This window comes from Zea mays, chromosome 4 (genome assembly GCF_902167145.1).
Source record: "Zea mays cultivar B73 chromosome 4, Zm-B73-REFERENCE-NAM-5.0, whole genome shotgun sequence".
Lineage (NCBI taxonomy): Eukaryota > Viridiplantae > Streptophyta > Magnoliopsida > Poales > Poaceae > Zea > Zea mays.
In genome coordinates, this window is record NC_050099.1 from 45,746,435 (window position 1) to 45,818,523 (window position 72,089).

A 72,089-nucleotide genomic window follows, 5' to 3' on the forward strand; every position below is an offset into this window, starting at 1 on the left:
AACTATCTACTTGTCAGGAAACCATTTCTAATTTAAAAAGTGTTAACAATGATTTGAGTGCAAACTTAGAAATAGCAAATAAATCTAACTCTTGTGTAGAACATGTTATGATTTGCACTAGGTGTAAAGACTTTGATATTGATGCTTGTAGTGAACACCTAGTTTCAATCTCCAAATTAAAAGATGAATTGGCTAGTCTTAATGCCCAACTTAAGACTAGCAAAAGTGATTTTGAGAAACTAAAATTTGCTAGGGATGCCTACACGGTTGGTAGACACCCCTCAATTAAGGATGGACTTGGCTTCAAGAGAGAAGCCAAGAACTTAACAAGCCATAAGGCTCCCATTCCCGCTAAGGAGAAAGGGAAGGCCCCTATGGCTACTAGTGCTAAAAAGAACCATGCCTTTTTGTATCATGATAGGAGACAAACTAGAAATGCTTATAGGAGTTATAATGCTTATGATGATTTTGACTCTCATGCCATGTTTGCTTCTAGTTCTTCCTATATGCATGGTAGAAATATGTCTAGGAGAAATGCTACTCATCATGTGCCTAGAAAGAACTTTATTCATGCTCCTAGGAAAGTAGTAAATGAACCTTCTACAATTTATTGTGCTTTAAATGCTTCCTTTGCTATTTGTAGAAAGGATAAGAAAATAGTTGCTAGGAAGTTAGGGGCAAAATGCAAGGGAGACAAAACTTGCATTTGGGTCCCTAAGGATATTTGCACTAACCTTGTAGGACCCAACATGAGTTGGGTACCTAAAACCCAAGCCTAAATTTGCCTTGCAGGTTTATGCATCCGGGGGTTCAAGCTGGATTATTGATAGCGGATGCACAAACCATATGACGGGGGAGAAGAAGATGTTCACCTCCTACGTCAAGAATAAGGATTCCCAAGATTCAATTATATTCGGTGATGGGAATCAAGGCAAGGTAAAAGGGTTAGGCAAAATTGCAATTTCCAATGAGCACTCTATCTCTAATGTGTTTTTAGTAAAGTCTCTTGGATATAATTTGCTATCTGTTAGTCAATTATGCAACATGGGGTATAACTGTCTATTTACAAATGTAGATGTGTCTGTCTTTAGAAGAAGTGATGGTTCACTAGCTTTTAAAGGTGTATTAGACGGCAAACTTTATTTAGTTGATTTTGCAAAAGAAGAGGCCGGTCTAGATGCATGCTTAATAGCTAAGACTAGCATGGGCTGGCTGTGGCATCGCCGCTTAGCACATGTGGGGATGAAGAACCTTCACAAGCTTCTAAAGGGAGAACACGTGATAGGTTTGACTAACGTTCAATTCGAAAAAGATAGACCTTGTGCAGCTTGTCAAGCAGGTAAACAAGTGGGAGGAGCACATCACAGCAAGAATGTGATGACCACATCAAGGCCCCTGGAGCTGCTGCATATGGACCTCTTCGGACCTGTCGCCTATCTAAGTATAGGAGGAAGTAAGTATGGTCTAGTTATTGTTGATGACTTTTCCCGCTTCACTTGGGTGTTCTTTTTGCAGGATAAGTCTGAAACCCAAGGGACCCTCAAGCGCTTCCTCAGGAGAGCTCAAAATGAGTTTGAGCTCAAAGTGAAAAAGATAAGGAGCGACAACGGGTCCGAGTTCAAGAACCTTCAAGTGGAGGAGTTCCTTGAAGAGGAAGGGATCAAGCACGAGTTCTCCGCTCCCTACACACCACAGCAAAATGGTGTGGTAGAGAGGAAGAACAGGACGCTCATCGATATGGCGAGGACGATGCTAGGAGAGTTCAAGACCCCCGAGTGCTTTTGGACAGAAGCCGTGAACACGGCTTGCCACGCCATCAACAGGGTCTACCTTCATCGCCTCCTCAAGAAGACGTCGTATGAGCTACTAATCGGTAACAAACCCAATGTATCTTACTTTCGTGTTTTTGGGAGCAAGTGCTACATTCTAGTAAAGAAGGGTAGAAATTCTAAGTTTGCTCCCAAAGCTGTAGAAGGGTTTTTGTTAGGTTATGACTCAAATACAAAGGCGTATAGAGTCTTCAACAAATCATCGGGTTTGGTTGAAGTCTCTAGCGACGTTGTATTTGATGAGACTAATGGCTCTCCAAGAGAGCAAGTTTTTGATTGTGATGATGTAGATGAAGAAGATGTTCCGACGGCCGCTATACGAACCATGGCGATTGGAGAAGTGCGGCCACAGGAACAAGATGAACGAGATCAACCTTCTTCCTCAACAATGGTGCAACCCCCAACTCAAGACGATGAACAGGAGGCATGTGATCAAGGGGGAGCACAAGATGATCATGTGATGGAGGAAGAAGCGCAACCGGCACCTCCAACCCAAGTTCGAGCGGTGATTCAAAGGGATCATCCCGTCGACCAAATTCTGGGTGATATTAGCAAGGGAGTGACTACTCGGTCTCGATTAGTTAATTTTTGTGAACATTACTCTTTTGTCTCTTCTATTGAGCCTTTCAGGGTAGAAGAGGCCTTGCTAGATCCGGATTGGGTGTTGGCCATGCAGGAGGAACTTAACAACTTCAAGCGTAATGAAGTTTGGACGCTGGTGCCTCGTCCCAAGCAAAATGTTGTGGGAACCAAGTGGGTGTTTCGCAACAAACAAGACGAGCACGGATTGGTGACAAGGAACAAGGCTCGACTTGTGGCAAAAGGTTATGCCCAAGTCGCAGGTTTGGACTTTGAGGAGACTTTTGCTCCTGTGGCTAGGCTAGAGTCCATTCGTATCTTGCTAGCATATGCCGCTCACCATTCTTTCAGGTTGTTCCAAATGGATGTGAAGAGCGCTTTCCTCAACGGGCCAATAAAGGAGGAGGTATACGTGGAGCAACCCCCTGGCTTCGAGGATGAACGGTACCCCGACCACGTGTGTAAGCTCTCTAAGGCGCTCTATGGACTTAAGCAAGCCCCAAGAGCATGGTATGAATGCCTTAGAGATTTCTTAATTGCTAATGCTTTCAAGGTTGGGAAAGCCGATCCAACTCTTTTCACTAAGACATGTGATGGTGATTTGTTTGTGTGCCAAATTTATGTCGATGACATAATATTTGGTTCTACTAATAAAAAGTCTTGTGAAGAGTTTAGCAGGGTGATGACGCAGAAATTCGAGATGTCAATGATGGGCGAGTTGAACTACTTCCTTGGGTTCCAAGTGAAGCAACTCAAGGACGGCACCTTCATCTCTCAAACGAAGTACACGCAAGATCTGCTGAAGCGGTTTGGGATGAAGGACGCCAAGCCCGCAAAGACTCCGATGGGAACCGACGGACACACCGACCTCAACAAAGGAGGTAAGTCCGTTGATCAAAAAGCATACCGGTCAATGATAGGGTCATTACTTTACTTATGTGCTAGTAGACCGGATATTATGCTCAGCGTATGCATGTGTGCTAGATTTCAATCCGATCCTAGGGAGTGTCACTTAGTGGCGGTGAAGCGAATTCTTAGATATTTAGTTGCTACGCCTTGCTTCGGGCTCTGGTATCCAAAGGGGTCTACCTTTGACTTGATTGGATATTCAGACTCCGATTATGCTGGATGTAAGGTCGATAGGAAGAGTACATCGGGGACGTGCCAATTCTTAGGAAGGTCCCTGGTGTCATGGCATTCTAAGAAACAAACCTCTGTTGCTCTATCCACCGCTGAGGCCGAGTATGTTGCCGCAGGACAGTGTTGCGCGCAACTACTTTGGATGAGGCAAACCCTCAGGGACTTTGGCTACAATCTGAGCAAAGTCCCACTCCTATGTGATAATGAGAGTGCTATCCGCATGGCGGAGAATCCTGTTGAGCACAGCCGCACAAAGCACATAGACATCCGGCATCACTTTCTGAGAGACCACCAGCAAAAGGGGGATATCGAAGTGTTTCATGTTAGCACCGAGAACCAGCTAGCCGATATCTTTACCAAGCCTCTAGATGAGAAGACCTTTTGCAGGCTGCGTAGTGAGCTAAATGTCTTAGATTCGCGGAACCTGGATTGAACTGTAGCATACATGTGTTTATGCCTTTGATCATGTTCATTCTGCATTTTGTTGCTTATTGTGGTGCTCAAGTTGTACAAACACTCCCTGGACCTCACAAGTCCGTTGCAAAGTGATGCACATGTTTAGGGGGAGATGTGTTACAACTTGACCCTTTGAGACTAACCATATGCTTGAGTTTGCTTGATTTAGTCTCGAAGGAGAATTGAAAGGGAAAAGGTGGACTTGGACCATGAAAGACTTCCACTGCACTCCGATGAGAGGGTAACTTATTCCAAGTTCATCTCATGAACTCTTATTGCCATTTGCTCTTAATTGATGACTTTGGTGAGGCAATGGGGTTAAAGGGCCAAAATTGATCCCGTTTTGGTGCTTGATGCCAAAGGGGGAGAAAATAAAGGCCAAAGCAATAAATGGATCAGCTACCACTTGAGAGATTTGAAAATAGGAGAGTAAAGCTTTTGGTTTGTCAAAACTCTTTCATATCTTTTGTGTCAAAAGTTGGCTTCTTGTGGGGAGAAGTAGTGATTATGGGAAAGAGGGGGAGTTTTTGAAATCTTTGATCAATCTCTTATGGAATGACTCTCTTTATGCTTCAACATGTGTGTTTGACTTAGAGATAGAGATTTGAGTTTGATTTGCAAAAACAAACCAAGTGGTGGCAAAGGATGATCCATATATGCCAAAAACGAATCAAAATAAATTTGAGGTTTATTTGAAGTGATTTTGCACTTGTTCTAGTTGCTTTATGTTGTGTTGGCATAAATCACCAAAAAGGGGGAGATTGAAAGGGAAATGTGCCCTTGGGCCATTTCTAAGTATTTTGATGATTGAGTGCAAACACAAGTGCTCAAATGTGAATCTATGCCCATGGGTGAACAAAGTGCAAATCACAATTAAAGGTATGTTTCTAAGCCTTAGTACATTGGTTTTGTGTACTAATATACTTGTCTAAGTATTAGAAACAGAGAGAAGAAGAAAAGAGAAGAGATGGAGAAAGACTTGGCTGTGTACAGCCAAGACTCAGCTCGGTCTGGCACACCGGACTGTCCGGTGGTGCACCTGACAGTGTCCGGTGCGCCAGGCTGACTCGGCGTGAAAAGGCCGCTCTCGGGAATTCGCCGACGGCGTACGGCTAAAATTCACCGGACTGTCCGGTGTGCACCGGACTGTCCGGTGAGCCAACGGTTGGCCGAGCCAACGGTCGGCCGCGGGATCTGCGCTACACGTGGCCGGGCCAACGGTCGGAAGGGGGCACCGGACTGTCCGGTGTGCACCGGACTGTTCGGTGCGCCAACGGCTCCCAGATCTGCAACGGTCAGCAACGGTCGGCTGTGCCGCTTATGGAAAGAAATCGGGCACCGGACAGTGTCCGGTGTGCACCGGACTGTCCGGTGCACCCGACGACAGAAGGCAGGGATGGCCTTCCAGATTTGTTCTCAACGGCTCCTAGCTGCCTTGGGGCTATAAAAGGGACCCCTAGGCGCATGGAGGAGGACACCAAGTATTCCTACAACATTCCTAAGCACCAAGACATCGATTCCGCACATTTGATTCATTGTGATAGCATCTAGAGCTCTTGTTGAATTGTGAACTCATTGAGTTGTGTTGCGAGCTCTTGTTGCGATTTGTGTGCGTGTTGTTGCTCTGATTTTGAGTCTTGTGTGCGTTGTTAGTCCCTTCCTTACTCCGTATTTCTTTGTGAATCTCAAGTGTAAGGGCGAGAGGCTCCAAAGTGTGGAGATTCCTCGAAAACGGGATATTAAGAAGAAAAGCATAACACTGTGGTATTCAAGTTGATCATTGGATCACTTGAGAGGAGTTGAGTGCAACTCTCGTCCGTTGGGACGCCACAACATGGAGTAGGCAAGTTTTGTACTTGGCCGAACCACGGGATAAATCACTGTGTCTTTTCTGTGTTGAACTTCTCGTGATTGTCATATTGTGCAAGATCTTCGCTCTAGCCACTTGGCATTAACTGTGCTAACGCTTAACAAGTTTTTGTGGCTGTAAGTTTAAGTTTTTATAGGATCACCTATTCACCCCCCCCCCCTCTAGGTGCTCTCAGTCTTGGGTATCCCATGCAGACGAATTATCTGATCAATGTAGATCTCTGCATACTTCTCTGTCCTGTGGGTGGTGTGCACTGGCAAGAAATGAGCAGTCTTAGTCAATCTGTCCACAATAACCCAAATAGAATCATGGTGCCTGGGTGTATTGGGCAAACCTACGATAAAGTCCATGCAAATGTCCTCCCATTTCCAAGATGGTATGGGAAGGGGTTGCAAAGGGCCTGCTGCCTTCAAATGACTAGCTTTTACCCTCTGGCAAGTGTCACACTCGGATATGTACTTGGCAATTTCCCTCTTCATTCTGGTCCACCAATATAAAGTTCTGAGATCATGGTACATCTTGTTGCTACCAGGGTGCATGGAGAATTTGGAAAGATGAGCTTCATCTAGTATCTTCTTTCTGAGCTCTGGGTCCTTGGGAACAACCAATCTATCTCCAAACCATAAAATTCCCTTGCTGTCCTGTCGGAAGCACTTGTATTTCTCTGCCTTTTGTTTGACCATTTCCTTAATCATTTGAACACCCTTATCCTCAATATGTGCCCTCACTATTTGCTCTTGCAATGTGGGTTTCACCGAGATATAACTCAAGTTACCTGAAGAAACAACTTCCAGGTTCAGCTTGCACAGCTCATCGCACAGGGTGGTGACCCTTGCATCCATGCTCATACAATTGCATTGGGCCTTTCTGCTCAAGGCATCTGCCACAACATTGGCCTTGCCAGGATGGTAATGCACTTCCAAATCATAGTCCTTGATTAACTCCAACCATCTCCTTTGCCTCATGTTTAGATCTGCCTGAGTGAAGATGTACTTGAGACTCTTGTGATCAGTGTAGATGTTACAGTGAGCTCCCATCAAGTAGTGTCTCCATATCTTGAGAGCATGAACCACAGCTGCCAACTCCAGGTCATGTGTAGGGTAGTTCTGCTCATGGGGTCTGAGTGCTCGGGAAGCATAAGCAATGACTCTGTTTTCTTGCATCAAGACACATCCCAATCCAGTACCAGAAGCATCACAATAAACTTCAAATGGCTTGGTGTTGTCAGGTTGAGCTAGCACTGGGGCTGTTGTCAAATGCTGCCTCAATGTATGAAAGGCATCTTCACACTTCTGGCTCCAAACATACTTGACTCCCTTTTTTAACAGTTCGGTCATTGGTTTGGCAATCCTGGAAAAATCCGGAATGAATCGTCGATAATACCCTGCCAAACCTAGAAAACTTCGAATCTGCCTCACGGTAGTCGGGGGTTTCCAATCCATCACCTCCTGCACCTTCTCAGGATCAACTGATATCCCATCCTGAGAAATTGTGTGACCCAAGAATTTGATCTCCTTCAGCTAGAACTCACATTTAGACAACTTAGCATAAAGATGATGATCGCGCAGCCGCTGAAGCACGATGTGTAGGTGCTCAGTATGCTCATCTTTATTTTTGGAATAGACCAGAATATCATCAATGAAAACGACCACGAACTTATCCAACTCTGGCATAAACACTGAGTTCATCAAGTACATGAAATAAGCCGGGGCATTGGTCAGCCTAAAAGACATCACCAAAAACTCATACAACCCATATCTGGTAGAGAAAGCCGTCTTGGGAATATCGCTGGCACGGATCTTGATTTGATGGTATCCTGAGCGAAGGTCTATTTTGGAGAATACCTTGGCTCCTACCAACTGATCAAACAGAACATCAATACGGGGCAGCGGGTATTTGTTCTTAATAGTCACCGCATTGAGAGGGCGGTAGTCAACACACATCCTCAAACTTTCATCCTTTTTCTTCACAAATAATGCTGGACATCCCCATGGTGAAGTACTTGGGCGAATAAACCCCTTGTCCAACAACTCTTGCAATTGCTTCTTCAATTCTGCCAATTCCGCGGGAGGCATCCTATAGGGTCTCTTGGAGATAGGAGCAGTCCTGGGTTGCAACTCAATTGCGAACTCAATGTCTCGGTCAGGTGGCATCCCTGGCAACTCATCTGGGAAAACATCTGGGTAGTCACAGACCACTGGAATCTTTTCCACTGGGGACTATCATAAAGAAAGCACAAGAACGGGTGCATCCCTGATCGGGCAAATATAATGTAGTTTCACCACAGGTTGGTGAGTGCACCTCAATGGCCCTGGCTGCAACATCAATAACTGCTTGATGCCTGGTTAACCAGTCAGTTCCCAATATAATATCCACACTATCCAATCCCAAAATGAGGAGGGTGGTTTTAATTATTAGACTACCAAACTTTATGGGCACGTGTCTGTTGATTTGATAGGTGGCAACCCTGCCTCCTGGTGTTGAAATTGTAATGCCCCCATCGATGTGGTGAAAGGGCAACTGGCATTTGGCACTAAACTTGGCACTGATAAAACTATGCGACGCACCAGAATCAAAAAGAATAATAGCAGGATAATTCAAAACTGTAAAGATACCAGTCATGACGGGTGCTCCCTCTGGAATATCAGCCATGGTGGTGAAGTTCAGCCTGCCTTGCCTCACTTGCACCTTCTGCCTCTTCCCTTGGTTCTGATTAACATTTTGCCCCTGCCTCTGTTGGTTCCGGGGGCAATTCTTGGCATAGTGTCCGGTGTTGCCGCAAGTGAAACATCTGTTGTCATTTGCCTGGCGGTACTGCTGTTGCTGCTGATTGTTCCTCTGAGCTGGAAACTGAGTGCGGTTGGGTGCCTGCTGCTGGTGCTACTGTGGTCGGATCACCCATCGCCCTTGCTGCTGCTGAGGTCCCCTATTCTGAGTGTCAAATACAATCCTGAAGCGCTGTGGCTGAGCTGAGGGTCCTGCCACAGGGGTCTTCCTCTTATTCTCCGCCTGTCGAGCTGTAATGCAGTCCTCCTGGGAGATATCCATGTTGACCAGCTCGTTGTAACTGTTGGCCCTGACGGTGTTGAGACGGTCGCGGAGCTTAGTGCTGAGCCCCCTCCTGAACCTGTCTCTCTTCTTCTCATCTGTATCTGCGTGATACCCAGCATACTGGCACAAGTCATTAAAGGCCTGGGCATACTGCAACACTGTCCTGTTGCCCTGAGTGAGTGCCAAAAACTCATTGAGCTTCCGGTCCATAATCCCGGCTGGTATGTGGTGTCCACTGAAAGCTGCCTTGAACTCCCTCCATTCCACCTCTCGATCCTCTGGCTGCATGGCAAGAAAATGGTCCCACCAAGTCCTTGTGGGTCCGCGAAGCTGCTGGGTGGCGAACCTGACTTTGGTGACCTCGGAGCAAGCTCCATGGAGTAGTGGGAATTTGGATTCCACCACCCGCAACCACACATCTGCATCAAGTGGGTCCTCTGCCCTGGTGAACAATGGAGGCTGGGTACTAAGGAACTCCTGGTAGGTAGCTGCCGCGGGGTGACGCTGATGGTCTCCACCACCATAGTGCTGAGGTGGTGGCTGACGCTGAGCTAGCTGCCTCAAAATCTCATTTTGCTGAGCCATGAGCTCCTGCAGAGTGGGAGGTGGTGGCGGCGGTGGAGGAACGCGCTCATTCTGGCCACGACGCTGCCTCCCGGGCCATCTGAAAAACCACATACATACTTAACACCATATTTCCAAGTTCAAGATTTTATCGCGGCGAAAAGAGTAAAAAACAACATGATAGACTCCGACTTCAACAAAAGGATTTTTAAAAGGCATAAATTCTTCCTTCCAATTTAAACTGATAACAACATCCATCAAACAAGCTCCCAAGAGAGTTTAGCATGATTACATCAATTGTCTCAAAAAGACTCAACTCTATCTAGCCTAGTACCCCAAGGGTGCAAAAGCTAAGCTAGCTGCGAGGAGTCCTACCATCACCAACGTCTAACTCTATCCTGGACATCTAGTGAGCGAACGAGGCAACACTCGACTCGGGGGAAGGTGGTCTCCCTGAGCCAGCAGTGTCCACACTAGAGGCAGGCTCTTCTCCTCCCTCGATGTCGACGTCCTCGTTGGCCTCCATGTCCTGGATCTCCTGATGATGCATGTCCAAGTGCTCATTAGCCTCGGCAAGCTGCTGCTGGGTGTTAATGAGATGATCCTCTAGAACCTCGATGGTGTTCTCTCTGGTGCCCACTAGCTCCTCCAACTCTTGGATATCAGTGGATAGATGCTCCACCTGCAAGTCCTTCTCCACCATTTCAGTGGACAAATCAACCACGAGCTCCTCTTTGTTGTCCAACGTAATCTTTGTTGCCTCCAGTAGTGCCATCATATGGGACATCGCCTCACCGCGCATCACTTGCAGACGGTACAGAGCATTCATGCACCGTACAGTCAAGTGCGCAGTCTGTCCTGGGTAGATGGCCCAGATATCCTTGGCATGCTCCACCCGATCCTTCCACATTGGGTCGTCCTCCCTCTCGGCGGGGAACAAGCCAATGGGGTGGGTAGCCAGCTCCAAAGGATGGAATCCACAGAAAGTGGTCAACCCGTGTAGAGCGATTGCCTCGATCGTGTCCTCAGCTCGGTATCCAAAAGACTCGGAGTCCAAAGAGCGCCAACCTGGCTGCAGGGGATGAGGCTCCAAGGTCATCCTCACCCTACAGCAAGGCACTCGGTGCTTCTCGAACTGCTGCACCGTGTACTGAGGGGGTGTCGCGTATCCGGCCCCCTGAAGTACCTCCCACAAAATGCGGGGAAAGCCCTCTCGTGCAAGCCCGTCAGTGTGGGACAGTGCATTTCCGTCATCGGAGGATCCGTGGGAAGTCATCTGTGTACGGTTAAGCGTAAGTAAAAGAAAAAGAATTATAAAAAGAACAAGAAAAATAAAACCCAGCCCCTTTCTCTAGTTAAAATAAAATGGTACTGGGAACTTTGTTGGTTGTTATCTTGTTTTTAAGTCCTTACTTAGTTATCCATTTGCTTAATTAAGAATGCATGCATGCTCGTCCTAAACGACCTCACAACAAGATAAAGGAATATGGAAGAACTCCCATCCTGTAAAAATGGCCTGTAGGGCCTAGTTACTTAGCCACCTAGCTACCCTTCTATTACCCTAAGGCTTCACGACCTAGGTCTATCCTGCTCGTCCTACTATCTATCCAACATTGTTTCTACCAAGTTTTACTTTAGAAAAACGATGGTATTCACATTTTATTGATTCCTCTGTGGTGGTACAAGCTCTGATAGCAGCTGTGGCGGAACTGCCCGAATTATTCCAACTTAAGTGTCTAAGTCCCGCTTTAAAGGCTAGACCACACTTAAATGGGAATAACCCGTCAATCCCTCGGATCTAGTCCGACACGGCCACTGACAGGATCAAGTACCACAATCTCACTCGATGGTGAGTCACAGAGCAAATACAATAATGCATAAAACCGTGCATGAAAGAGTATTAAGTTATTAAATCATCATCGGAGTTTTTCAAAAGTAGCCATCAGTGTTCGAAGTGCAACGGAATAAAACTAACGGTAATTAAACGGAGAGATGGGGAAGCCTGTCCCATCACTCCTCATGCTCCTCCTCAGCCGAGGCAGGGTCCCACTCGACAGTCCAACCCGGTGGCAAGATGGACGGCCAAGTCACTCCAGCAACCATTTCCTCCAGAGAACCTGTAAAAATTATGCCACAAGCAAGGCTGAGTATACTAATACTCAGCTAGACTTACCCGGTGTGAGGAGTCTACTCCTCTACCTCTAGACATGCAGCTGTTTGGCGGTGGGGTTTGGTTGCCAAAAGCACTAGCTGAGTTTCTAAGTCAAGTTTTAACTTTGTCAATTTAAGTGTGACTCTCTTAAGGCTAAAAGTGTACTATCTACTCATACATAGTAGCAAGCATTATTAGCAATCAACAGCTTATATCAACTCATCACATTTCCACTTGTTACTCAATGTAGCAGCATGGATCAAGCAGTCTCATTAGCTGCGAGAAGCAGACGATTCGAATCGAGTTTTTATCCTTGCAAGGTAAACCTAAACACACGACATGCAGGGGCACTCCGTCCCCACACACATCAATCGTCCCCATCGATTCCCCGTCAGCAGATCAGGGCTCACCGCCTTGGCGTACAATGCCTCACTGACCCCGACTGCTGTCGTGCAGTGACCGCACTTGTACCCACCATAACCGGAATGGGAGACCACGTCTCAGGTCGCGTGAGGGGTAAAGTCCACTGCCAGGTTCAATCAGGTACTAGGCTTACCGATTTACCATATTTCTCGGCATGTGCTTAGTACGTTCAAACGCTTGACTCACGGTACCACACCTTAATCCTTATTCAAATTTTTATCCCGTGGACAACCAATCCCCATGGATTGTTGTCCGCAAACCAACACCATTATGATAGAAAGTGGATACAACCAATTTCCTGACCTCGCGCGAGTGCTAGAAAAATCACTCGACTTCTACCGAGATCCTAATTAATAAAGCAGCTACTCGACTTAGCATACTAGTATTCATCTCAATGGGGTCCCTGAGATCATGCAACTAGGGTTTCAAACAACTCCTACACTTAAGTGCACAATCAATCCTACAATCATTAAGTATATTAAAATAACATAATTAACATGTTATGCATAAAACCGGGGCTTGCCTTCCAAAGCAGTGGCAGGCAGGTCCTCTGGTGCAGACTCTGGTGCTGGATCCGGGGCTACCTCCTGAGCAGCTCCTTGCTCCGGCACGAGGACGTACTCTCCGTCAGCAAGGTTACAGTCTATCGAAATGCAATGAACATGTATGTCATGATTATGCAAGATTTAATAACATTATGCTAAAAAGAACTATGTCAAGAAGTGACTTAGGGTTTCTTAGTCATGCGAGGCTTCCAGTGGGTTAGGCTTATTACCTTTTTAGGCTTAGGTTTTCAGTGAGGATAACATAATGGATTTGTATTGTCTTGATACATTTCAGTGGACAATTTACAAAGGTTTTAGGATGACATTAATTTACATTATTCATTTTCCTTTCTTTAATTTCTACTTAGGGTTTCTAGTGTAGGTTTGAACTACGACAGTGGTTTAATAATTTCCAAAAATTCTGTAAACATTACAGTGGGTTGCTATTTGCTTTTCTAGCTTGTTTTAAGAATTTGAGGCTCAAAATAATAAGGCTATGCTTTAGACAAAAATAACAAGAGTGGTGTAAAATGAGCCACTTTACACTACATCTCTTAATTAAGGGTGGGTTCTGCCCTAAGGGTTATTTTTGCTAGCATCTAACATTAATAATAGGCTTCTGTGCCAAAAATCACAGAAAGCCAAGGGGTGGTTATTTAGTTATGGCTTTCTAAAGTTTAATGCCAAAAAGGCACTTTCCACTACATTGCTATTTGAAAAATGTCAAACAGCAGATTTCATATTTTTCTTAAGTTCTTAATAACAAAACATTTACTATCCCAAGGGTGGGGGTGTTTTCACCTTGGGGTTATTTTTGTAGGGTTTTTCTAAGTTATCCCTGTTTTATTCAATTAAAAGGTATCCTACTTATTTTATACTAAAACAGGGTGTGATATATTTTTCCAGTGAACCATATTGAATGAGTATCCTAACAAAAATAGGGGTGCCTTCTGGTTCATTATTTAAATCAAATTTTCTATTTTTCTTAACCCTAAGCATATTGTAGAATAAAGGGTAAAAACTAATTTATTGGTGTGGACAGAGAGATTCAACATTTTTAATTAGGTCAGTAGGTGGACCTAGATTTCTCCAAATTTTTCTAACCCTAGTCAAACAGTGCAACTATTTTTCTTTCTATTATTGAGCTTTTGGCCAAAACTATAATTAAATCAGAACCTTATAGTTTTCTATAGTACATAGGGGGGTTTGTATTTTTATTAAGTAGGTTACATTATTTAGAGTCTGACAAAATTGATTTGACCAAATTTGGATGAACTAAACAGAAGTTGTGGATTTTTAAAGTTTCTGTTCAAATTTAAAATCAGGTTTAATAAGGTTTTCTGAAAAAAAGCAGTTTACACCGAGGTCCCTGGGTTAAAACTAAATCAACCCTTGCAGTTCTACCCTTGCGCCACTATTCCCCTGAGTCGCTGACAGTTCAAAAAGCCCCCCGACCTTTTCTTCCTCTCACCCGCAGTCCTTCCCCCAATGTAAACAGTACCCGCGGGAAAGAAAAGGGTGGCGCGGCTTACCGGCGGCGAGATAGGTCCGGCGAAGGGCAGGGTTGGCTCGGGGAGGCTCTGGCGGTCACAGCGAGGTGCGGCTTGACGGCGGGGATGGCCGGAATCGCCCGGTCCACGAGTGCAGGCGGGTGTTCTCGTCGGCGGCGAGTGTACCGGCCAAACCACAGCGATCTGGTTCAATCCAAAGGCACGGTGAGCTTCACGGGGTAATGTAGTGACCGTGTGCACAAGGAATCGGAAAATGGTCGAGTGGATTACCCGGTCCACGTACTCCGGCGGGGTTGAGAGCTCCGGCGACCGTGGACTGGCCTCTCCGGTGAAGTAGGCTTCGATTCCTCGCTCGGGGAGCTTCACCGAGGTGTGTACCCTCGCCTCAGAGGGTTGGATGGGGCTGTGGCAAGCTGGCCTGGCCGGTCTACGGCGGTAGTGGCTCGGGTGGCCGCGGACACACCGCGCACGGGCAAACGACGGTGAACTGGACTCCGGTGAGGCTTGAGTGTGCGCGGAAGAGTGTAACCGACGCCTGGGAGGGCTTTATAGGCGCGGGCGCGGGACAGGGCGCCGGCTGGCCGTTGTCGCGACGCGGGGCGCGCGCGGGCGTGCTCTGGCAAGCTCAGGGCGCGTCGAACACGTGGAGCTTACAATCTGCCCATGTTCCACAGCTCACCCAAGTCGCAAACGTGCGAATCTCGGCAAAAATCCGGCGCGAGTCTTTTCCTGGCACCTAGGGCTGTCTCTCATCCATGAGCTGCCATGGCAGATATGGCCTAGGTAGGGAGATCTCTGGTCGCCAAATCGGGTGTGTCACACTGCCCACCCCGCGACAAAAACCATGCCAAGGCATGTCAAACGTCCAAGTCTCGGGCTCAGCTTTTTCCAGTGGGTGCCTTGGGTGGTATGCCACATTTTTGGTATAGGACATAGGTGGATTTGATGCCAGCTTCGAGGTGAACACAACTGATCTTTAGTGTAGGTGTAGTTTTTAACTTAGAGAGAAATAGAGAGCTCTAGCTCTCTATCCACTTGGAGCTTTGATTTGGGGTTTCTCCAGGGGTCTTTTTGCAATAATTCCCTCCCCTAATTGCTGGTTATAAGGTTACTTAAGGTTTGGGTAAATATTACTCATGCTTTGTACACTTGCTCACTCTCTTTTCCCTCTTATCTAGGGTTTTGGGAGATAGGGTTTAAGAGAGGTCTAGGGTTCTTCTCCCCTCTTATCCAAGGTAGTAAGTGTGCAAGGATTAGAGTAATGATTCTTAGGTCATTGGCAACTTGATTAGCACATGATCTCCAAGGTTCTTATGTGTTGCCTTAAGCCTCTACCACATATAATTCACAGTCCTTAGTGCCAAGGTGTGCTCTAGCCATGGTAACACCTGGGGTGTTACAGACCCAGGGCTCGAACTCGGGCTCAGCCCCGGAAGACGGCGAACTCCGCTCCGCCCGACCCAGGGCTCGGACTCGGGCTCAGCCCCGGAAGACGGCGAACTCCGCTCCGCCCGACCCCAGGGCTCGGACTCAGGCTCAGCCCCTGAAGACGACGAACTCCGCTTCGCCCGACCCCAGGGCTCGGACTCGGGCTTAGCCCCGGAAGACGGCGAACTCCGCTCCGCCCGACCAAGGGCTCGGACTCGGGCTCGGCCCTGGAAGACGGCGAACTCCACTTCGCCCGACCCCAGGGCTCGGACTCGGGCTCAGCCCCTGAAGACGACGAACTCCGCTTCGCCCGACCCCAGGGCTCGGACTCAGCCCTGGCCTCCGCCGACGGTCTCCGCCTCGCCCGACCCAGGGGCTCAGACTCTACCTCGACCTCGGAGGAGCCTCCATATCGCCCAACCTAGGGCACGGACCGACCACGTCAACAGGAGGCGCCATCATTACCCTACCCCAAGCTGACTCAGGCTACGGGGAACAAGACCGGCGTCCCATCTGGCTCGCTCCGCCAGACAAGTAATGATGGCGCCCCGCACGCTCTATGACGACGGCGGCTCTCAGCCCCCTTACGGAAGCAAGAGGACGTCAGCAAGGACTCGACAGCCCTGACAGCTGTCCTTCCGCCAGGCTCCAGCGCTCCTCCGATGGCCACGACACCACACGAACCGGGTGATAAAACCTCTCCGGCTGCCACGATGGCATGTACTTAGGGCGCTAGCTCTCCTCCGCTAGACACGTTAGCACTCTGCTACACCCCCACTGTACACCTGGATCCTTTCCTTGCGCCTATAAAAGGGAGGACCATGGCCCTCTTAGAGAGGGTTGGCCACGCAGGGAAGAGGACGGGACAGGCGCTCGCGTGAGGCCGCTCGCTCCCCTCCCGCGTGGACGCTTGTAACCCCCTACTGCAAGCGCACCCGACCTGGGCGCGGGACAAACACGAAGGCCGCGGGATTTCCACCTCTCTCTCGCTCCGGCCGCCTTTTTCCCCCCTTCGCGCTCCGTCTCGCGCCGACCCATCTGGGCTGGGGCACGCGGCGACATTTCACTCGTCGGCCCAGGGACCCCCCCGGTCTCAAAACGCCGACAATATGAGTGAAGGATTATATCAAAGTGAAGAGCGGTGCGGAGTGACGGCGAAGGATGAATAATTGAATGGAGTGGAGTGAAAGCCTTGTCTTCGCCGAGGACTCCATTTCCCTTTCAATCGATGACTTAGCATGTAATACACTTGAAAACCACATTAGTCATAGCACAAGAAAGAGAGATGATCAAAGGTATCTAAATGAGCTATGTGTGCAAAATATCAATCAAAATTCCTAGAATCAAGAATGTTTAGCTCATGCCTAAATTTGGTAAAAATTTTCTCATCTAATGGCTTGGTGAAGATATAGGCTAATTGTGCTTTGGTGCTAACATATGCAATTTTGATATCCCCCTTTGTTGGTAATCCCTCAAAAAGTGATATCGAATGGCTATGTGCTTAGTGCGGTTGTGCTCAACGGGATTATCCGCCATGCGGATTGCAGTCTCATTATCACATAGGAGAGGAACTTTGGTTAATTTGTAACCATAGTCCCTAAGGGTTTGCCTCATCTAGAGCAATTGCGCGCAACAATGGCCTGCGGCAATGTACTCGGCTTCGGCGGTAGAAAGAGCTACAAAATTTTGTTTCTTTGAAGCCCAAGACACCAGGGATCTTCCCAAGAACTGACAAGTCCCTGATGTGCTCTTTCTATCAATTTTACACCCTGCCCAATCAGTATCTGAATAACCTATTAAATCAAAAGTGGATCCCTTGGGGTACCAAAGACCAAACTTAGGAGTATGAACTAAATATCTCAAGATTCGTTTCACGGCCCTAAGGTGAACTTCCTTAGGATCGGCTTGGAATCTTGCACACATGCATACGGAAAGCATAATATCCGGTCGAGATGCACATAAATAGAGTAAAGATCCTATCATCGACCGGTATACCTTTTGATCTACGGACTTACCTCTCGTGTCGAGGTCGATATGCCCATTGGTTCTCATGGGTGTCTTGATGGGCTTGGCATCCTTCATCCCAAACTTGGTGAGTATGTCTTGAATGTACTTTGTTTGGCTGATGAAGGTGCCCTCTTGTAGTTGTTTCACTTGAAATCCTAAGAAATACTTCAACTCCCCCATCATAGACATCTCGAATTTTTGAATCATGATCCTACTAAACTCTTCACAAGTAGATTTGTTAGTAGACCCAAATATGATATCATCAACATAAATTTGGCATATAAACAAATCATTTGCAATAGTTTTAGTAAAGAGAGTAGGATCGGCTTTTCCGACTTTGAAGCCATTAGCGATAAGAAAATCTCTTAGGCATTCATACCATGCTCTTGGGGCTTGCTTGAGCCCATAAAGCGCCTTAGGGAGTTTATAGACATGGTTAGGGTACTCACTATCTTCAAAGCTGGGAGGTTGCTCAACATAGACCTCTTCCTTGATTGATCCATTGAGGAAGGCACTTTTCACGTCCATTTGATAGAGCTTAAAGCCATGGTAAGTAGCATAGGCAAGTAATATACGAATTGACTCAAGCCTAGCTACGGGTGCATAGGTTTCACCGAAATCCAAACCATCGACTTGTGAATATCCCTTGGCCACAAGTCAGGCTTTGTTCCTTGTCACCACACCATGCTCATCTTGCTTGTTGCGGAAGACCCACTTGGTTCCTACAACATTTTGATTAGGACGTGGAACAAGATGCCATACCTCATTCCTTGTGAAGTTGTTGAGTTCCTCTTGCATTGCCAACACCCAATCTGAATCCCTTAATGCGTCTTCCACCCTGTATGGCTCAATAGAAGACACAAAGGAGTAATGTTCACAAAAATGAGCGACACGAGATCGAGTGGTTACCCCCTTATGAATATCACCTAGGATGGAGTTCACGGGGTGATCTTGTTGTATCGCTTGGTGGACTCTTGGGTGTGGCGGTCTTGAACCCTCATCATCTTCCTTGTCTTGATCATGGGCATCTCCCCCATGATCATTGTCCTCCTCATGAGGTGGCTCTTCGTGATCTTCATTTTCATCATCTTGATCTTGATCCTCATCTTGGGTTGGTGGAGATGCTTGATTTGAAAATGATTGTTGATCTTGTGCTTGTGGAGACTCTTCGGATTCCTTAGGACACACATCCCCAATGGACATGTTCCTTAGTGCGACGCATGGAGCCTCTTCATCATCTAGCTCATCAAGATCAACTTGCTCTACTTGAGAGCCGTTAGTCTCATCAAACACAATGTCACAAGAAACTTCAACTAGTCCAGTGGACTTGTTAAAGACTCTATATGCCCTTGTGTTTGAATCATAACCAAGTAAAAAGCCTTCTACAGCCTTAGGAGCAAATTTAGATTTTCTACCTCTTTTAACAAGAGTAAAACATTTGCTACCAAAGACTCTAAAATATGAGACATTGGGCTTTTTACCGGTGAGGAGTTCATACGATGTCTTCTTGAGGATTCGGTGAAGGTAGAGACGGTTGATGGCGTAGCAAGCGGTGTTGACTGCTTCCGCCCAAAACCGGTCCGAAGTCTTGTACTCATCAAGCATGGTCCTCGCCATGTCAAGTAGAGTTCTATTCTTCCTCTCCACTACACCATTTTGTTGTGGTGTGTAGGGAGAAGAGAACTCATGCTTGATGCCCTCATCCTCAAGGAAGCCTTCTATTTGTGAGTTCTTGAACTTCGTCCCGTTGTCGCTTCTAATCTTTTTGATCCTTAAGCCGAACTCATTTTGAGCCCGTCTCAAGAATCCCTTTAAGGTCTCTTGGGTTTGGGATTTATCCTGCAAAAAGAACACCCAAGTGAAGCGAGAATAATCATCCACAATAACTAGACAATACTTACTCCCGCCGATGCTTATGTAAGCAATCAGGCCGAATAGGTCCATGTGGAGTAGCTTAAGTGGCATGTCAGTCGTCATGATGTTCTTGTGTGGATGATGAACACCAACTTGCTTTCCTGCTTGACATGCGCTACAAATCCTGTCTTTCTCAAAATGAACATTTGTTAGTCCCAAAATGTGCTCTCCCTTTAGAAGCTTATGAAGATTCTTCATCCCAACGTGGGCTAGTTGGCGATGCCAGAGCCAACCCATGTTAGTCTTAGCAATTAAGCAAGTGTCGAGTTCAGCTCTATTAAAATCAACTAAGTATAGCTGACCCTCTAACATTCCCTTAAATGCTACTGAATCATCACTTCTTCTAAAGACAGTAACACCTAAATCCGTAAAAAGACAATTGTAGCCCATTTTACATAATTGAGAAACTGAAAGCAAGTTGTAATCTAAAGAATCTACAAGAAAAACATTGGAAATAGAATGGTCAGGAGATATAGCAATTTTACCAAGTGCTTTGACCAAACCTTGATTTCTATCCCCGAATGTGATAGCTCTTTGGGGATCATGGTTTTTCTCGTAGGAGGAGAACATCCTTTTCTCCCCAATCATGTGGTTTGTGCACCCGCTATCAATTATCCAACTTGAGCCCCCCGGATGCATAAACCTACAAAACAAATTTAGGCCTTGTTCTTAGGTACCCAAACGGTCTTGGGTCCTTTGATATTAGAAACAAGCACCTTGGGTACCCAAACACAAGTCTTTGAGCCCTTGTGTTTGGCCCCAACATATTTGGCAACTACTTTGCCTGATTTGTTAGTTAAAACATATGAAGCATCAAAAGTCTTAAATGAAATAATAGGCTCATTTGATGCAATAGGAGTTTTCTTTTTAGGCAATTTAACATGAGTGGATTGCCTAGAACTAGATGCCTCACTCTTATACATAAAAGCATGATGAGAGCCAGAGTGAGACTTCCTAGAGTGAATTCTCCTAATCTTGTGTTCGGGATAACCGGCAGGGTATAAAATATAACCCTTGTTATCCTGAACCATGGGAGCCTTACCCTTAACAAAATTAGACAATTTCTTAGGGGCATTAAGCTTGACATTGTCTCTCCTTCTGGAAGCCAATGCCATCCTCAGGGGCAGATCTCCACCCGGGGCTGCCTGGGCTGCAGCCCCGGTCGGTAGTCGCGGCCCAGTAGAGGCCCATCATCGCGCGACATGACCTAAGCAGCAGACGTCCTACATCCAGCCCCAGCCGCCGCCGTTTGGCTCCTGCGTTCGATCTCGCTGCGTCCTGGTCCTGCGCCCTGCGGTCCAGCCTCCTCTCCAAGACTCCACTTCTCCAGCGCGCTCGCCCGCGCCAGCCGCTAGGCCGCCACCGGCCACCGCCAGGCGCGCAGCCGCCCAGGCGCGCTCGCCCACGGCTCGCCAGCGCCAGCCGCCAGGCCGCCACGCGCCACCGGCCACCGCCAGGCGCCCAGCCGCCCAGGCGTGCTCGCCCAGCACCGCAGCGCGCTCGCGGCTCGCTCGCCAGGCCAGATCCGGACCGCCGGAGCACCACCGCAGCGCCGCTCGCCCCGCTCGGAGCACCGTCGTGAGCCCGCGACCACGCTGTTGTCCAGCCGCCGCTCCGCCCTCCCTCCTTCGACCTTCGCCTTGGTTCCGACGCGCACGCGGTGAACAGTATGTGCAAGATTAGTTTTTATTTGGTTTAAAAAAATTTATAGCATTAGTTTAGTAGCCCCCTCTTGGATCAATCCTAGATCCGCCACTGGCCATCCTTAACCCCAGGGCGTTTCCCACTATAGAGCATGCTTCTAGCAAATTTAAATTTTTCATTTTCTAAGTCATGCTCATTAATTTTAGCACTAAGTTGAGCTATGTGATCATTTTGTTGTTTAATTAAGGCAAGGTGATCATGAATAGCATCAACATTAATATCTCTACATCTAGTGCAAATAGCAACATGCTCAACGGTAGATGTAGAGGGCTTGCAAACATTTAGTTCATCAATCTTTGCATGTAAAATAGCATTTTCTTTTCTAAGACTGGAAATAGAAACATTGCAATCATTTAAATCTTTAGCCTTAGCAATTAATTTTTCATTTTCAATTTTAAGGCTAGAGAGAGATGCATTCAACTTGTCAATCTTAGTAATTAAACTAGCATTATCATTTCTAAGATTAACAATTGAATCATCACAAACATCTAACTTCTCAACCTTAGCAATCAATTTAGCATTCTCATCTCTAAAGTTGGAAATAATATCATGGCAAGTGCTTAGCTCACTAGTTAATTTTTCACATTTTTCTACTTCCTGAGCATAAGCATTTTTAACCTTAACGTGCTTTTTGTTTTCCTTAATAAGGAAGTCCTCTTGGCTATCCAAGAGTTCATCCTTCTCATGAATAGCTCCTATCAATTCATTTAATTTCTCTTTTTGTTGCATGTTTAGGTTGGCAAAAAGAGCAAGCAAATTATCCTCATCATCACTAGAGTTATCCTCATCACTAGATGTTGCATATTTAGTGGAGGCTCTAGATTTTACCTTCTTTTTGTCGTCCCTTGCCATGAGCCACTTGTGTCCGATGTTTGGGAAGATGAGACCCTTGTTGACGGTGATGTTTGTGGCGTCCTCGTCGGAGGAGGAGTCGATGGAGCTCTCATCGGAGTCCCACTCCCAACAAACATGGGCATCACCACCCTTCTTCTTGTAATACTTCCTCTTCTCCTTCTTTCTTCCCTTCTTGTCGTTGCCCCTGTCACTATCACTTGATAATGGACATTTAGCAATGAAATGACCAGACTTACCACACTTGTAGCAAACATTCTTTCACTATCACTTGATAATGGACATTTAGCAATGAAATGACCAGGCTTACCACACTTGTAGCAAACATTCTTGGAGCGGGGCTTGTAGTCCTTCCCCTCCTTTGCTTGAGGATTTGGCGGAAGCTATTGATGATTAAAGCCATCTCCTAATTGTCGAGCTTGGAGGCGTCGATGGGGAGCCTACTTGACGTAGACTCTTCTTTCTTCTTCTCCGTCGCTTTGAATGCGACGGGTTGCACTTCGGGTGTGGAGGAGGCGCCTTGCTCGATGATTTTCTTGGAGCCTTTGATCATCAATTCAAAGCTCACAAATTTTCCTATAACCTCCTCGGGAGACATTAGCTTGTATCTAGGATCACCATGAATTAATTGAACTTGTATAGGATTAAGAAAAACGAGTGATCTTAGAATAACCTTGACCATTTCATGGTCATCCCGTTTTATGCTTCCGAGGTTGCGCACTTGGTTCACCAAGGTCTTGAGCCGGTTGTACATCACTTGTGGCTCCTCCCCTTGATGAAGCATGAAGCGATCGAGCTCCCCCTCGATCGTTTCCCTCTTGGTGATCTTGGTCACCTCGTCTCCTTCGTGCGCGGTCTTGAGCACGTCCCAAATTTCTTTGGCACTCTTCAACCCTTGCACCTTATTATACTCCTCTCGACTTAGAGAGGCGAGGAGTATAGTAGTGGCTTGGGAGTTGAAGTGCCGGATTTGGGCTACCTCGTCCGAGTCATAGCCTTCATCCCCCACGGATGGTTCCTGCGCACCAAATTCAACAATGTCCCAAATACTAGCGTGGAGTGAGGTTAGATGGTGCCTCATTTTATCACTCCACATACAATAATCTTCACCATAAAAAACCGGTGGTTTCCCTAGTGGGACGGAAAGTAAAGGAGTGCGTTTGGAAATGCGAGGATAGCGTAAGGGGATCTTACTAAACTTCTTGCGCTCATGGCACTTAGAAGTGACGGATGACGTGTCGGAGCCGGAGGTGGAAGGAGACGAAGAATCGGTCTCGTAATAGACCACTTTCTTCATTTTCTTCTTCTTGTCGCCACTCCGGTGCGACTTGACGTGGGGAGGTGATTCCTCCCTCTTCTTGTTGCTGGACTCTCCCGATGGAGCCTTCCCGTGGCTTGTGGCGGGCTTGTCGCCGGTCACCATCTTCTTCTTGGCGTGAGCTCCCGACATAACTTCGAGCGGTTAGGCTCTAATAAAGTATCGTGCTCTGATACCAATTGAAAGTCGCCTAGAGGGGGGGTGAATAGGCAAATCTGAAATTTATAAAGTTTAAGCACAACTACAAGCCGGGGTTAGCGTTAGAAATATAATCGAGTCCGAAAGAGAGGGCGAAAACAAATCACAAGCAAAATAAGAGCGGATGACACGGTGATTTGTTTTACCGAGGTTTGGTTCTTTCAAACCTACTCCCTGTTGAGGTGGTCACAAAGACCGGGTCTCTTCCAACCCTTTTCCTCTCTCAAACGGTCACCTAGACCGAGTGAGCTTTCTCCTTAATCAAACGGGTCACTTAGACCCCACAAGGACCACTACAAACTTAGTGTCTCTTGCTTTGATTACAAATGTATTAAGAATAAGAATGGGGAAGAAGAAAGCACAATTGCAAAAGCCAAGCGACAAGAGCGACAAATAACACATGGATCACTCTCTCTCTCTCAAGTCACTAATCACTAATGATCACTTGTCTCAATTGTGGAACTTGGAGAGATTGGAGGCTTTGATTGCGTCTTGGAATGGATTGCTAGCTCTTGTATTGAATGTTGAAAGTTGGAATGCTTGGGTGAAGTGAATGGAGGTGGTTGGAGTTGTATTTATAGCCATCAACCACTTCCTAGCCGTTGCTCCAATTCTATCGACCGCGGACGGTCCACGCCCCTGGTCCGGACGGTCCGCCCCTGTACATCAACGGTTGAAATCGCAACGGTCAGCAGTAACGGCTATATCAACGGCTATAATGCATTAAATGCGTTGTCAGATGTCAGATAAAGGCAGTCGCGGACGGTCCGGTCGTGCACCCCGGACGGTCCGCGAGGACGCTATAATTCATTTTACTGAACCCGTCACCTTCGGGGTTTTCGGTTCCTCACCTACCGGACGGTCCGCGCTTGAGGTCGGATGGTCCGCGCGTGGTCTCAGACGGTGCTTGTTTTTCCTCTAGACGGTCCGTAGTGTAGACTTGGATTTTTGCATTGGTTCTGTCCGAGGGTCATCCAGGTGTCGCGGACGGTCCGTCGCAAAGGCCGGACGGTCCGCGCGTGGTCTGTTTTTCCAAAAAGCTTCTCCTATCCGGAATAATCTACGGTATTCCGGATAGTCGACTTAGAATAGTTGTAGATGAACTTATGCACCTGTAAAACTTATAATCTAGAGCAAACTAGTTAGTCCAATTATTTATGTTGGGCAACTCAACCACCAAAATCATTTAGGAAAAGGTTTGACCCTATTTCTCTTTCAGTTTTTTCAAGTAAAAGACATAGCTAAGATATATGTAGGTACAATGGAGTGTGTATAACTTATTTATGTGGGTTGTACTAGTAAAACTGTGTCTTGGGCTTAGAGAACTGAGTCGGAGGTGTGTCTTAAGGGTATGTGTACAACAACATTTAATATGACATCTTTTGAAAGTTCTCTAGGGGTTAATTAAAAAATACAAGAGACGAGCTCTTCACGTACACGAAGACTCGGGGTTGTATCACACTCTCTCTTAGTTGTCTCTTGTACTTAGAAAACCGAGCCGAAGTCTTTAGGTTAGAGCAAGTATAATAAGTGACTGTAAATCAGCTAAATACTGACGTGGATGAGAGAGAAGAGGAGAGAAAAGAGAAGCTATAAACTTACCATTGGCTTGACACAAGAACCAAAAATCTTGCGAGAGAGAGCAAGTGTGTCTATGGATGGACTAAGATGTAGACTATAAGCCCAAACAGTAGGCTTTATTACACACTCCGTTCCAAAGTATAGTAATTTATTTTACACTAATCATATATTTATTAAATATCATATGATTGTAGTTTACATGTATGTCTATATTCATTATTGTTTGAATGGATGTGAACAGAAAAACAGTGGAATAGAAAGAACAATACTTTAGAACGGACATGTGGTCAGCAGAGGATCAGAGGTGACGCGCTTTATTTAGCAGGCAGAAAACGAAGCTGCACGGGGTGTCTGACCGCCCAGCGATCGAGACCAACCTAGCTAGGTTAGTAAACTAATAACCCCATAGCATCACTAGTTAAACTAACTCATGCCTAGGTATTCGTAAAACATGGGAACATGCCGCGTAGATACGTTCGTCGTCGTCCACTACACCGGAACCGGGACTTTGGGGCTGCGGTTTGACTGCGTGTGCCTTGGTCGGTGTTGGCCGAGAGCTCCGCGGTGAGCACTACTAGGTCGTCTCGCCCTCCCATCTCGTGCTCTCCCATGGCTTTACATGGGATGGAATGCAAGCTTCAGCGTACAGACTCAATGCATGGATCGGAGAAGATGATGCTGAGCGACGAAGAGCTAGTGAACTTTCCGCCACACATATCCGTCGCTATCGATCCATCTCCGGACAGGTCCAATCAAATCGAATCGAGTTCCGTCGCAGCATCAATACACCGACACACACACAGCGTCCTGAGCTTTTCTGAGCGAAGTCGACATGCATGTTGCCATGTTGGCCCCTTTGCTGAGGGAAAGAGCTGGAACTAAAAGAACATGCATATTTTCATGTGGGCAATGGGAACAGAGGAAAGAGAGAGAAGGAAAAAAAAGAAAAGAAAGAAACGAAAAGAGAAAGAAGGGGGCAAACCTTGAGCTATTTGCTGGGATTGACGTTTGCCCAATTGCCCTAAGCTGGGTAAAAGAGATTTGAGACCTGACCACTTCATTGCAATGGGGGAAGTAAAAAGGGATTTGGGTACGGTGGGCAAAGCAGGGACAACCAGCAGAGCATGTGCATCATTAGGGCTCAGGGTGTGTTTGGTTGGACTGAAAGTTTGTTAACGACTTGCATAAGTTGGAACACACACAATATCTGGAGAATGCAGAGACGGAGAACAGAGTAGTTGAGATAGTACTTGGAAAGGAAGAAGAACTAGAGTCTAGAGTTCTGTTACAGCATAAAAAACCCTACGCGCCGCCAAACCCTTATTTAATAATCGGCTGGATTACTCTGTGCTGTTTACCCACGCCGGCCCAAAGACCTTTGGGTTGCGCTTCCTCAGCCTTTTGGCCCGACACGGCCCATCTCCTGCTGTTGCAGCCAAACCTTCTTTGTCATTTGCCGCACCGATGACTGCTTCCTCCGCTTCGCTGACATTCCCCCTGCTAAATCCGCTGGTTGTCCCCAAACAGCTGCATGCGGAAACTGCTGTTGCAAGTCCTGCGCAAACTCCCAAGTAGCCAACTCCACGGGCATGTGTGACCACTGGACAAGAATTTGTTCACTGGACTGCCCCCCACGAGCCACCGTCCGACGCTGCAAGATCTTGACAGGCACACTGAACTGAAATTGCTCATTAGGCAGCACTGGAGAAGACACCAAACCTGTACCCAAGGCACGCTTGAGCTGGGATACATGAAATACAGGATGAATCCGTGACGAAGATGGTAACTATAATTCGTACGCCACGGCTCCCACACGTCGCAGCACCTGAAATGGCCCAAAAAACTTAAATGCCAATTTCTGATGAGCACGAACAGCAACAGACGACTGAACATATGGTTGGAGCTTAAGAAACACCCAATCACCACTAGCAAATTCCCGTTCAGAACGGCCTTTGTCAGCCTGTCGTTTCATGCGCAATTTAGCCCTTTCCAAGTGCTGTTTTACTAAATCAGACATGACCTGCCGGTCCTGCAGCCATATAGATAAATCAGTGGAAGCAATGACAGCAGAATCCGAAATACCAAACTGTCGAGGGCGACACCCATAGAGCACTTCAAATGGCGACCTTCCCGTAGCTGAATGGGGAGACGAGTTATACCAGAATTGTGCAACTGATAGTCACTTACTCCATTGATGAGGGCAGGCATGGACAAAACAACGAAGGAACGTCTCCAAACATTGATTTACACGCTCTGTTTGTCCATCGGATTGCGGATGATAAGCTGAGCTCATACGTAGCTGGACATCAGCAAGCCGAAATAATTCCTTCCACAGGTTACTGAGAAACACCTTGTCACGATCGGAAACTATAGAATGAGGCAATCCATGATGTTTATACACTTGATCGTGGAAAAGGCGAGCAACCGTCAGAGCTGTAAATGGGTGTTTCAGTGGTAAAAAATTGGCATATTTTGAAAACAGATCGACAACCACCAGGATGCATGTATACGAATGTGAACTAGGCAAAGCCTCAATGAAATCCATAGAAATGATCTGCCATAAAGAAGAAGGAACCGGAAGGGGTTGGAGCAGACCAGGTAGCCTAGCACGATCAGCTTTGGCTTGCTGACATATCAAACAGTGAGTGACATATGTGTGCACTTCAGTTTTCAGACCTTGCCAAGCAAACAGTTGCTTCAACCGGGCATATGTTACCGGAAATCCCGAGTGACCGCCCACTGCAGATGTATGAAAAGCAGCTATCAACTTCTGATGCAGATGAGCTGAAGGTCCTACCCAAATGCGCTTCTTATAACGGAGCAACCCATCTTGCCAGGAAAAATGTGGAACGGCGGACGAATCCACAGCGAGCTTAGCAATGATATCCGAAGAATGGGTATCTGCCAAATATGTATCAGCAACTTCGGTGACCCACTGTGGCTGACAGGACGACACCGCCAGGCAACTCGCTGACACTATAGGATGTCGCGATAAAGCATCAGCAACCCCGTTCTCTACTCCTTTCTTATACACGATGCGATATTGCAGTCCCAACAACCGAGTAAACATTTTCTTTTGCCATGGTGTGTGCAACCGCTGTTCATCCAACTGAGCAAGACTGCGATGATCCGTATATATGATGAATTCCTTAAGTTGCAAGTAATGGCGCCAATGGTCGACAGCAATCAAAATGGCCAAAAATTCCTTTTCATAAGTCGACAACCCTTGTGATCTGGGTCCCAACGCCTTGCTAAGATACGCAATTGGGTGACCGGACTGCAACAACACCGCTCCGACCCCATGATTGCTGGCATCTGTTTCTAAACAGAAGGGCAATGAAAAGTTTGGTAATGCCAAAACAGGAGCAGACACTAAAGCTTGTTTCAAGGCTGCAAAGGAAGCTTCGTGTGCGGGAGTCCATACAAATATAGCACCCTTTTTTAGTAGACCCGTCAGAGGTCGAGCCAAAAGACCAAAATGACGAACAAAGCGACGGTAGTACCCTGCCAAACCCAAAAAACTGCGTAATTCCTTCACAGTCCTGGGAGAAGACCACTGAGAAACAGCCTGAATCTTGCTTGGGTCTGTAGCTACTCCGGCCGCTGAAATGACATGACCGAGATAGGATAACTGAGGCCTGGCAAATGAACATTTATTCAACTTAATTTGCCATTGATACTGTATGAGTAGTTCGAAGACTGCTCGAACATGCTGAATATGGTCTTCAAAGCTCGAACTGTAGATTAAAATATCATCAAAGAAAACTAGCACACAACGACGAAGTAATGGTGCTAATGTTGCATTCATGGCGCGTTGAAAAGTGGCTGGTGCCCCGGTCAAACCAAAAGCCATAACTCTAAATTCATAGTGACCCGAGTGTGTTTGGAATGCTGTCTTATGACAATCTGCCGGTAACAGCCGAATCTGGTGATATCCCGCTGTCAAGTCCAGACTAGTAAACCAGGAAGCTTGCCCCAATTCATCCAACAACTCCTCGATGACAGGTACCGGAAAAGATGTCTTGACAGTAATAGCATTTAAGTGCCGAAAATCCACACAGAAGCGCCATGAATTATCCTTCTTCTTGACCAATAATACTGAAGAAGAAAATGGACTAGTGCTGGGTTGTATAATTCCTGACTGAAGCATGACCGAAACTTGGCGCTCTATTTCATCTTTGATAGCTGGTGGATATCGATATGGTCTGACATGGACAGGAACAGCCCCTGGCACTAATGGAATGGTATGATCACACTCACGAGTTGGAGGAAGACCATTTGGTGGTGCAAACACAGCTTTAAATTCCTCCAACAATGCCATCAGCACAGGTGTTAAATCCAAGTGTGCAAACAGAGGTGGTTCAGATTCTATCATATCTAATTCCACTATCGACCCAGGTGGAAAAACAGCAGACAATCCATGTAATAGCACCCAGGAACGTTGATATGGAATGATCATCCACTTTTGGGACCAATGCACCTTCATCGGACTATTAGCTGCCAACCAATCCATACCAATGATCATATCATATGAAGCCAGATCCAAAACTCTCAAGTCAGTGTCAAACACGCAGTGTTGAACGGACCATCTAGCGCCAACTAGCTGGCAAGAACACTTCAAACGATTGCCATCCGCTACCTGAACCAGCACTGACTTGGCCATATCAGTTACACCTGATAACCTCGATGCCACCCGGGATGCAATGAATGAATGAGAACTACCTGAATCGATCAGCATCACCACTTCAATGCCTTGAATCAGTCCCCGCAACTTCAGAGTATGGTTCAACTCCAATCCTTTAACAGCAGCAATGGAGATGGCCAAACATTCAGTCTCTATGATCTGATCCTCGACCACAACATCCTCAGGAATGGTGTCTTCATCCCCTTCATATAATTCCCAGAGTTCCTGTAGAGCATGTAACTGGACTGTGGGAGGACACTTATGATCACGCGACCACTTCTCCGCACAACGCTGGCACAACCCTTTAGCTCGACGATAAGCGCGCAAGGCAGCAAGTTTGTCATCCAAGACACGAGCACGATGTTGTTCAGCCGGCTTTGTTTCTTCGATCACAGCTCCAGTCTTGTCGGGTCGTGCTGTCAAGAAAGGAGGCACTGAAGATTTGCCATACCCCTTTCCTGACGACGCCCATTCTGGACGTCGATGCTCCAAACGTCGGTCTGACGTGGCCACCTCTTCCTGCAGCAAGGCGAGAGCGCAAGCAGAATCCAAGGAAGAAGGCCGTTGAAGAATAATAGCAGCACGAATGTCTGAACGAAGACCATCCACAAAACGTTGCACAAAATAGAGAGGATCCACAGGTCGCCCGTACGACACCAACTTGTCTACTAATGAAGAAAACTGATCTACATATTCAGTTACTGTGCCATGTTGACGAATGCGAAACAATTGTCTAATAAACAACTCATGCTCATCTTTTCCAAAACGCTCTAAAAGCACGCGGCAAAAAACAGGCCAACTAGATAAGTGTGAATGTTCGTCCAGAGATGAAAACCACCGAGCAGCCCCCCCAACAAAATGCATCGACGCTACCCTGATCCATAGGTGCGGTTCTACTTCATACATGTCAAAGTAGTCATGGCTGCGACGGATCCATAATTTGGGGTTTTCGCCATCAAACACAGGAAAATTCAACTTAGGCAAACGACCACGCATCGCGCCCCCCATGGTTGGATATGACAGATCGCCCACATGCTGATGGAATTCCGAAGTATGCACAGCTGGAGAACGAGGCAATGATGAACACATACCCTTGACCGGGGTATGGAGGAGGGTGGTGACCGACCCAAAACCATCCTCCCGGTGGCTCGATTCGACGCGGTGCCCATGGGGCCTGTTGGCTGGAACTCCGGCAGGTTGTTGCTCGACAGCCGGTGGAGAAGGAGCGAGGATGCCCGCCATAGCGGACGAATTGTCCACTACAGCACGCTCCCAATTTTTGGAGATCTTGCCCACCTCGAGTCGCAGGTCATCCATCATCCCTTCCATGTTCATCCGCCAATCTTCCAGCACACCAGTGGCTTGTTCTAGAGCCCCCACGCAGCGGTCTTGTCCAGTGGTGAACTCCGAGAAGGTCGCGTTCCAACGCGACTCCTGCTCGGCCACTCTGCGATCCCACTTGGAGTCATGTTCAGAGAAACGCCGCGACAACTCATCCAGGATGAGTTGAGTGTCTGGATTCATGAGAACACGTCGGAGGCGAGCACGGGTAAAGTAATGCTGCTGGTCGCCGCGATCCAGCGCGTCAACACCCACAAGCCAAGGATCGGTAACCTTTGATACCACTTGTTAACGACTTGCATAAGTTGGAACACACACACAATATCTGGAGAATGCAGAGACGGAGAACAGAGTAGTTGAGATAGTACTTGGAAAGGAAGAAGAACTAGAGTCTAGAGTTCTGTTACAGCATAAAAAACCCTACGCGCCGTCGAACCCTTATTTAATAATCGGCTGGATTACTCTGTGCTGTTTACCCACGCCGGCCCAAAGACCTTTGGGTTGCGCTTCCTCAGCCTTTTGGCCCGACACGGCCCATCTCCTGCTGTTGCAGCCAAACCTTCTTTGTCATTTGCCGCACCGATGACTGCTTCCTCCGCTTCGCTGACAAAGTTGTTGTGTGTTGTAAGCTGTGAAAAAAATTGTTATAGGTTGTGAGTTGTTAAAAAGTTAAAAATCGTTTGGTGAAAACCATAAAAAACCGTTAAAAGTTTTTCGATATATGTTTTCACAGTTCTATCTGAAAACCACTAAAAACAGGTTCGGCAGTGCTTTCAATTTTGCACTGCGAAAAAAATCGGCTTTTACAAAAAACTACTTTATGAATCCAATCCTTTGGTTTGACTATTGGTTTTTATGGGACAAAAGTCAAAGCCAAAAGCAAACCAAATACATCCTCAGCTTATTAACCGACGACGGGAACGCTGAGCCGCTGCGATCACGCCGGCCGGTGCCCAGAAGCGGGGAGCCGAGCGGTTAGGCGGGGCCAGTCTAACGCTTACATTTATCTATATCCATATTTAAATTCCATCCTCTGAATAATGTATTCTAAACAAACAGTATTTTGAATAAACTATAGATAAATTATTGGACACGGTCTTACAATGACTGTACCGTGCGTTAACACGGTACGCAATCATATTTGTTGTGGGTGGGCATTGCGCAGCAAAAATTGTGGCCACTTCTGCAAACTTGCTTTTTTTCCCCTGATGTGATGTTTGGGAAAGTTGCTTCATAGCTATTATCCTCCCATCAGGTAGCTTACCCTGGAAAAAAGGAACATAGTTAATTATATGACTGACCATATACGTTTCTACAAATCTGCATTAATTACCAACATCTACAAGAAAATATTAGAAAATGCATTCGCAAGAGTAAATTGTGAGGAGTAACCTTGTAAACTGCTCCATATCCGCCTTCTCTAAGAATATTTTAGGAACTGAAATTATTATCTATAGCTAACTATAGTTTAGCATTACTGAAGATGTTTGACCTGTTAGTGTGTATATGCATAGTTCTCTTTTTGTTCTCCATAGAATCTAGGGTTCTTACTGTAAAGTTACCACATGTATTTTTGCCCTTTAAGCCCTCTAGAATATACAAGTTGTCATTCTCTTCATCCTAACATGATATATGTGATGAGCTTCTGCAAGACAGTGGTAAAAAAACCAGGGCTCTGGAGGCATTTATGACTTGACAGTAATTCCAACTTCATTTTCCTCTCTTAGTATCTTGTGTGACTCATGAAGTATAAGGCAATGCTGACTAGGCAATTCAGTTGTATACTGAATGAATATCGTCATCTAATGCTTGAGGTACACCAAGACTTCAGGGTTACTCTTTATTACTCTGTTGTTGATTTTCTTAGTGACTTGGTTTGTTTGATCTTCTAAGTTGTAACCCAAACGAAGGAATCGATCTATTTGTGAGTAGGCTAGCTGTTGGTTCAAGAGGGAAACCCTAAGCATGAGGGAAGGCATAAGTTACTGCAGGAAGAAAGAAGTCACCCGAGTCTCCTGAGACACCACAAGACCCATCTGGGAGGAAAAGACAAGAATGAAGTGCAGAAGAAGCAAAGCCCTAATCCTCTACATCTAATTTTCGCACTCCCATTTCCATCTGCAGTAGCTTATAGCTCTTTGCTCTACTTATATGGGAAGAGGATTCATACATCATCTTGGCTCAAGGATTACAAAGTGAGGAAAGAGCTCTGAAAAGGTAAATTTCCTATTCGTAATTTCATCAACTTGTTCTGTCACCAGAATTTCAAAGCAAACTGGAAGTCTTGTGAATACTTCATCAAACTTGCTCAATCTTGTGCTTTTCCATTGCTTGCACTTTATGGTTCTTGTGCCGATGCATTATAACCTGTAATATTTCAGGTTAGGTTTTGTTTCTAGCATACCTATTCTTCCATGTATAGTGATAAAAGCCAACATACTATTAGCATTAACACACACACAGGTCCTAGGTGCTTCACAGAACACATATGTTAGTTCTAATTTAAATTGTAGAGCATTATAGCTTTTATGTTAGACATAGAATCAAGATTTGCAAATTAAGCTCCTAGAATATAGCTTAAATTATGTAAGATCATTGGGGGGAGGGTAGGGCATTTAATCATTGGTAACTCTTTGATTTTTTCTGCTTACGCAACTGTTTGTTTAATTAATTGTTAGTTGTATGAAACATCTGCTTGAATTGAGCCAATAGTTTGACATTGCTATCTGTTTCCCTCATTATCTATTCCCTCTAGTTTTGCATTTGTAGCAATTGGTGAGCTCTTATTTTTGTTCATCTGTCTTCTAGTGATGGCTGTCCCACAAGTTGACAAGAAAATGCTTGGTGAACTTGAAGCCATGGGATTCCCAACTGCACGTTCAGTTAGGGCACTCCATTTTTCAGGTATGCCTTTTCAAACAAACTTGCTAGGTACAGGTTTGCATTACAATGTTTTTCTTTGCCAAAGACAGATCGATAATACACAAAATAGAAACTACACGACAGTTGGTCCCTTCTATGGTTGCGAAGTGTTTTTTTGTATTTGTGCCCATCCTTCCATGGTTTGTGTGTTATCCCTATTCACTGATGGCATTGCAGTTGATAGATATGCCATTTCGTAAAAATGCAAATTATACAAAGCTCCAGCAACATATTTATTATAGATATTCAGTATATTATTTATTTAGCATGTAGTTCAATAAATTGGAGAGATAATAATATGTCTTGTTCAGGTAATTCCAATCTTGAATCTGCTGTAAACTGGCTTCTGGAACATGAAAGTGACCCAGATATTGATCGGCTACCACTGGTAGGTGATTTCTTAACAAGGGATGTTCTTTATTAGCTGAAGTCCTTTCTCATGAGCACTATTCTGTGTTCTGATACTATTCTCGAGGTGTTGGTGGGGCTATAAGAAGTTTTCACTTCATGCAATTTGAATGTCCCTTAAAAAAATTGGTCGGAGATTATAGCTTGGAACCTTCCAAATGTTGTTAATATGAACCTGTGAAGCAACTGCCATCATAATACTTGACACTATAATACTACATTTATATTTCCGAATCAGGTAGTATAATCATGTGAACATTACTGTTGTAATGTCACTACATTGAAACAATTTGTTTTGATCCTTCCCTTGTATGGTCTAGATTCCAAGAGAAATAAGCATTGAATGCGGTGACACATCAGATGAAGTAAGAAATGACGTTGAAGGAATGAGGTTTGTTTCTGTTCCTTAAATGATTTCATAGATGATTTGCTAGAGAAATGTCATAGTACCATTTCAGTGGGGGGGGAAAATCAAATCCTGAGTAAGATTGTTAAATATCTACCTCAATTGAGGAATCAGCAATCTATAGCATATTTTGTATGGATGCAGTGTCACTGTGTGATGTCATAGCTTACAGTTCTGAGTCTTTGCCACCTCAAGGTAAAAACTTTATTTTTCCTTCTTCTGGATTTCAGATAACCTTTTTATCAAGGGACATTCCCTTTTTTTTTTAATGAAACGGTTATGTGTGTGTGTGTGTTTGGGGGTGGGGGGGGCACCTGTCCTTCAACCGGCCTGTTTACAAAGGCAAGTTAAATGCTTGTGTTTCTCAGTAGTCAACAAATGATTTATGAAAAAAAAATCTCGGTGACAGAATGCATGTACTGATCGGCATTTCTGTTGCTTGATTTATGAAAAAAATCTCGGTGATTTATAAAATGTAATGGATGATACTTGTCTTGCAGGGATACTGTGCAGGAGCAGAAACCTAAAGAACACACTGAAACTGGGAGACAGAATGTACTTAGTTTCTTCTTATTAGATGTATCAAATATTTCCTTTAAAACTTCATACCATGCATACTGAGTGGCATGGGCTACAAATTTCTCCTAAACTAGGAGACATCCCAGTTGGAACGAGAACCAAATGCAGATGGACAGGAGGAAGAAGATAGAAAGAGGTGTGTACCTTGCCTTGGATTAGGTTGCTTATCACGGATTCACCCCCAGTAACGCACCTGTACTGTACTTCCCAGGATATTAGCACTATATAAGCAAAAACGAGACGAGGAAGGGAGGGCAAGAGGGCGGATACGGAGTCAATTACAAGAGGATCAGGTATTGCATTCTCTTTTTGAAAATGTGCTTTCTCGCGCCAACATCTTAAGTGTATCCTGTGGTGATCTTCCCGAATGCTCCTTCTTGTTTGTACAGAGGGAGAGGATTCGAGCTGCTAAAGACCTTATGGAAGCAAAGAGAAGTCTCGAGGAAAATCAAAGGAAGCGGTGTGTTTCTTTCGAACGCGCGTCTCACTTGCAGCTCCCAAGATTGCTTCTTGAAGAGAAGCGATGGCTCTGTTTTGGCTGCAGGGTGATGGAGAGTCGGGTAGCAGATCAAGAGGAGGAGAAAAGAGCGAGGGAGAGGATACGCCAGCGTATAGCTGACGATAAGGTCTGTGCTGTCTGCTGCAGCATGCTAAAAACTCTGCTTAATTATACAAAAATAACCATGTACTCCTTACTGCAACTGAATTTTCTTCTTCTTCCCAGCATGATCATAAGTCATCCAGTAACAAATCCTTCATTTTTGTCATTTTTTTTTTGTTATTACCTTGGATTTCCCCCACACACACGCAAAATGTCACTCTATGTTCTGTTGAGAGTCAGATGAAATGCTACATCCTCCTGTGCAGGCAGAGAGGAGGAGACGGCTTGGTCTGCCGCAGGATGATCCTAGGGATCCCGCCGCAACCATGACGCCTGCAAAGGTCGTCGAAATGCATTTCTTCCTGGTTTCTACAGCATCTTCTGATAATGACGAGCGAAACCTCCAGGCGCATCGCTCACACGCACGCGTTTCTTGACCGCGCAGGTAAAGCCTGCTGGACGCGCCGTCGTTGCGTCAGAGCAGCTGAGAGACTGCCTGCGAACCGTGAAGAAGAACCACAGGGTAATAAAACTGAAGAACCCCCTCGCAGATGCTGTTTCTGGTTCGTTTTGATCTTAGTAATTCATTTTCTTCTTCTTCTGCTGCTGCTGTAGGATGACCCTGCTGCAGTGGCAAGAGCGTACCAGGTGTTGCTCAAGATTGTTGGCAACGTAGCGAAGAACCCAGGGGAGGAGAAGTTCAGGAGGATCCGGCTCAGCAACCCTGTGTTCAAGGTAAAGCAGCAGAGACCGGCATGCAGCGCAACTCGCGCTACACCATCTCACCCCACATCTATGCAAGCAGGACAGGGTGGGCAGCGTGCGAGGCGGCGTGGAGTTCCTGGAGCTGTGCGGGTTCCGCAGGTTCAGCGGCATCGGGTACCTGGTGATGCCGAGGGACAAGGTCGACGTGGCTCTGCTCACCGCCGCCGGCGTCGAGATCGCGTCGGCCTTGGAGAACCCCTACTTCGGCCTGCTCTCCAAGTGAAGCGAACGGCCGCTGTCGCTGCTTATTGCTAAACCATGATGTACTGTACAGCTACAATCTGGACGATGATATTTGATCCGTTCCCCTCTTGCCTTCAACCACCATCTGTAATGTAGAGCTGAACTGAAAGCACCGGGCAGATTCACGAAACCCACTTCCAGAACGTGGCGCAGCGCAGTGCGGAGCCCGACCTTCCGCGACCGCGGCGAGCTGGTCCGCCAGCGTCGCGCTGCGCCGCAGGCCGCAGCAACCGCCCCTCCATCACCCCCGACGCCAAGCAAGTCGGTCGCCGCCTCGCTGACGCACGCCCCCAAGCAAGTAGAGCACTGCACGGGCGGGCAGCAGCCGAAGAAGATCGTTGCCTCCTTGGTCCTTGCTATGCGTGGGGGTTCCGTTTCGGCTCGTCTCTCTGGATCTCGCGTGCGGAGGGCGGATCGCTGATTTGGGGGCGGAAATGGGCGTGGTTTGGTTTCCGCGGGGCGTTTGTTTGTTTGATTGTTTCTGCGTGTCAGCAGCGCTTTTCTTCCGCGCCGGCTCGGGCTCGCTTCGCTCGATCGGATCTGCCACGGTAAAATCGGATGCCGTTTGTCGGGCGGGGCGTGCCGTGCCGTGCCGTGCATGGTTGTGTAGTGTGCAGTGCTCTAGGGGCACCGCACCGGACTGCGGAGCCGCCCGTCGGCCGGGTGCTGTTGAAGGAGAAATGTGTTCGACAGCAAGTGCCGGCTTCAGTACTCAAGCGGATGAACTTCTCCGGTGAGACAAGCTGAAACCGATATTTGCTCAGCGGTTCTTAAATTTCACATATAGGCCACTAGAGAAAAATTAAACTTTACCGACCCGTATAAAATCGTCAAAAAACTGGATTTATTTAAATCGCATGACGCCATCAGGTACACGTAGTCTTGGAACTTAGACATGTCATATCACTTAGGTCCTCAAGCTTTGTATGCTATGTTACTTAGGTTCTTGAACTTTCATTAATGTCCTCCAGTGTGGCATGTTATACCGGTATCAGTTTGAGCAAATCTAATTTTTGATGATTTTAAACGTATCGATTAAATCGATTAGGTTTAAAGACCCGATTTTCTAGTTTTCTAAGTTTAAGAACTAAGTGACACAATGTGCTAAATTTAGAGAGCGCTAATGTATTTTACTCTTGCCCGTCCAACTTTTGTTTCGGTGACGCCAACAACAAGCTTCTGTGACATTTAGCATTCTTTCTATACATTGATTTACTTGTACACAATTTTTGGTGCTTCAAACCTATTTATTATTCAAGGAAATATGGAGCATGTCCTTGTCCTCTCAATACTTGTCCACAACGCATCTAAATGGTTAGCATCTAATTAACACTACCATCAGCACAACCTTACAAATTCACATTCACCAGTCCGACCAAGCCAAGCGTCCCCATTTCATTCATGGCCAAAATTTGCCAATCAATTAAATAACCAATCACCCTGACTAGGCGAGCCAAAAACATCAATCTGTAGGATCGAATGAAGCTATATATATAATCCTGAATATGGTCAACTACCCTAACAGTCTAACCAATGCCATTGCAAAGAATGCTAGCTACTCTTAACCAATCAGCGTCTCTTGTTGCTGCTATTCCGACGAGCTGCAACGTCTCTTAACCAATCAGCGTGTTTGCGTCCTCCACCCTCTCGTAGAAAAGAACGTAAGCCTTGCGCTCGAGAACCTCTTCCAGAGCGACTTCTCTGACGTTGCTGTCGTCCGCGCAGAACCATGACGAAGGCCGGCTGCTCTGCTTCCCGATCTTCCTTGCTCTCACGTAGGCGACGTAGTGTCCTGCGTTCATGAAGGGTCCACCGCGGTGCTCCACGACGCCGGCTAGACGGTAGACGGTGCTGCTTTTGTCCGCGGAACTGAATGTTGGAGAAAACAGTAGAAAAGTTAAGATCATAGAATTGTTGTAGATTGTTATTAACCATATTATGCCATAATGAAGTGATACAATGTTAATGTGAATGCGGTTTGTACTTTGTAGTAGATAATTTGGCCATTACATTCATATTTTCAGATATGGTAGTTCCAGCGTACAAGGAAGTCTACTGAAAAATAATTCACTAAGACAGTCTAAATTAAATAAATCGCTATAACGATTTTCATTCTAGGATAAGATTGCAATAACAAGCTAAATGTGCAGGGTTCTGGCCAATCAGATAGTAGAAAAAAAGATGCTTAAGCTCAGTTTGAGTTTGTTCTGAAGCTTGAACCACGATGAGTTGGAAACCATTTTTGGTCCTGCATGGTAAATAAGAGTACTTACTAGTAGCTAGCAGCAACGGCATGTTTCTACAAGCTAGCAGCTTGGAAAAGTGACAGAGAAAATATCTTGATCGATCTTGTTAGAACCGCGTAGAAAAATTGTTCAGCTATGTGAAAGGAAAGTACCTAGAGTTCATGAACCGTCCTACATCAAGATGCTCCTTGTAGCTCACGCGGGCTTCATTTTTATGGTACTCGTTGCCGTTCTTGAAGTACCTCTTGAGATGAAGGGTCAACACAGGCGGCAGCTTAGTAATATTAGTCCTTTGAATAGCACGTCCACTCCTCTCTTTCTGTCCATTTTGCTTGTCTCCTAACTGGTGTGCACTGAGATCCAACCTCAGGTCTTGATTCTGTGGGATGAGGCTTTGGCTATGCTGGGTGCTCAACAGATCGGTTTGTTTCTCAGTCGAAAGGGAACTACTACGTACAGTTTCTTGAATACCACCATGATACTCGGTTTCCTTAAGACCACAAGTCATCCTTGAATTTGCTCCAGCAGTATGTGTATCTGCCATCTGTGTAATGTCACTCTCTTCGTCAGAACCATGTTGTTGCCTACAGTAACAACTGTTGTATTCTACTGACAAACTATTCAGTTTACTAGATTGGCCATTTGAGCATGTTGTCCGGTCTGACTGTTTACTATGGCTCCCATTAGCTGCTACCTCATCATTGGTGCCTACCTCCATCTGCTTACCCTTTCTGCTTTGGTTAGTGCTTGGCTCCTCCATAGGTACCTTGGAACAATCACAGCTCCGTTCTACCACCTCCTCTCTAAAAAAGAGTGAAAGACAATCCTCGATTGTTAGTACACAATTGCTATCCTCCCCTATCCCCTTGCCATTTTGATCTACATAGCTGCCCGGCGCCGTTGATGCATCGTGTTCAACTTGTGGAACAATCAGTGGAGGCAGGGAATCTGCTGTTATCTGAATCATCTGCTCAACTTTAGCATCATAGATGCTATGAGGAACAAAATCAACTGAATTTAGTGGCTCCTCTGTGCACAAAACATGTATAAGATTCTTGATTTGCAAGGTGCGCTGCTCTTCACCAGAATCTGCATAACCGAGAATGTAATAGTTAATTTTAACAACGATAAAATATCACGCAACAAGTAACTATTGTCCTCTACACCATTTTTAGTCCCCCACATGATTAATTAAGCAACCTCTTATAGCAAAAAAAATGATATATGAAGAGAATCCCCTATAGTCAAGTGCAATTTTTAACTACTGTACACGAGAACAAAAAAACCATGCTAGGTTAGTATATATATTTTTGAATGAACACTTTAGGTTAATATGTTGATTGTTGAACATACTAATCTTAACAATTCTCTGAGTTTAGCATGTGTAAAGAGTTCTTAAACAACAATTTTCTCCATTTAGGAAGTGTAGGAGACCCACTTAGAAAAAAAACACCTTTTTTAGGTTGATAAAAATAGACAACTACAATGGTACTGTTTGAGTTTTCGACAGTTTTCTGCACACCAACTTCCATGGGCCCTGATGTTTTGTCCCAATCAAACCGTTCAGTTCTGAAACAAGAAGATGAAAATCACCAGTTTTACTGGCATCGATCTTCCACAAGTTACTCTCATTTGCTGAAAGTAACTGAGGAGCAGCCTTCTCCGGTTGAGGGTTGAGATTCTTGCTTGCTCGTTGTGATGATGATGCAAAATTTTCACATAGATCCTCTTTTGATGGCAGCGATAATGAAAGCTCCCAGAATTCTCCATGGAAAGCCGAAGCAGACTGACAATCTTTGCAGGACCTTGTATCACACAGTTCGCCCTTGAAGACCGCATCAATGACTGTCGGGGCACCTCTTTCCCTGTAAGGAGCTTGAATTCCCTCTTCCTCGTCATGCAATGCGCTGCGCAAGGACTCGAGCAGTTCATAGCTGTCGTGCATCGTGTAAGGTTCGTACTTGCCAGCATGTAATCGTACACTTCTCAAGAGTTTATCTGGGTTCAGCATGCCTCCCGCAGAACCAGCAGCGCTCGCCTCCACGAAAAGCTCCTTCAGTGCCATTCCAAGGTGGCCCGGCGGAGTATCCGGCCCTAGCATCCTTGCCCGCAGCTTGTCGAGCGCGAGGAGGCACTGCACCATCGCGTTCATGTAGCATGTGTTCCCGCGGTTTGGCATCCCTCTGATAGCATAGCCTTGCGCATTCACGGACCCGAGATCGGCGGCTGCACACCATGCGTCCCCGAGATTGAGCAACACGGTGGCGAGATCGCGGGACATGTCGAATCCAAACGCATGACCACCGCCGCCGCCGCCGCCGCCGGCCTGAATCTCGCCCGTTATCATCTCCATCTCGTCTGGCTCTGGATACACAGGCACTTCGTGTTCGCACTTGAAGCAGAATCCAGCCTGTGGATCGTCGAACATCGCGGCAACCCAATGCTTTTCCTGGTTGGCGTGGTCCTGAGCGTGTCCGTACGGGATATAGCTCGTCGAATCCCCGCAGGAATGCCGGCCGCATTCCAGGCACACCATGATCCGGCGATACATGGGCCGGCCGCCGGGCCCATCGGCCTCCTCGCGCCGCCGGCCCCGGCAGTCCTGGCAATTCCCCGCGTCGTCGGATAGCAACGACGAGATCAGAATATCATTGTGATAACTGTCCGTGGGGACGTGATCGCAGCATGGATCGTGGCCGGTCATCTCGGTACATTCCTCCTGGCCTAGCAGATGCTTCACTTTCTCCTCCTCCTCCGCCGCCGATGCGGCCAGCAAGTCCAGCCGCGGAACTTTGGAGTCCCGCGACCGCGAGCTCTCGTCCGCCTCCCACGGCCTCGCCCTCGTGTCAGCCATCACGTACGCCTGGAAGGAAACAAGGGATCACAAGAAATAAGAGAGTCGCATGAATGATGAATCCCAATTATTGGACCCGAAACCACCAAGCAAACAACAAACCCTACGAAAGCAAAAGCAAATAGCCAGCTGCGGGTTAGGGATTGGATCGGGGCCTGCGGGTTAGGGATTGGATCGGGGCCGTGGCAGTGGCACCGAAGAAGCTCCGAAGAAACTCGATCGCGATCATTCTAGCCACGATCAAGTAGACTGCGGGTTAGGGATTGGATCATGGGGGAGGGAGAAGCAAAAGCAAGATGGACACAAGTCCGACTCCGACAGAATAGAAAAGAAACAGGAGAAGGGAAATAAAACAAACTGCCGGCGAAAATGGCGCCGGAACTGAGGGACCGCGGCGACGCCCGGAACCGGAAGGGTTTTGGAGAGGGATTTCGCGTGGCGAACGCGGAGTGGAGATTTGCGATTGGGCTGATACTGGGGCCCATTTTGTCAAACTAGAACGTGCAGTAGCCCATCGGCTACTCATGGGCTAAATGGCTTTGCTGTGCAAATGAGATGAGAACCTCCCAAGTGCCAACCTTTGGACATCCCTCAACTATCTCTTCCTCAAGATTATATCAAGGATAAAACTTACGAAGATTCTCCATGTTCGAGGGAGCAGGAAGTGGATGGAGGTCCTCAAGTCGGTGTTGATCTTGCAAAAAAGATATAAATAGCAGGCCTGTGCTAGTGTATATACATCATGCTTGGCATCATCATTGTACTAGATTAGCTGTGTCCTTTACCTTGAGTGTGGTATGTTCCAGCCTTTTGTAGTTTCCTACATACGACATTACAGATTGAAAATTAATAAAACATGCATCATTAAAAAAATAACATCCTTAACAAGAACTTGTTCTCGAATCAAGCGTCCTTTAATCTGGCATTAGAACTCCAACCATGTTTTGCAAGGATCTCCATTGCCACCATCTCTAAGGCTTGACATACCACAAGAATCTCTTGGTGAGCTTCTTGTTTCTGCAATAATCTCCAGAGTCTGAGCCAATACATCCCCTGAAAAGAACCTGCAAAATTGATGGTATTGGTTTAAAATTAAAGGCCGCATCATTACGGCACAACCAAATAGACCAAAACATTGCTGCCACTCCAATTAAAAGTTTTTTCCGATGAGCTATTCCCTTGTTAGTAGCCCAATTCTCAATTATATGATTAATATTGATGGGTCTCTCTATGTTGAAAGCAAAGTAAATAATTCTCCAAATGTTCCTGATAAGGTAACAATCAAAAAAAATATGTTGAATAGTCTCATTCTGATTACAAAAGCAGCATTTCATACTTCCTGTCCACCCACGTTTAGCTAAATTTTCTTTAGTGAGAATAACTCCTCTCCCTAAGTACCACAAGAAAATTTTAATTTTGAGGGGGATTTTTAGTTTCCAAAGCAACATATTATGGGTTAAAGTGGGAGTATTCATTAGAAGGCGGTACATTGACTGGACTGAGAAAACTCCATTTCGGTGAGGTCCTCATAAGAATTTGTCCTTCGAATGACCCAAAGGAATAGATGCGAGTAAAGTTGATAAATTATGCCACTCGACCCGCTTCACCCCTACAATAGCTCTGCGAAAAGAAAGGTTGGGTAAATTTCCATTCATAACATCTTTGACTAAAGCCTTTCTTTTCCGCACGATATTAAAAAGGTTTGGATAAATGACCTTAAGCGGTCTATCCAGAATCCATCTATCATCCCAGAACCTAGTTGCGTGACCGTCACCTACTCGAAACCTCCCCCACCCCAAGAATTCTTCCTTAATATTCATGAGACCAGCCCAAAAATGAGAGTCTCCTGATTTTCTCACGGCTTGAGTAAGTGATTTGGATCCTAAATATTTATTTTTTAGAAGTTGTTGCCATGTACCGTCTTGATTCAATAACTTAAAGAGCCACTTGCTGAGTAAACAAATGTTCTTAGTGGCTAGATTAGCTACCCCCAAGCCACCAACCTCCTTAGGTTGACAAATAATATTCCATTTTGCAAGTCTGTATTTCTTTTTAAATTGGCCATTTTGCCAATAGAACCGAGAGCGGATGGCATCTAGTTTTTTTTAACACCCCGATAGGCACCTCAAAAAAGGACATCATGAAAATAGGGAGGCTGCTTAAGACTGAATTAATGAGCACTGGACGACCTCCAGAAGAAAGTAATTTACCTTTCCACATAGCTAATCGTTTTTCGAATCTATCAATAACACATTGCCACTCACTATTTCGTAACCTGCGATGGGTCATAGGAATTCCAAGGTATTTGAGAGGAAATGAACCGATCCCACAACCAAAAAGACAAGAATAATCCATTTCATGATCCTTAGCTAACCCGTAGCAAAAAAGCTCACTTTTGTGAAAGTTGATTTTCAAACTTGACATCTGCTCAAAAGCGGTCAGGAGAAGTTTCACATTTCGTGCTTGATCCAAGTTATGATCCAGAAAAACAACGGTATCATCCGCATACTAGAGGATAGAAAGGCCACCATCCACTAGATGAGGAACCACACCCGTGAATTGGTTATTTTCCTTTGCTCTTAAAAATAGAATTGGCAACATGTCCGCAACTATATTAAAGAGAATCGGAGAGAGAGGATCACCTTGACGAAGACCCTTATGAGTAGAAAAGAAAGGGCCAATTTCATCATTAACTTTAACCCCCACATGTCCTCCAGAGACAATTGACTGAACCCAATCACACCATTTCTGCGAGAAACCTTTCATTCGCATAGCTTGTTGGAGGAAGGGCCATTTTACCTTATCATAAGCTTTTTCGAAATCCAACTTTAGAATCACTCCATTCATTTTTTCCTATGAAGTTCATGAATAGTCTCGTGAAGCACAATTACGCCTTCAAGAATATTACGACCAGGCATAAAAGCAGTTTGCGAGGGATTAATAATCTTGTCTGCAACCACTCCAATTTTGTTCGTCAGGACTTTAGTAATTATCTTAAAACTAACATTAAGCAAGCAAATGGGCCGATAATCTTGTATTTTTACGGCATTACATTTCTTAGGTAAAAGAGTAATGATCCCAAAATTAAGACTATAGACAGGGAGAGTGCCATTGTGAAATTCCATGAACAAGGCTAGTAAATCATCTTTTATTAATTCCCAAAACACCTGGTAAAACTCAGCCGAAAAACCGTCTGGTCCAGGAGCTTTATTATGTTCCATGTGAAAAATAGCCTCACGGACCTCATCAACAATGAAGGGCGCCGTCAAAATTACATTTTCGATATCTGAAACCTGGGGGATATCGTGAGTAATCGATTCCTCCAGCGATATTGAGTTTTGATTCGGCTTCCCAAACAGGCCTTTATAGAAATTAGTGATATGGCTTTTGAGGTCAACCTCTTCAATACGAGTCCCGTCATTGTCCTCAAGGCTATAAATTCTTTGTTTTTGATGTTTACTATTGGCAACTGACTGAAAGTATTTAGTGTTATTGTCCCCTTCAAGAAGATGTTTAACTTTCGCCCGCTGAAAGAAACGGATTTCCTCTTCTCTTAGAATAGTAGCAAGTCTTTCATCAATATATATTTTTAGTGCTAGCTCATTTGGCGAAAGTTGAGAAGTCTCTGCCTTTTTATCTAACTCGACAAGTTTTTGAGTGAGTCGAGACTTCTCCTTTCGACGTGATCCAGCTGTGTTCTTGGCCCAACCACGAAGGTGTTGACGCAAGGCTCTTATCTTACATTGCCATTTCTCTATTGCCGTGATTCCCCTCGTTTGTTGCTGCAAGATCGTGGCAACCATATCATGGAACCCATCTCTAATAAGCCATCCTAACTCAAATTTAAACTGGGTGTGGGTGCTGAGCTGAGAGGAAACCATGGTGTTCAGCAGTAATGGAGTGTGGTCCGAGCGAGATCTATGAAGTGCTATGACAGAGACATTAGGGAATTGTAATTCCCAATCGGTACTCATAAAAACTCTATCAAGTTTTTCAAAGGTTGGCGAATCTAAATTATTGGACCAAGTAAAATGACGACCCTTCAAGTCAATCTCTTTCATCTCAAGGCTCTCTATGACGGCATTAAATAAATTAGGCCAACGAAAATTGAAGTTATTTTTGTTTTTATCCTCGGGCCTTCTCATTATATTGAAATCCCCCCAATAATAAAAGGGTGGGACTCAGCACCAACTACACTAGCCATTTCCGCTAAGAAGACATTCTTAAGGTCATCCTGAGTTGGGCCATATACCGCATACAAGGCCCATTTAAAATCATCTGATTTATTTCTAAGAAGAAATTTCGTGTAAAAATTCCCCTCATCGATAGCACCAATGTCAAAAACTGCCGGATTTACTCCTAAAATCATTCCTCCGGATCTACCTCTTGGTGGCATAGTGTGCCAGAGAAAATCAATCCCACCACTTATATGCCGCAAAGAGAAGTCCGAGAAAAAGTCCCTGCTCGTCTCAAATATCGCTAAGAAGTCGAGACGATGATCTTTAGCTAAGGTAGAAAGATAATTATGTTTAGCCAAGTATGCAAGACCTCTGCTATTCCAAAAAATACCCTTCATTTTAAACTAATTTTAGAAAGGGTGACTGGTTTTTTAGAAGGACGAGAAGCCCTTCTTACTGAAGTAAAATGATTCGCCTTTTTACGGCGTGAAACAACACTAAGATCATAACCCCACTCTAGACCGTCTTGGTCAGAGTTATCGTCCCATCTTTTAGAAGCATTTGATAGGTGAGTATCAATTTCATCCTCTTCTTCTTTATCTAAGTCAATACAATGAACAGAAGAAGATGAATTGGTAGAAACAATAAGTCTATCAACCTCCATATTCTTAATTGCTTCGACCGATTTAAGAACCTCATTATCATTTCTGCCTAAGCGAATCCCAACATTATTTAAATTGGTAGTAATAATTTTTGACTTAAAAGATACAAAGGAGCACTCACTTATTTCCAGATTGTGCTTTGCTGCTAGGCGCTGAGCCTTGCTCATAGTATCCTCATCAGAAGCCACTCTCTTGCTGGAGGCACGAGTAACTGCTTCTACAACAGTCGGTCTTTGAGAAAGAGACTTTGATGTAAACCAATCTTGAAGAGCAACCAAGACGTGATTGTCTGTCCGTGCCAAATGTTGTAGAGCATGTACCATTTCATCAATTTTCATATTAGCTTTAATTTTGAACAGCTTGCATAAATGTTGTAATGTAGCTCGAGGTACCTCTGAAAAAGAAAAAGAGGTATCTGAGGTGCCACCACTTTGGACCAGAGAAAATGGCATTGTATTTAAGTCTCCCTGCCCTGAAATATTTAATTCAGAAATAAATGGATCAGCTTCCACGTTTATGAGTGAACGAGAATAAGTATGTTTAGTGGGCCCTAGAGAAGGATTAACAAAATCATCACCTTCAACACATGTGTGGTCAGGACCCATGGAAAAATCGACCAAACCCACACACACATTTGCAGCAGTCTGAAAAGAATGCTGAGCCAAAGTCTGATCACTCCCCAACTCTAACGCATTGGGAGTAGAGATGTCAATGGGTAATTCCCCATCGGGTTATAGCATCTCAGACCCATCCCCATCATGTTTGATACATCCCCATACCCATACCCATACCCATCATGGGTACAAAACTCATCCCATACCCATCCCCATTCGGGTTTCGGGTCCCCAATGGGTCCCCATCCCCAATTAAGGAATAACTAGGTACTAACATCTAGCACAAACTATCCAGATTTCATACATCACCACATCGGCAAGCACTCATCCATGAACCATTATCCATTCATCCATCCATCAGAAAAGAAATCAGTACTTGAGACCAATATAAGAAATCGAGTCTGTCAGGTTTGATGGCCGACTCGGCCTCAACTCATTCATACAAATATGACAGGTGTACGCGTATGAAATACCCATGGGTAATCGGGTTCGGATTATTGCTTCCCAAACCCATACCCGTTTACCCAATGGGTGGAGATTTTGTCCCATATCCATACCCATGGGGACAATTTTTGTCCCATACCCGTACCCTAATAGGGGAATTCCCCATGGGTTATCGGGTATCGGGTCCCCATTGACATCTCTAATTGGGAGTAGCAGCCTGCATGTGCGCCAAAGCCACTGTCATTTTATCAGCCATACCAACACACGCACTCTCAAGGGCGCTAACATTAGCGTTCTCTGTCTCCACATGGGCATCAATAGCCCCTGCATCAAGTTCATAACCTTTTGAAGCTGCATCTCCCAAGGCTAAATTCGGACCATGATTATAGAAAAAAACAGGAGCCGTAGTCTGGGAGAGCACAACAGCATCTGAGTTGAACCAGCAACATGTGAGACGATAAATAGCCACTGCGGGCACTCGCCCTTAAGGACACAATGAGAACATCAACATCGTCCACTCGAGAAATGCACTTTTGACTGGACCCATAGTGGTGTCACCATAGCAATTTTGGGATTAATTTGAACACTAGCTAGACCTAGGGGTTCTGTAAGAGTGCTGCCAAGGTCACCAATGCTTTTGCACGTCATCCTGTGTCACGCCTAGATTTAAGTACAAATCCAGATGCCCTTCATATGTGTGCCAGGATCAAGTTTCACACATACGACGACTAATTGTGTATAGAAACCAATGTCACAATTACATAACAAAATGCCTTTACAAAAAACCGGTATATCAGTCGTAGCGGGTTTTCTTGAACTATTGGAACTTTGGAAAGACCTCATAGTGCTAGCTGCCCCGTCTCCTCAGTAGAGATGAATGGGAAGTCGCGATCACTTGAAAAATGGGTAACACGACTTGTGGGTAAAGATGTGCAACCTCTGCAGAGTGTAAAACTGGTATATCAACCGTGCTCACGGTCATGAGTGGCTCAGACACTCACATGATTAACTTATGGAATTAAACTTAATTTGTCATTTGCATTGCATTGTGGGTTTATTATTAATTGTGATCTCTTATTTGATTGGGTTGGTATCTACTTATACTTAGTAACTGCTAATAAAATTTTGACCAACTTTAAAGAGCAATGCTCAGCTTTAGCCATCTTTTTTGGTAAGCCTTACACTTCACATGAGCTCCACCATAAGTGAGCTCATGCACATTATTCCCCACAACTTGTTGAGCGATGAACGTATGTGATCTCACCCTTGTTGTACTCACATCCCCTCAGGTCAAGGTCAAGTACCACAAGATAAGGAGCATGAAGGATACTGCGATGAGTTCGTGAGAGGTTTAGGCCGTCGTCTCCCAGTCAACTATGGTTGCTGGATCATCGTCTTCGTATGATATAATTATTTAGCTATTTTGTACAGAACTCTTATTATATAGTAAAGAGGTAACATTCATTTCTGTACCTGTCATCATATGTGTGAGACTTGATCCTATCACACATTTAAGACGCACCCGGGTTTGCTCCCTTAAATCCGGGTGTGACATGGAGAGAGGGGGAGAGGGCTGTAGGCTCGGGGAGAAGAGGGTTGCAAGATGGAGGAAGGAGAAGCGCCATATTGAAAAAGCGAAGAAAGAATATGATGGGACAATGGAGCGCTCTTCGAAGAAGACAACTCTCATCAGAGCATTCGTTTTTAAGATGAATGATGAACTAAATATCCGATCGACGAATCGGAAGCGCGGTGATAAAGGTCTTGTCGAGCCGATTGCGATGATGTACTGGAGCGCCTCTGAAGATGAAGGGTCAAGGAGTAATTGTTCGCCGGAGTTGAGGATGAATTCGAACTTCAATGAGCGATTGTGGGAGTTGTAGATTGAATTTAGAAAAAAGGTTTCGTGTTCTGAGATGTGCTCATCGAGGAGAAGCCAAGCATGCATATGTAGTATTGGTGGTTTGAGATTATCCGTAATCTGGATAAATTTCAATTTTAAAGATTTTCTATTTTTGAAAAATCTAGAAATTCATTTGTAACGCACAAAAATATTTTAGAGGCTTAAAAAATTCTAGGAAATTTTTCTAACAATGTTTTGACATCCAATAAACTCAATTAAAATATTTTGAGCTTTTTAAAAAGATATTTAAGTGTCTCAACTATATAGATTTTGCTTTTTAAAAATTAGAAAAATAATCAGAAAAATACTAAAATTACCAGAGACTTCTGTGAAATATATCAACATGTTTCAAACACCTTTTGAACTAAAACACTAGGCAACAACATGAATACAACACACTCAGTCCAACCTTATGATCCATTTTAGTTGTTTAATAATAAAAGAAAGATACTTAAAATCATGTTGTGTGTGTCTAAATCATTCAAACCTTATCGACTTAAATTTAATTTAATAAAAATTTAATGGTTCCAAAATTAGGGTGTTACAACCAGACCCGCTTTCGCTGAGGTTTGGCATGCTAAGAAGCAGATTTGGTAACCCTTAGCTCAAGGGTTGTCTCAAGCTATGTGGTGGTGTAGATGAGAGGACGGGTCAGGACAAGAAACGACGACCCACCATGGAAGAGCTAGTCCTTACCATGAGTTAGCCATTGTGGGGCGTTGCTTCCCGACCCTACACCTTATCGACATTGGTCTAGTAATAGTTGGATCATGTGGGGGATAGATATCCCTCGGGTCAGCATAACTCGAATATGTTCTATGGGCTGCAAGAGAAGCCCCCGATGGGCTGGGAGTGTAGCCTTCATGGGACATCAGCCGGGCGTAACCAGAAGCGGGCGAGGAAGGCAATTACATGGGCGTGAAGACTTCTTGGCTGCATTCCACGCATGCAGGGGACATGTTAATTCCCTAAAGACTCGCTGACCGTCGGGCAAGTCGGCATGACTCTCGCAGATGCGGGTGGATGGAGAATGTTCAACGCATGCCACCATGTAAAACCATAAAATATTGATTAGTAAGAATTCTCCCAAGTTGTTTATAACCATGTTTTTCTAATGGTAGATTAGGATCCAAACTCCCATATAAGAGTTATCTTTGCTTCCTCTAAGGATTTAAAATAAAGATTTTATCAATGTGCTTTTATGGGAATAGATAAGGCATTAGATTTGGTTAAAATTTAAGAATGAGGACAATATTATCTTGATCAACTTTATGCTTGAATTCTGGTAAAGAAATATAAATTAAAACTTAAAAAGAAAGAGAGAGAGAACAAACCTGTACTTGGGCCGTTTTCATTCCACGGGCCCAGCTAACTAGTAAACAGCGCGGCCCACGTCCTTCACGCACCCAGTGCCTGGCAGGCGGGCCCACTCGACCAAAATCGTCGCGCACACGAGCGCTCGGTTTCACTAAAACTGGGGCCGCTTGTCATCCCTATCCCTCCACCATGGTGAATGCTAAACAGAAAAAGAGGACCATCGTGGTTCTCTCCAACAAACACCATGATCTACCCCCACAGAAAGGGTCCGATCCCAACCGTCGTGTCTCGGAGTATTTAACCTCGTGCTCCGCGGCCACCTGGGTGTCTACCGCCGTGAGCTCGCTCTGCCACCGTGGCAGAAGGGATCCCCGTTAGCATCGACCATCAAGTTTGTATTCGTCCCGGGCCATACAGATAGCGTGCAAGCTTCACTGCACCTATAGGTTGGTGCTCGTGGCCTCACGGCCGGAGCTAAAGCCAAGAACTCCGGGAATTCCTCACCAGTGATCGGGGACATCGGGAACCCGTGCCGAGGCGTGGAGTGCTTCCCCGCCTTCATAAATCCTGGTAAGCACTCCCTTGAACTGTTAGCCATACTCGTAGTTACGTAAAGCGTTACCTGGGTGGTATTTTGGGCACTGATGGGCCGTTCGCGGGGTCGCTGGCGGGGTTGCCGCCGCCGGGTGTCCTGCGCCACCGTGGTCCGGTATCGGGGGAAGAAGAAACAGCCCTGGCCTTTGGATCGGTGGGCAAAGGCTAGGATTAGAATGTCGGGCTATCGGATCGAGACTGTAGATTGATGATCGGACAACTTGGATTAGGAGCAGGGGTACCGGTTCGGGTACATTACCGCGCGTCGTTGGATAAAAATCGTGCGCGCTAGAGTTTACCCCATTGTTTAAAATCCCGAACGTTGATATTTGATCCGGTGGCTACGACCGCGTACTAATTCAAGATCGAATTCGGGCTCTTGGATCTAATTTGAATGGTCAGGAATTGAAAGGGAAATGACCATAACCATTTCCTATAATCAATTTTGGTGTTTGACGAGCATCCCAAATCTTATGGACTAACTAGTTTGCCTAGTTGATCATTTCTCAGGTGTATAAAGTTCATATACATCAATACCAAGTCAACTATTCGGAATATCATAGATTTTTCCAGATAGGAGAAGTGTTTTGGAAATTCTACTGAGCGCGGACCGTCCAAGCCCTTGCGGCGGACCGTCTGCGACACCGGGGAGAGCCTCGGATAGGAACACTACAAAAACACACGTTAACACTACGGACTGTCCGAAAGAGAAGCAAGCATCGTCCGAGACCAAGCGTGCACCGTCCGGCCTCAGGCACGGACCATCCGGTCGTTGAAAAACTAAGAAAACCCGAAGGTGACGGGTTCGGTAAAATACATTTTTAGCGTTGTAACACCCCAGGTGTTACTCAGGGTAACCACCTAGGACTACCCCACTTAACCTATTATCACATGTGGATTGGTTTGGGCAAAGTACATCAAACTTGGAATTCAAGGTCCTAAGCAAGTGCAACCCCTCTTGGATATCATGCCCTAGCTTGTCATGCACATCTAAGGGGAGTTTTTCCCAAAACCCTAAAGCAAACCCCTCTTGGGCAATAGGAACCCTAAATGTAGGTAGGATCAAAAGGTCATGTAAACCTTATGATCATGGCTTGGGCCAAATATAAAAGTTGTAATATACTTCATAACCTACAAATGATAGTAAGAAAGTAACCCCAAAAAGATTTTAGAAAAGCCCCAAAAAGTTCACCAAAGGTTGAGCACAAGAGAAAATTTCAGAAATTGCCTAAGTCTAAAAACTAACCTTGGGCAAAGATCACCCATGTTCACCCTAATCCAAAATTCAAAACACTTCGACCCAATTGACAAAGTGGCGCCAAATTAACCCTAGAATGCCCTGGAAAGAGGTGACACCTACCCTAGGGCGTTTGACACGACTTGGCACCATTTTTGTCTCGGTTTGGACATGTCTGACACAGCCGACTTCCCACCCCCATATCTCTCTAACCCGACCACATCTACTCTTGGAACTCACATGAACTAGGTAGCTCTAGGTGCAGGGAAGAGATCTCCCACTGGCGATAGGGCAAGATTCGTACGTTTTGGCCGCTCAGCAGAGGGAAGAACACGGGCAGAAGCAACGAGTCACGTGTTCGACGCGCTCTGAGCTCGCCAGAGCACGCCCGCGCGCGCCCCCGCGTGCCCCGCGTCGCGCCAAACGGCCAGCCGGTGCCATGGCCCGCGCCCGCGCCTATAAAGCCCCCCAGGTGTCGACCACACTCTTCCGCGCACGCTCAAACCTCACCGGAGCTAAACTCGCCGTCGTTTGCCCGGGCGCGACGTGTCCGCGGCCACCCGAGCCCCTGCCGCCGTAGACCTGAAAGGGAATTAGGCTTACACCTAGTCCCTAATTAATTTTGGTGGTTGAGTTGCCCAACACAAATAATTGGACTAACTAGTTTGCCCAAGTGTATAGATTATACAGGTGTAAAAGGTTCACACTCAGCCAATAAAAAGATCAAGTTTTGGATTCAACAAAGGAGCAAAGAAGGAACCGAGGGCACCTCTGGTCTAGAGGCACCGGACTGTCCGGTGTACACCGGACAGTGTCCGGTGCGCCACCGGACAGTGTCCGGTGCACCAGAGGACTCCAACTCGAACTCGCCACCTTCGGGAATTTCCAGAGGCACTCGCGCTATAATTCACCGGACTGTCCGGTGTACACCGGACAGTGTCCGGTGCGCCAAGGAGAAGCGGCCTCAGGAACTCGCCAGCTTCGGGAATCTCCAACGGCTAGTCCGCTATAATTCACCGGACATGTCCGGTGTGCACCGGACTGTCCGGTGTGCACCGGACTGTCCGGTGCAACACCGGAGCAACGGCTACCTCCGCGCCAACGGCTACCTGCGGCGCATTAAATGCGCGCGCAGCGCGCGCAGAAGTCAGTCGTGCCCATACTGGCACACCGGACAGCAAACAGTACATGTCCGGTGTGCACCGGACATCATGGCGGGCCCACAAGTCAGAAGCTCCAACGGTCAGAATCCAACGGAACTGGTGACGTGGCTGGGGCACCGGACATGTCCGGTGTGCACCGGACTGTCTTGTGCGCCATCGAACAGACAGCTCCACCAACGGTCAAGTTTGGTGGTTGGGGCTATAAATACCCCAACCACCCCACCATTCATTGCATCCAAGTTTTCCACTTCTCAACCACTTACAAGAGCTAGGCATTCAATTCTAGACACACCAAAGAGATCAAATCCTCTCCAATTCCACAAAAGGCTTTAGTGATTAGCGAGAGAGATTTGCCGTGTTCTTTTGAGCTCTTGCGCTTGGATTGCTTCTTTTCTTTCTCACTTGTTCTTGAGATCAAAACTCCATTGTAATCAAGGCAAGAGGCACCAATTGTGTGGTGGCCCTTGCGGGGAAGTTTTGTTCCCGGTTTTGATTTGAGAAGAGAAGCTCACTCGGTCCGAGGGACCGTTTGAGAGAGGGAAGGGTTGAAAGAGACCCGGCCTTTGTGGCCTCCTCAACGGGGAGTAGGTTTGCGAGAACCGAACCTCGGTAAAACAAATCCACGTGTCACACTCCTCATTTGCTTGCAATTTGTTTTGCGCCCTCTCTCGCGGACTCGATTTTATTTCTAACGCTAACCCGACTTGTAGTTGTGTTTATATTTGTAAATTTCAGTTTCGCCCTATTCACCCCCCTCTAGGCGACTTTCAATTGGTATCAAAGCCCGGTGCTTCATTAGAGCCTAACCGCTCGAAGTGATGTCGGGAGATCACGCCAAGAAGGAGATGGAGACCGGCGAAAAGCCCACTATAAGCCACGGGAGCACTTCATCGGAAGAGTCCCGCACCAAGAGGAGGGAGGAGAAGAAGAGCTCCTCCAACAAAGGGAAGGAGAAGAAATCTTCTTCTCACCACAAAGAGAAGAAGGAAAAATCTTCTTCCCACAAGCCGCATCGGAGTAAGGACAAGCCAAAGAGGATGAGGAAAGTGGTCTACTACGAGACCGACACCTCATCAACATCGACCTCTGGCTCCGATGCGCCCTCCGTAACTTCTAAACGCCAAGAGCGTAAGAAGTTTAGTAAGATCCCCCTACACTATCCTCGCATTTCTAAACATGCACCTCTACTTTCCGTCCCATTAGGCAAACCACCAACTTTTGATGGTGAAGATTATGCTAGGTGGAGTGATTTAATGCGATTTCATCTAACCTCACTCCACAAAAGTATATGGGATGTCGTTGAGTTTGGTGCACAGGTACCATCCGTAGGGGATAAGGATTATGATGAGGATGAGGTGGCCCAAATCGAGCACTTCAACTCTCAAGCAACAACAATACTCCTCGCCTCTCTAAGTAGAGAGGAGTATAACAAAGTGCAAGGGTTGAAAAGCGCCAAGGAGGTTTGGGATGTGCTCAAAACCGCGCACGAGGGAGATGAGCTCACAAAGATCACCAAGCGGGAAACGATCGAGGGGGAGCTCGGTCGGTTCCGGCTTCGCAAAGGGGAAGAGCCACAACACATGTACAACCGGCTCAAGACCTTGGTGAACCAAGTACGCAACCTCGGGAGCAAAAAGTGGGATGACCACGAGGTGATTAAGGTTATTCTAAGATCTCTTATTTTCCTTAACCCCACTCAAGTTCAATTAATTCATGGTAATCCTAGATATACTAAAATGACCCCCGAGGAAGTTATCGGGAATTTTGTAAGTTTTGAGTGCATGATCGAAGGCTCGAGGAAGATCAACGAGCTTGATGATCCCTCCACATCCGAAGCTCAACCCGTCGCATTCAAGGCGACGGAGGAAAAGAAGGAGGAGTCTACATCAAGTAGACAACCAATCGACGCCTCCAAGCTCGACAATGAGGAAATGGCGCTCGTCATCAAGAGCTTCCGCCAAATCCTCAAGCAAAGGAGAGGGAAAGACTACAAGTCCCGCTCCAAGAAAGTTTGCTACAAGTGTGGTAAGCCCGGTCACTTTATAGCTAAATGTCCATTATCAAGTGATAGTGACAGGGGCGACGACAAGAAGGGGAGAAGAAAGGAGAAGAAGAGGTACTACAAGAAGAAGGGCGGCGATGCCCATGTTTGTCGCGAGTGGGACTCCGACGAAAGCTCAAGCGACTCCTCCGACGACGAGGACGCCGCCAACATCGCCGTCACCAAGGGACTCCTCTTCCCCAACGTCGGCCACAAGTGCCTCATGGCAAAGGACGGCAAACGGAAGAAGGTTAAATCTAACTCCTCCACTAAATATGAGTCTTCTAGTGATGATAATGCTAGTGATGAGGAGGATAATTTGCGTATTCTCTTTGCCAATCTTAACATGGAGCAAAAAGAAAAATTAAATGAATTGATTAGTGCTATTCATGAAAAGGATGATCTTTTGGATTCCCAAGAGGATTTTCTAATTAAAGAAAACAAGAAACATGTTAAGGTTAAAAATGCTTATGCTTTAGAAGTAGAAAAATGTCAAAAACTATCTAGTGAGCTAAGCACTTGCCGTGAGATGATTGACAACCTTAGAAATGAAAATGCTAGTTTAAATGCTAAGGTTGATTCACATGTTTGTAATATTTCAATTCCCAATCCTAAAGATAATAATGATGATTTGCTTGCTACGATTGAAGAATTGAACAAATCTCTTGCTAGCCTTAAAGTAGAAAATGAAAATTTACTTGCTAAGGCTAAAGATTTTGATGTTTGCAATGCTACTATTTCCGACCTTAGAAGTAAAAATGAAATATTGCATGCTAAGGTTGTAGAACTTAAATCTTGCAAACCCTCTACATCTACCGTTGAGCACACTTCTATTTGTACTAGATGTAGAGATGTTAACATTGATGCTATACATGATCACATGACTTTAATTAAACAACAAAATGATCATATAGCTAAATTAGATGCTAAAATTGCCGAGCATAACTTAGAAAATGAAAAATTTAAATTTGCTAGAAGTATGCTCTATAGTGGGAGACGCCCTGGCATCAAGGATGGCATTGGCTTCCAAAGGGGAGACAATGTCAAACTTAGTGCCCCTCCTAAAAGATTGTCTAATTTTGTTAAGGGCAAGGCTCCCATGACTCAGGATAACGAGGGTTACATTTTGTACCCTGCCGGTTATCCCGAGAGCAAAATTAGGAGAATTCATTCTAGGAAGTCTCACTCTGGCCCTAATCATGCTTTCATGTATAAGGGTGAGACATCTAGCTCTAGGCAACCAACCCATGCTAAGTTGCCTAAGAAGAAAACTCCTAGTGCATCAAATGATCATAACATTTCATTTAAAACTTTTGATGCATCTTATGTTTTAACTAACAAATCCGGCAAGGTAGTTGCCAAATATGTTGGGGGCAAGCACAAGGGGTCAAAGACTTGTGTTTGGGTACCCAAAGTTCTTGTGTCTAATGCCAAAGGACCCAAAACCATTTGGGTACCTAAAGTCAAGAACTAAACTTGTTTTGTAGGTTTATGCATCCGGGGGCTCAAGTTGGATCATCGACAGCGGGTGCACAAACCACATGACAGGGGAGAAAAAGATGTTCTCCTCATATGAGAAAAACCAAGATCCCCAACGAGCTATCACATTCGGGGATGGAAATCAAGGTTTGGTCAAAGGTCTTGGTAAAATAGCTATATCTCCTGACCATTCCATTTCCAATGTTTTTCTTGTAGATTCATTAGATTACAATTTGCTTTCTGTATCTCAATTATGCAAAATGGGCTACAACTGTCTATTCACTGATATAGGTGTCACTGTCTTTAGAAGAAGTGATGATTCAATAGCATTTAAGGGTGTGTTAGAGGGTCAGCTATACTTAGTAGATTTTGATAGAGCTGAACTCGACACATGCTTAATTGCTAAGACTAACATGGGTTGGCTCTGGCACCGCCGACTAGCCCATGTTGGGATGAAGAATCTTCATAAGCTTCTAAAGGGAGAACACATTTTAGGACTAACAAATGTTCATTTTGAGAAAGACAAGATTTGTAGCGCATGCCAGGCAGGAAAGCAAGTTGGAGCCCATCATCCACACAAGAACATCATGACGACCGACAGGCCACTAGAGCTCCTACACATGGACCTATTCGGCCCGATTGCTTACATAAGCATCGGCGGGAGTAAGTACTGTCTAGTTATTGTGGATGATTACTCTCGCTTCACTTGGGTATTCTTTTTACAGGAAAAATCTCAAACCCAAGAGACCTTAAAAGGATTCTTGAGACGGGCTCAAAATGAGTTCGGCTTAAGGATCAAGAAAATTAGAAGCGACAACGGGACGGAGTTCAAGAACTCTCAAATTGAAGGCTTCCTTGAGGAGGAGGGCATCAAGCATGAGTTCTCTTCTCCCTACACGCCACAACAAAATGGTGTAGTGGAGAGGAAGAATCGAACTCTACTGGACATGGCAAGAACCATGCTTGATGAGTACAAGACTTCGGATCGGTTTTGGGCCGAGGCGGTCAACACCGCCTGCTACGCCATCAACCGGTTGTATCTACACCGAATCCTCAAGAAGACATCATATGAACTCCTAACCGGTAAAAAGCCCAATATTTCATATTTTAGAGTCTTTGGTAGCAAATGCTTTATACTTGTTAAAAGAGGTAGAAAATCCAAATTTGCTCCTAAGACTGTAGAAGGCTTTTTACTAGGATATGATTCAAACACAAGGGGATATAGAGTCTTTAACAAGTCCACTGGACAAGTTGAAGTTTCTTGTGACATTGTGTTTGATGAGACTAACGGCTCTCAAGTAGAGCAAGTTGATCTTGATGAGATAGGTATTGAAGAGGCTCCGTACATCACGCTAAGGAACATGTCCATTGGGGATGTGTGTCCTAAGGAATCCGAAGAGCCTCCAAAAGCACAAGATCAACCGTCCTCCTCCAAGCAAGCATCTCCACCAACTCAAAATGAGGAAGAGGCTCAAGTTGATGAAGAAGAAGATCAATCAAATGAGCCACCTCAAGATGACAGCATAGATCAAGGGGGAGATGCAAATGATCAAGACAAGGAGGATGAAGAGCAAAGACCGCCACACCCAAGAGTCCACCAAGCAATCCAACGAGATCACCCCGTCGACACCATCCTCGGCGACATTCATAAGGGGGTAACCACTAGATCTCGTATTGCACATTTTTGTGAGCATTACTCTTTTGTTTCCTCTATTGAGCCACACAGGGTAGAGGAAGCACTACAAGATTCAGATTGGGTGGTGGCAATGCAAGAGGAGCTCAACAACTTCACTAGGAATGAGGTATGGCATTTAGTTCCACGTCCTAATCAAAATGTTGTAGGAACCAAATGGGTCTTCCGCAACAAGCAAGATGAGCATGGTGTGGTGACAAGGAACAAAGCTCGACTTGTGGCCAAGGGATACTCCCAAGTCGAAGGTTTGGATTTCGGTGAAACATATGCACCCGTAGCTAGGCTTGAGTCAATTCGCATATTATTAGCCTATGCTACTTACCATGGCTTTAAGCTCTATCAAATGGACGTGAAAAGTGCCTTCCTCAATGGACCAATCAAGGAAGAGGTCTATGTTGAGCAACCTCCCGGCTTTGAAGACAGTAAGTACCCTAATCATGTCTATAAGCTCTCTAAGGCGCTTTATGGGCTCAAGCAAGCCCCAAGAGCATGGTATGAATGCCTTAGAGATTTCCTTATTTCTAATGGCTTCAAAGTCGGAAAGGCCGACCCTACGCTCTTTACCAAAACACTTGAGAATGATTTGTTTGTATGCCAAATCTATGTTGATGATATTATATTTGGGTCTACTAACGAATCTACATGTGAAGAGTTTAGTAGGATCATGACACAAAAGTTCGAGATGTCTATGATGGGGGAATTGAAGTACTTCTTGGGATTTCAAGTGAAGCAACTCCAAGAGGGCACCTTCATTAGCCAAACGAAGTATACTCAAGACATTCTAAACAAGTTTGGGATGAAGGATGCCAAGCCCATCAAGACACCCATGGGAACTAATGGGCATCTCGACCTCGACACGGGAGGTAAGTCCGTGGATCAAAAGGTATACCGGTCGATGATAGGTTCCTTACTCTATTTATGTGCATCTCGACCGGATATTATGCTTTCCGTATGCATGTGTGCAAGATTCCAAGCCGACCCTAAGGAAGCTCACCTTACGGCCGTAAAACGAATCTTGAGATATTTGGCTTACACTCCTAAGTTTGGGCTCTGGTACCCTCGGGGATCCACATTTGATTTGATTGGTTATTCGGATGCCGATTGGGCGGGGTGCAAAATCAATAGGAAGAGCACATCGGGGACTTGCCAGTTCTTGGGAAGATCCTTGGTGTCTTGGGCTTCAAAGAAGCAAAATTCGGTCGCTCTTTCCACCGCCGAAGCCGAGTATATTGCCGCAGGCCATTGTTGCGCGCAATTGCTTTGGATGAGGCAAACCCTGCGGGACTACGGTTACAAATTAACCAAAGTCCCTTTGCTATGTGATAATGAGAGTGCAATCAAGATGGCGGATAATCCCGTCGAGCATAGCCGCACTAAACACATAGCCATTCGGTATCATTTTCTTAGGGATCACCAACAAAAGGGAGATATCGAGATTTCATACATTGACACTAAAGATCAATTAGCCGATATCTTTACCAAGCCTCTTGATGAACAAACTTTTACCAAACTTAGGCATGAGCTCAATATTCTTGATTCGCGCAATTTCTTTTGCTAGATTGCACACATAGCTCATTTGTATACCTTTGATCATGTCTCCTTCATATGCTATGACTAATGTGTTTTTCAAGTGAATTTCAAACAAGTCATAGGAATATTGAAAGGGAATTGGAGTCTTCGGCGAAGACAAAGTCTTCCACTCCGTAACTCATGCTTCGCCGTCGCTTCAAACCACTCTCCATCTTTGGGGGAGAGAGCAAAAGGACTTCATCTTTGGTATAATTTTAACTCGTTCATTTATGACCAAAGGGGAAGAAAGTACTTCAAGGGCTCTAATGATTCCGTTTTTGGCGATTCATGCCAAAGGGGGAGAGAGTAAGAGCCCAAAGCAAAAGGACCGCACCACCACCACCACCACCAATTTCAAAAACTTCGTGGTTTTCAAAGAATTTTATCACTTGGTATTCTATTGTGTTCAATAGGGGGAGAAAGTAGTATTTCAAAAATGATATATCAAAACCCTCTTGAACACTAAGAGGAGGATCTCATTTAGGGGGAGTTTTTGTTTAGTCAAAAGAGAAGCATTTGAAACAGGGGGAGAAAATTTCAAATCTTGAAAATGCTTTGCAAAATCTTATTCATTTACCTTTGACTATTTGCAAAAGAACTTTGAAAAGGATTTACAAAAGAATTTGCAAAAACAAAACATGTGGTGCAAGCGTGGTCCAAAATGCTAAAAATAAAAGAAACAATCCATGCATATCTTGTAAGTATTTATATTGGCTCAATTCCAAGCAACCTTTGCACTTACAATTTGCAAACTAGTTCAATTACGCACTTCTATATTTGCTTTGGTTTGTGTTGGCATCAATCACCAAAAAGGGGGAGATTGAAAGGGAATTAGGCTTACAACTAGTCCCTAATTAATTTTGGTGGTTGAGTTGCCCAACACAAATAATTGGACTAACTAGTTTGCCCAAGTGTATAGATTATACAGGTGTAAAAGGTTCACACTCAGCCAATAAAAAGATCAAGTTTTGGATTCAACAAAGGAGCAAAGAAGGAACCGAGGGAACCTCTGGTCTAGAGGCACCGGACTGTCCGGTGTACACCGGACAGTGTCCGGTGCGCCACCGGACAGTGTCCGGTGCACCAGAGGACTCCAACTCGAACTCGCCACCTTCGGGAATTTCCAGAGGCACTCGCGCTATAATTCACCGGACTGTCCGGTGTACACCGGACAGTGTCCGGTGCGCCAAGGAGAAGCGGCCTCAGGAACTCGCCAGCTTCGGGAATCTCCAACGGCTAGTCCGCTATAATTCACCGGACATGTCCGGTGTGCACCGGACTGTCCGGTGCAACACCGGAGCAACGGCTACCTCCGCGCCAACGGCTACCTGCGACGCATTAAATGCGCGCGCAGCGCGCGCAGAAGTCAGTCGTGCCCATACTGGCACACCGGACAGCAAACAGTACATGTCCGGTGTGCACCGGACATCATGGCGGGCCCACAAGTCAGAAGCTCCAACGGTCGGAATCCAACGGAACTGGTGACGTGGCTGGGGCACCGGACATGTCCGGTGTGCACCGGACTGTCCGGTGCGCCATCGAACAGACAGCTCCACCAACGGTCAAGTTTGGTGGTTGGGGCTATAAATACCCCAACCACCCCACCATTCATTGCATCCAAGTTTTCCACTTCTCAACCACTTACAAGAGCTAGGCATTCAATTCTAGACACACCAAAGAGATCAAATCCTCTCCAATTCCACAAAAGGCTTTAGTGATTAGCGAGAGAGATTTGCCGTGTTCTTTTGAGCTCTTGCGCTTGGATTGCTTCTTTTCTTTCTCACTTGTTCTTGAGATCAAAACTCCATTGTAATCAAGGCAAGAGGCACCAATTGTGTGGTGGCCCTTGCGGGGAAGTTTTGTTCCCGGTTTTGATTTGAGAAGAGAAGCTCACTCGGTCCGAGGGACCGTTTGAGAGAGGGAAGGGTTGAAAGAGACCCGGCCTTTGTGGCCTCCTCAACGGGGAGTAGGTTTGCGAGAACCGAACCTCGGTAAAACAAATCCACGTGTCACACTCCTCATTTGCTTGCGATTTGTTTTGCGCCCTCTCTCGCGGACTCGATTTTATTTCTAACGCTAACCCGGCTTGTAGTTGTGTTTATATTTGTAAATTTCAGTTTCGCCCTATTCACCCCCCTCTAGGCGACTTTCAAGACCGGCCAGCCCAGCCTCTCCCAACCCCGTCCGATCCTTAGAGACGAGTGTGCACGCCCCAGTGAAGCTCCCCGAGCAAGGAATCGAAGCCTGCTTCGCCGGAGAGGCCAGTCCACGGTCGCCGGATTTCACAACCCCGCCGGAGTACGTGGACCGGGTAAATCACTGAGCCATTTTTCGATTCAATGCACAGATAGCCTCTACATCACCCCAGGAAGCTCACCGTGCCGTTGGATTGGACTAGGTCGTCGTGGTTTGGCCGGCACACCCGCCGCCGACGAGGACACCCGCCTGCGCACATGGACCGAGCGATTCCGGCCATCCCCGTCGGCGAGCCGTACGTCGTTGTGACCGCCAGAACCTCCCCGAGCCAACCCTACCCCTCGCCGGACTTCTCTCGTCGCCGGTAAGCCGCGCCGCCCATTTCTTCTCTACGGATACTGTTTACACCTGGGAGGGACCGCGAGGGAGAGGAAGAGAAAGTCAGGGGGTTTTGCGCATTGTCAGTCACACATAGGAATAGTGGCGCAAGGGTAGAACTGCGAAGATTAATTAGGAAAGACCCTGGGGACCTCGGTGTAAACTGCATTTCTAGAAAACCTTATTAAACCTGATTTTAAATTTGAACAGAAACTTTGAAAACCCATAACTTCTGTTTAGTTCATCCAAATTTGGTCAAACCAATTTTGTCAGACTCTAAATAATGTAACCTACTTAATAAAAATATAAAATCCCCTATGTACTATAGAAAACTTTAAGGTTCTGATTTAAATATAGTTTTGGCCAAAAGCTCAATAATAGAAAGAAAAATAGTTGTACTATTTGGCTAGGGTTAGAAAAATTTGGAGAAGTTTATGTCCACCTACTGACCTAATTAAAAATGCTAAACCTCTCTGTCCACCCCATTAAGTTAGTTTTTACCACTTATTTTCCAATATGCTTAAGGTTAAGAAAAATAGAAAATGTGATTTAAATAATGAACCAGAGGGCACCCCTATTTTTGTTAGGGTACTTATTAAATGTAGTTCACTGGAAAAATCTATCATACCCTGGTTTAGTATAAAATAAGTAAGATACATTTTATTCTAATAAAGCAAGGAAAACTTAGAAAAACCCTACAAAAATAACCCCAAGGTGAAAACACCCCAACCCTTGGGATAACTAATGTTTTGTTAATAAGAACCTAGGAAAAATATGAAATCTGCTGTTTGACATTTTTCAAATAACAATGTAGTAGAAAGTGCCTTTTTGGCATTTAACTTTAGAAAATCATAACTAAATGACCATCCCTTAGCTTTCTGTGATTTTTAGCACAGAAGCCTATTATCACTGTTAGATGCCAACAAAAATAACCCTTAGGGCAGAACTCACCCCTAATTAAGAGATGTAGTGTAAAGTGGCCCATTTTACACAACTCTTGTTATTTTTGTCTAAAACATAGACTTTATGTTTTAAGCCTCAAATTCTTAAAACAGGCTAGAATAGCAAATGACAACCCACTGTAATTTTTACAGAATTTTTGGAAAATGTTAAACCACTGTCGTAGTTCAAACCTACACTAGAAACCATAAGTAGAAAATAAAGAAAGGGAAGAGTGAATAACAGGAAATTAGTGTCATCCTAAAAACTCTTTATAACTTGTCCACTGAAGTATATAAAGGCAATACCAATTCCCTATATTTATCCTCAATAAGAACTTAAACCTAAAAGTGATAAGCATAACCCACTAAAAGCCCCGCATGACCAAGGAACCCTAAGTTACTCCTTAACTCAGTTTTCTTCTTTAGCGTAATGTTATTAAATCCTGCATAATCATGACATACATGTTCATTGCATTCGATAGACTGTAACCTTGCTGACGGAGAGTACGTCCTCGTGCAGGAGCAAGGAGCTGCTTAGGAGGTAGCCCCAGATCCAGCACCAGAGCCTGCACCAGAGGACCTGCCTGCCACTGCTTTGGAAGGCAAGCCCCGGTTTTATGCATAACCATTTATTATGCTATTTTACTACACTTAATGTTTGTAGGTTTGTACTGTGCACTTAAGTGTAGGAGTTGATTGAAACCCTAATTGCATGATCTCAGGAATCCTTTTTGAGATGGATACTAGTATGCTAGGTCGAGTAGTTGCTTTATTTAATTAGGATCTCGGTAGAAGACGAGTGATTTTTCTAGCACTCGCGCGAGATCAGGAATTGGTCGTACCCACTTTTTATATCATATTGATAGTTGGTTTGTGGACACGGATCCATGGGGATGCGTGGCCTATGAGATGAAATTGGAATAAGGATTAACGTGCGGATACCTGTGTCAAGCGTTTGAACGTACTAAGCACATACCGAGAAATATGGTAAATCGGTAAGCCTAGTACCTGAGTGAACCTGGCAGTGGACATATCCCCTCACGCGACCTAAGACGTGGTCTCCCATTCCGGTTATGGTGGGTACAAGTGCGGCCACTGCACGACGGCAGTCGGGGTCAGTGAGGCATTTTACGCCAAGGCGGTGAGCCCTGATCCGCTGACGGGGAATCGATGGGAACGGTTGATGTGTGTGGGGACGGAGTGCCCCTACATGTCGTGTGTTTAGGTTTACCTTGCAAGGATAAAAACTCGATTCGAATCGTCTGCTTCTCACAGCTAATGAGACTGCTTGATCCATTGTACTGTATTGAGTAACAAGTGGAAATATGATGAGTCAATATAAGATGTTGATTGCTAATAATGTTTGCTACTATGTATGAGTAGATAGTACACATTTAGCCTTAAGAGAGTCACACTTAAATTGACAAAGTTAAAACTTGACTTAGAAACTCAGCTAGTGCTTTTGGCAACCAAACCCCACAGCCAAACAGCTGCATGTCTAGAGGTAGAGGAGTAGACTCCTCACACCGGGTAAGTCTAGCTGAGTATTAGTATACTCAGCCTTGCTTGTGGCATAATTTTTACAGGTTCTCTGGAGGACATGGTTGCTGGAGTGACTTGGCCGTCCATCTTGCCACCAGGTTGGACTGTCGAGTGGGACCCTACCTCGGCTGAGGAGGAGCATGAGGAGTGATGGGACAGGCTTCCCCATCTCTCTGTTTATTTACCGTTAGTTTTATTCCGCTGCACTTCGAACAATGATGACTACTTTTGCAAAACTCCGATGATGATGTAATAATTTAATACTCTTTAATGCATGGTTTTATGCTTTATTGTATTTGCTCTGTGACTCACCATCGAGTGAGATTGTGGTACTTGATCCTGTCAGTGGCCGTGTCGGACTAGATCCGAGGGATTGACGGGTTATTCCCATTTAAGTGTGGTCTAGCCTTTAAGGCGGGACTTGGGCACTTAAGTTGGAATAATTCGGGCAGTTCCGCCACAGCTGGTATCGGAGCTTGTACCACCACAGAGGAATCAATAAAATGTAAATACCATCTTTTTCCAAAATAAAACTTGATAGAAACAATGTTGGATAGATAGTAGGACGAACAGGATAGACCTAGGACGTGAAGCCTTAGGATGATAGAAGGGTAGCTAGGTGGCTACGTAATTAGGCCCTACAGGCCACCTTAAGGGATGGGAGTTCTTCCCTATCCCCTTTATATTGGTGAGGTCGTTCAGGACGAGCATGCATGCATTCTTAAATTAAACAAATGGATATTTGAGTAAAGATTTAAAAAAAACAAGATGATAACCAACTAAGTCCCCAGTACCATTTTATTTAACTAGAGAAAGGCTGAGTCTTATTACTTTTTTTTATCTTTTTCTTTTACTTACGCTTAATCGTACACAGATGACTTCCCACGGATCCTCAGATGACGGAAATGCACTGTCCCACACTGACGGGCTTGCACGAGAGGGCTTTCCCCGCATTTTTTGGGAGGTACTTCAGGGGGCCGGATACGCGACACCCCCTCAGTACGCGGTGCAGCAGTTCGAGAAGCACCGAGTGCCCCGCTGTAGGGTGAGGATGACCTTGGAGCCTCATCCCCTACAGCCAGGCTGGCGCTCGTTGGACTCTGAGTCTTTTGGATACCGAGCTGAGGACACGATCGAGGCGATCGCTCTGCACGGGTTGACCACTTTCTGCGGGTTCCATCCTTTGGAGCTGTCTACCCACCCCATTGGCTTGTTCCTCGCTGAAAGGGAGGACGACCCAATGTGGAAGGATCGGGTGGAGCATGCCAAGGATATCTGGGCCATCTACCCAGGACAGACTGCGCACTTGACTGTACGGTGCATGAATGTTCTGTACCGTCTGCAAGTGATGCGCGGTGAGGCGATGTCCCATCTGATGGCACTATTGGAGGCGACCAAGATCACTTTGCACAATAGAGAGGAGCTCGTGGTTGATTTGTCCACTGAAATGGTGGAAAAGGACTTGCAGGTGGAGCAGCTATCCACTGATATCCAAGAGTTGGAGGAATTAGTGGGCACCAGGGAGAACACCATCGAGGTTCTCGAGGATCAGCTCATTAACACTCAGCAGCAGCTTGCTGAGGCTAACGAGCATTTGGATATGCATCACCAAGAGATCCAGGATATGGAGGCCAACGAGGACGTCGACATCGAGGGAGGAGATGAGACTGCCTCTAGTGTGGACACTGCTGGCTCAGGGAGACCACCTTCCCCCGAGTCGAGTGTTGCCTCGTTCGCTCACTAGGTGTCAGGGATAGAGTTAGAAGTCGGTGATGGAAGGACTCCTCGCAGCTAGCTTAGCTTTTGCACCCTTGGGGTACTAGGCTAGATAGAGTTGAGTCTTTTTGGGACCATTAATGTAACCGTGATAAACTCTCTCGGAAGTTGGTTGATGGATGATGTCAGTTTTTAAATCTGGACGGAATGTTTATGCTTTTTAGTTTATGTTGGAATCTATCATTTTGCTTTTGACTCTTTTCGCCACGATTAAACCTTGAACTTGGAGATATGGTGTTAAGTATATGTGGTTTTTCAGATGGCCGGGAGGCAGCGTCGTGGCTAGAATGAGCGCGTTCCTCCACCGCCGCCACCGCCTCCCACTCTGCAGGAGCTAATAGCTCAGCAGAATGAGATCTTGAGGCAGCTAGCTCAGCGTCAGCCACCACCTCAGCACTATGGTGGTGGAGACCATCAGCGTCACCCCGCGGCAGCTACCTACCAGGAGTTCCTCAGTACCCAGCCACCATTGTTCACAAGGGCAGAGGACCCACTTGATGCAGATGTGTGGTTGCGAGTAGTGGAATCCAAATTCCCGCTACTCCATGGAGCTTGTTCAGAGGTCACTAAAGTCAGGTTCGCCACCCAGCAGCTTCGCGGACCCGCAAGGACTTGGTGGGACCATTTCCTTGCCATGCAGCCAGAAGATCGAGAGGTGGAATGGAGGGAGTTCAAGGCAGCTTTCCGGGGACACCACATACCAGCCGGGATTATGGACCGAAAGCTCAACGAGTTTCTGGCACTCACTCAGGGCAACAGGACAGTGTTGCAGTATGCCCAGGCTTTTAATGACCTGTGCCAGTACGCTGGATATCACGCAGATACGGATGAGAAGAAGAGAGACAGGTTCAGGAGGGGGCTCAGCACTAAGCTCCGTGACCGTCTCAACACCGTCAGGGCCAACAGTTACAATGAGTTGGTCAACATGGCTATCTCCCAGGAGGACTGCATTACAGCTCGACAGGCAGAAAAGAAGAGGAAGACCCCTGTGGCAGGACCCTCAGCTCAGCCACAGCGCTTCAGGATTGTGTCCGACACTCAGAGCAGGGGACCCCAGCAGCAGCAAGGGAGGTGGGTGATCCGACCACAGCAGCAGCAGCAGGCACCCAACCGCACCCAGTTTCCAGCTCAGAGGAACAACCAGCAGCAGCAGCAGTACCGCCAGGCAAATGATAACAGGTGTTTCACATGTGGCAACACCGGACATTATGCCAAAAATTGCCCCAGGAACCAGCAGAGGCAGGGGCAGAATGTTAATCAGAACCAAGCAAGAGGCAGAAGGTGCAAGTGAGGCAAGGCCGGCTAAACTTCACCACCATGGCTGATATTCCAGAGGGAGCACCCGTCATGACCGGTATCTTTACAGTTTTGAATTATCCTGCCATTATTCTTTTTGATTCTGGTGCATCGCATAGTTTTATCAGTGCCAAATTTAGTGCCAAGTGCCAATTACCTTTTCACCACACCAATGGGGGTATCACAATTTCAACACCAGGAGGCAGGGTTGCCACTTACCAAATTAACAAGAATGTGCCTATAAAGTTTGGTAGTCTGATAATTAAAACCAACCTCCTCATTTTGGGGTTGGATAGTGTGGATATCATATTGGGAACTGATTGGTTGACCAGAAATCAGGCTGTGATGGATATTGCGGCTAGGGCCATTGAGGTGCACTCACCAACTTGTGGTGAAACCACACTATATTTGCCTGACCAGGGTTGTACCCGTTCCTGTGCCTTCGTTATGATAGAATCCCCAGTGGAAAAGATCCCAGTGGTCTGTAACTACCCAGATGTTTTCCCAGATGAATTGCCAGGGATGCCACCTGACCGAGACATTGAGTTCGCAATCGAATTGCAACCCGGGACTGCTCCTATCTCCAAGAGACCCTATAGGATGCCTCTCGCGGAATTGGCAGAACTGAAAAAGCAATTGCAAGAGTTGTTAGACAAGGGGTTTATTCGCCCAAGTACTTCACCATGGGGATGTCCAGCATTATTTGTGAAGAAAAAGGATGGGAGTTTGAGAATGTGTGTTGACTACCGCCCTCTCAATGCGGTGACTATCAAGAACAAATACCCGCTGCCCCGCATTGATGTTCTGTTCGATCAGTTGGTAGGGGCCAAGGTATTCTCCAAGATAGACCTTCTCTCAGGTTACCATCAGATCAAGATCCGTGCCAGCGATATTCCCAAGACGGCTTTCTCTACCAGATATGGGCTTTATGAGTTTTTGGTAATGTCTTTTGGGCTGACCAATGCCCCGGCTTATTTTATGTACCTGATGAACTCAGTGTTTATGCCAGAATTGGACAAGTTTGTGGTCGTTTTCATTGATGATATTCTGGTCTATTCCAAGAATGAAGACGAACATACTGAGCACCTGCACATCGTGCTTCAGCGACTGCGCGATCATCGTCTTTATGCTAAGTTGTCTAAATGTGAATTCTGGCTGAAGGAGATCAAATTCTTGGGTCACACAATTTCTCAGGATGGGATATCAGTTGATCCTGAGAAGGTACAAGAGGTGATGGATTGGAAACCCCCGACTACAGTGAGGCAGATTCGGAGTTTTCTGGGATTGGCAGGGTATTATCGACGATTTATTCCGGATTTCTCCAGAATTGCCAAACCCATGACTGAACTGTTAAAGAAGGGAGTCAAGTATGATTGGAGCCAAAAGTGCGAAGATGCCTTTCACACTTTGAGGCAGCATTTGACAACAGCCCCAGTGCTGGCTCAACCTGACAACACCAAGCCATTTGAAGTCTATTGTGATGCTTCTGGTACGGGTTTGGGTTGTGTCTTGATGCAAGATAACAGAGTCATTGCTTATGCTTCCAGAGCACTCAGACCCCATGAGCAAAACTACCCTACACATGATCTGGAATTGGCAGCTGTGGTTCATGCTCTTAAGATATGGAGACACTACTTGATGGGGGCTCACTGTAACATCTACACTGATCACAAGAGTCTCAAATACATCTTCACTCAGGCAGATCTGAACATGAGGCAGAGAAGATGGTTGGAGTTGATCAAGGATTATGATTTAGAGGTGCATTACCATCCTGGTAAAGCCAATGTTGTGGCAGATGCTTTGAGCAGAAAAGCCCAGTGCAATTGTATGAGCATGGATGTAAGAGTTACCACCTTGTGCGATGAATTGTGCAAGCTGAACCTGGAAGTTGTTTCTTCGGGTGACTTAAGTTATATCTCGGTAGAGCCCACATTGCAAGAGCTAATAGTCAGGGCACAGATTGAGGATAAGGGTGTTCAGGTTATCAAGGAAATGATCAAGCAAAAGGCCAAAAAATACAAGTGCTTCCGGCAAGACAACAAGGGAATTCTATGGTTTGGAGATCGATTGGTTGTTCCCAAGGACCCGGAGCTCAGAAAGAAGATACTAGATGAAGCTCATCTTTCCAAATTCTCCATGCACCCTGGTAGCAACAAGATGTACCATGATCTCAGATCTTTATATTGGTGGACCAGAATGAAGAGGGAAATTGCCAAGTACATATCCGAGTGTGACACTTGCCAGAGGATAAAAGCTAGTCACTTGAAGGCAGCAGGCCCTTTGCAACCCCTTCCCATACCATCTTGGAAATGGGAGGACATTTGCATGGACTTCATAGTGGGATTGCCCAATACCTCCAGGCACCATGATTCCATCTGGGTTATTGTGGACAGGTTGACCAAGACTTCTCATTTCCTACCAGTGCATACCACCCACAAGACAGAGAAGTATGCAGAAATGTACGTTGATCAAATAGTGCGATTGCATGGTATTCCAAAGACCATTGTATCTGACCGAGGAGCACTGTTTGTGGCACGCTTTTGGGAGCAGCTACAAGAATCCCTTGGGACCCAAGTAATACGAAGTTTAGCATACCATGCCCAAACAGATGGCCAGACAGAAAGGGTGAATCAGATTTTGGAAGACATGTTGCGAGCATGTGCACTACACTACGGAAAGGATTGGGACAAGTGTCTTTCTTTGGCAGAATTTTCTTACAATAACAGCTATCAGTCCAGTCTGAAGATGGCACCTTTTGAAGCCTTATATGGGAGAAGGTGTAGGACCCCACTGAATTGGTCTCAAGCAGGAGAGAGGAAAATTTTTGGGCCAGATTTGGTACTTGAAGCAGAGGCAAAGGTCAGAATTATCAAGAAGAACCTCGAAGCTGCTCAG

General features: G+C 45.7%; 2 protein-coding genes across 5 annotated transcripts; one reads left to right on the plus strand and one right to left on the minus strand.

Annotated features, from left to right (window-relative positions):
- Positions 1-26,273: 26,273 nt before the first annotated feature.
- Positions 26,274-42,593, minus strand: LOC103653200 (ubiquitin carboxyl-terminal hydrolase 1). 3 transcript variants are annotated; one of them, XM_023302344.2, is made up of 6 exons: positions 42,274-42,593; positions 40,911-42,180; positions 39,470-40,406; positions 35,607-38,940; positions 32,250-32,412; positions 26,279-31,776 (listed from the first exon to the last, which is right to left on the minus strand). In XM_023302344.2, the coding sequence occupies exons 2-4, from the start codon at positions 42,169-42,171 to the stop codon at positions 38,685-38,687; spliced, it is 2,454 nt and encodes an 817-aa protein (XP_023158112.1). In that variant the 5' UTR covers positions 42,172-42,180; positions 42,274-42,593; the 3' UTR covers positions 26,279-31,776; positions 32,250-32,412; positions 35,607-38,684. The 3 variants fall into 3 exon arrangements, with proteins under 3 accessions (XP_035823161.1, XP_023158112.1, XP_008678381.1); XM_008680159.4 differs by having other exon boundaries at positions 42,279-42,559; XM_035967268.1 differs by lacking the exons at positions 35,607-38,940; positions 39,470-40,406; positions 40,911-42,180; positions 42,274-42,593 and having other exon boundaries at positions 26,274-31,776; positions 32,250-32,344.
- On the plus strand, positions 33,080-37,149 carry LOC100284470 (UBA/UBX 33.3 kDa protein). Of its 2 annotated transcripts, XM_008679114.4 has the most exons (13): positions 33,080-33,364; positions 33,956-34,051; positions 34,381-34,457; positions 34,798-34,868; positions 35,384-35,438; positions 35,537-35,598; positions 35,674-35,755; positions 35,852-35,922; positions 36,007-36,088; positions 36,330-36,404; positions 36,509-36,586; positions 36,679-36,798; positions 36,869-37,149. In XM_008679114.4, the coding sequence occupies exons 2-13, from the start codon at positions 33,958-33,960 to the stop codon at positions 37,049-37,051; spliced, it is 1,050 nt and encodes a 349-aa protein (XP_008677336.1). In that variant the 5' UTR covers positions 33,080-33,364; positions 33,956-33,957; the 3' UTR covers positions 37,052-37,149.
- Positions 42,594-72,089: the final 29,496 nt, after the last annotated feature.

Coding starts and splice junctions, on each gene's coding strand:
- LOC100284470 (XM_008679114.4), top strand. CDS start 33,958: ATGGCTGTCCCACAAGTTGACAAGAAAATGCTTGGTGAACTTGAAGCC. Junction 34,458..34,797: donor ATATTGATCGGCTACCACTG/GTAGGTGATTTC, acceptor TGTATGGTCTAG/ATTCCAAGAGAAATAAGCAT. Junction 35,599..35,673: donor GAGGAAGAAGATAGAAAGAG/GTGTGTACCTTG, acceptor TGTACTTCCCAG/GATATTAGCACTATATAAGC.
- LOC103653200 (XM_035967268.1), bottom strand. CDS start 31,330: ATGAATCCAGACACTCAACTCATCCTGGATGAGTTGTCGCGGCGTTTC.